The sequence below is a fragment of the Malus sylvestris genome, chromosome 10 (genome assembly GCF_916048215.2).
Source record: "Malus sylvestris chromosome 10, drMalSylv7.2, whole genome shotgun sequence".
Classification (NCBI taxonomy): domain Eukaryota; kingdom Viridiplantae; phylum Streptophyta; class Magnoliopsida; order Rosales; family Rosaceae; genus Malus; species Malus sylvestris.
The window spans coordinates 26709772-26781061 of NC_062269.1; the positions used below are offsets into that span (position 1 = coordinate 26709772).

Genomic DNA, 71290 nt, shown 5'->3' on the forward strand with positions numbered 1-71290 from the left:
AGGTGGCCAGTTATTGCATGCGATGCCAGGTGCCGGGTCAGACAAGATTCCTTAACTGGAAAATTTGGGCGATCAAAGTTCAAAAAGGGGTTTTGCCGCATGCATAAATGCTGCTATCCAGTTACGGAGATTGTGGCGTCCAACTTGAAAGATACATTCATGGACAAAATAGACATAATGACGATGATATATCAAATATTCTTATAAATGATTGAGTTACTGTTTTTAACTTAATAAGGTATAGTACCTAGGCAGATCGAAATCTAAAGCGGGTTTAGTATTTCTTTTATATTGCTCATGGAAAATGTTTCTAAGGTTATGATTTGCTCATTGATAATTGTCAGTTCTTTGGCATCTTTTGTGCATGCGGGGGAAAATGTGAGTCAAACAAAGCCTAACATGTTGACGGATCAAAATTGCAACTCAATGTGCTAGTACAATAACTTGGGGACTCTTAATTTGGGAATGATGTCCAAGGTCATTTCGGTCGGTTTGGAATACTGATCAACTCAAATCCAACTCGTTACTAACATTTCGAGCTCATGGTTTTACAACTAATTAGTTTTACGATGTCAATATTTTTCTCAAAACAAAACAAATGAGAAGCATAAAGATTGGCAGTGTACAGTTTTAAGCAAGAAGCAATAGCGATGTGAATTTGTTGATGACAGTGTACAGTTAAACCTAATAGAATGCTAGTTTACTGTCTATTCAAACCTAATACAATGCAAAACAATCATGCATGTCATCATCTATATAGTGTTGTATATATGAGATTTAACTCAAGCTTTTGGTAGCAAAATAGAGACTGAGTGTCACCAAACCAAACAATCATGTACAAAGCGACAAGAACTATAGTGAACAATAACAGGATGACCTTACCTTTTTACCATTACAAAGGAGTGAGTAATTCCTGAGGAGGTTACCAAATTTTGGTGGATGATTGATGAACGGTTGGTGAAAGTTGAAAATTTGGTATTGAACGGTTGGTGAAAGTTGAAGACTTGCTCTGTGAAAAATTTAGTGATTTTTCAATATTTATCGGAATTTAAATTTTTTTCAGATTAAAATGTTTATAAAATTAATTTAAGATAGTCTACATATTTTTTTTAAAATTGATTTAAGAAAAAATTTAACCTAAGTTCATTCTTTAATAATCACAGGCTAAAATATTAGGCCAGAAGGGTTCGAGCAAAAAAATTATTTCTGGGCTAAAAGCCAAATTTTCCGAGTTAAAAAATTTGGTTTTTAGCCCAAGGGTTGGAAAATTGAGCAAATATAATATTGGACTTGACATAGTAACCTTTTTTTTTTTGTGAACCCAAATCTAAATATCCCTTATAAAAATGATCATCACTGGAAACAATTTGTCTCACTTAGGAAAATAAAAGCTACATTACTGATAACATTCTTGAGAAAAGAAACTAAAATGAACAACAATCGTATAAAGCTACAAACTTAATTACCAGTGCTCATTAACTAATAATAAGATCTCTCCCATGTTAGCAAAATACATTTATTATAAATCATGAGAAATATATGATATCTAGATTTTTTTGCATATTTGATTATAATTAAGGGCATAGTGTAAGATCCCACATTATCCAGGGAAGTAATCCTTATATGTATATTTTCATCCCTACCTAGAACGAGGCCTTTTGGAAGCTCACTGACTTCGGATTCCATCAGAACTCTGAAGTTAAGCAAGTAGCACGCGAGAGCAATCCCATGATTGGTGACTCACTGAGAAGTTCTCGTGTGAGTTCCCAGAAACAAAACCATAAGGGCGTAGTCGAGGCCCAAAGCGGACAATATCGTGCTACAGTGGTGGAGCGGGCCCGAGATGTGGTGGACCCCGGGCCGGGATGTAACAGAATGGTATCAGAGCCTAACCCTGGCCGTGGTGTGCCGACGAGGTCGTCGGGCCCCTTAAGGGGGTGGATTGTAAGATCCCACATCACCTAAGGGAATAAACCTTATATGTATATTCTCATCCCTACCTAGCACGAGGTTTTTTGGGAGTTCACTGGCTTCGGGTTCCATAGGAACTCTGAAGTTAAGCGAGTAGCGCGCAAAAGCAATCACATGATGGGTGACCCACTGGGAAGTTCTCGTGTGAGTTCCCAGAAACAAAATCGTGAGAGCGTAGTCGGGGCCTAAAGAGGACAATATACAATGGTGGAGCAGGCCCGGGATATGGTGGACCCTGGGCCAAGATGTGACTCATAATCCATGTAAAAGTGAAGCCTACCTCTCCAATTAAGTTGAAAATAAGGAAAACTAATAAAAATGATTTAAAACTTTGAGTTTTAATGATAATAATAAAATAAAGGGTAAAATGAATAGTATCAATATTGACTTTTTAGTGTAAAAATGTGATTTTTCGTAAAATAAACAGCACAGAGAGCTTTTCGTTACAATTCTCTTGAAAATAACAGAGAAATTATATACTGCCCATTTGACCCCCAATATCTTCCACCCCCCCCCCACCCCCCCCCCCTTTCACCAATATTAATGTTCAAGGACAATCTTGCGTTCAGAGCTAGGACGGTGGTCGGTGGAGTTGCCCGGTTTACCATACCAGGAAATTGATAAATTAAGTAGCAGAAAATTTTTTATTACATTAATTTTGACCAGATTAATTAATTTCAAAGTCATAAATGACAATTATATTACTAATTAATTAACTAGCTCCCTGGCTTAACTAACCTAATAATACTACAATTATTTTCATGAGAGCATTTTTGCTCACCATCATAAACTATGGTGTATACTCACCATACACGTAATCAATTGACACATGTCATTTCAGTTAACTTTAGTTAACTTTCACATTAAATGTTAGTTTTTCAATTTTGAAAAAAATTAACCAAGATTGAGTGAAATGACACGTGTCAATTAATTAGGTGTATGGTGAGCATACACCATAGTTTATATTGCTCAGATTAATTTTGACCAGATTAATTAATTTCAAAGTCATAAATGACAATTATATTACTAATTAATGAACTAGCTCCCTGGCTTAACTAACATAATAATACTACAATTATTTTCATGGTTATTTATGTTGCGAGTGTAAAACCAGGCCATGTGATATACCAGCGCCATATAATGGAGCTAATATTTTGTTCCATAGATAATATTTATGTATATATATATATAAGGGAATTGTTATCAGCATTTCAAATATCTCATTCTACATTCCAAATTTTCTATATTAGGAAATAAAAGAAAGAAAAATATAATTGTGAGATGTGTAGAATAAAATTTTTGGAGTGTCAATAAGACTTCTCATATGTAATATAAATTGTTTATCTCTTTTATATATAATCTTAGCTTCAGTGTCAGAGGCTACTTCAAAACTAATATGCAGTTCTCAGATGTCGGTTCAAATATTAATCAAAATGGTATCCAAAAATACATACATTTAGATGCATCATAACTATGTTCCCATACAACGGCTAGAATGTACATCGATCTATCGGTAGGAGATTCATAAATGAGGAAATATATCTGCATCAGCATGGCCCATGAGGGTAGGCCAAAAATCTCATGTGATGCATATTTTTTGTGCCCTAAATTGTTTGGGGAAGGTGGCCAGTTATTGCATGCGATGCCGGGTGCCGGGTCAGACAAGATTCCTTATAACTGGAAAATTTTGGGCGATCAAAGTTCAAAAAGGGGTTTTGCCGCATGCATAAATGCTGCTATCCAGTTACGGAGATTGTGGCGTCCAACTTGAAAGATACATGCATGGACAAAATATACATAATGACGATGATATATCAAATATTCTTATAAATGATTGAGTTACTGTTTTTAACTTAATAAGGCATAGTACCTAGGCAGATCGAAATCTAAAGCGGGTTTAGTATTTCTTTTATATTGCTCACGGAAAATGTTTCTAAGGTTATGATTTGCTCATTGATAATTGTCAGTTCTTTGGCATCTTTTGTGCATGCGGGGGAAAATGTGAGTCAAACAAAGCCTAACATGTTGACGGATCAAAAATGCAACTCAATGTGCTAGTACAGTAACTTGGGGACTCCTAATTTGGAATGATGTCCAAGTTCATTTCGGTCGGTTTGGAATACTGATCAACTCAAATCCAACTCGTTACTAACATTTCGAGCTCATGGTTTTACAACTAAGTAGTTTTACGATGTCAACATTTTTCTCAAAACAAAACAAATGAGAAGCATAAAGATTGGCAGTGTACAGTTTTTGGCAAGAAGCAATAGCGATGTGAATTTGTTAATGACAATGTACAGTTAAACCTAATAGAATGTTAGTTTACTGTCTATACAAACCTAATACAATGCTATGGCCAAAAACAATCATGCATGTCATCATCTATATAGTGTTGTATATATGAGATTAAACTCAAGCTTTTGCTAATTGAGACTAAGTGTCACCAGACCAAACAATCATGTACAAAGCGACAAAAACTACGGTGAACAACAACAGGATGACCTTACCTTTTTACCATTACAAAGGAGTGAGTAATTCCTGAGGAAGTTACCAAATTTTGGTGGACAAATGTGTGAAGTAATTAGAAAATAGTAGGAAAAGTTTCAATTCAACGCCTCCAGGCTGGGAATAACTTAACAAGAAGAAATGCTTGAGCTTCTTCTGTTGTATTTCTTGGAAAGTGGGTTGATGTTGGCCAAGAAATTGAGTCAGCCTGAGAAGTTGGGCCCTTTATGTGAACCCGACCAAATCCGGGTTAACCGTTGAATTGCTCCATTTAATTCAATCATTGACCATCTCAAAACAAGTTGAAGAATATAGTTTTTAATTTTCCAAAAGACGAAAAATTAAATTAAGCAAAACGATAGTTATTGTATTAGCATTTTAAGAAAAAGTACAAACTCAAATAAGGTTTTTTGAATTAAATTTGAAGGATCCTCAAATAAAAAATAAGGCCACCTTGACCAAACACCTTATCGCATGATCTTTGGGTGTGACGCATGAGAGATTCTGTGCACAAAATTGCAAACAAAACCAGTAAGGGAGCACTAATTTGCATACAAGCAGCACAGACTCTAAAGAGAAACTGCAAAAGAAACAAATAGTGACTGCTACAATAGAACTATGTGCTCAAAACCACCAACGAAGCTACCAGTTGCATCAGAATAAACTCCACAAATGCCGTCATGAGATATGAACAAAAGGCACAAACCCAAAAGGACATCACAAAAATTTCAGCCTCATCTCTTGCCAAACCAACAAAGGAGGATTTTGGATTGAAGTGAAAAAAAAGAACAAAAATAAGTGATGGAGATCTCAAATCTAAGCAAATTTAGACATAAACTTAACCACCACAAAGGGAACTATTATTGACCACAATGAGTAGAAAAATGAAAAGAAAGAGTGGAGCATAGGAGAGGAGGAGAAGCAGAAGTGCTACTCCTTCCTTCTCCGGTTCTTCCCCTACCGCAACTTTTGCTCTAAAAAAATTTTGGTTAAGCATGAACTAGGACGAAATTAATTTAACCCTTCATCAAGAAAGTAAATACTAATGTAACTGTTCAATAGAAAAAGTAGTTAATTCAATTTTATTTTTAACCCAAACAATCCCTTGTGTTGACCCAAATGATTGCAGATTAAAAATTTTGGTTTCATAAAAATTACATTAACAAAGGGAGAGGAAGAGGAAGAATTAAAAAAAGGAGGGAATTGGAGAATATCTACATTGAAATTAACCCCTTCCCCCGCCAAACTTTACATTATTTTAAACTGCATCAAATTAGCAGGTCCAACACATATGTCACAGATGATGAATTTTCCTATTTTTAGGTACCAAAATAGCCCCCCAATCACAACCAAAGATTAACTAATACGGTCCAAGTGGCATCCATACCTGATTACAGGGGATTCTCTCCATAGATTCGGATAATTACATCAAGAGTGTGCTAAATTATTTTCTTTTAATAATTTGATAAGTATAAGAAGACATGAAAGTCTACCATAAGAAAAGAGAATTCGAGCTTGAAGTTTTATCGTGTAAGGTATTGGTGCAATGTAAGAAGGTATTATAATTTATTTTGAGAATTCATATTTTACGTTTTATCTTGAAAGATGATAGTGTAATTTAAGAATATTCTCCCGCTTAATATGCCTAATGTTAGACAACTATTGTATTTGACTAAGAATTCTAACATTATGAAGTCAATTTAGTTGGAGAGGAGATCATAAAATTAAAAAAAATAAAAACTGAGTGCTTTCAACAAAGTTGGAAACGGAAAAGCCAAAAATCCTTCAGAATCCAAGCCATGATTAATAGTACCCCAAAATGGTCCAACCCAAAATGATTACATACGTGTGTATTATTCTACCTACCAAAAATTTTGTCTTCACTTTGTATCAAAAATTTTGCATTTTTGCATTCATTTAATCTCGTGGTAGAGCCAAAAAATTTTGTGAAAGAGGGCCTTTCATATATGTATTGAGAAAAAAATTCAAATACATAACATAAACAATTGAAGTAATCTACACAAAATTTAAAGACCCTGTTAAATTTAAATTAATTCAGAGAATCAAAAGCAATGTATAGTACAACTAAGTGGGTGGTAGAGAGCACAATAACCAGTAAAGAATTTGAAATTTATAGAAGAGAATAAAAAGAAATTTGGTTTGAATTGTTTGACAAAAAAAAAAGGGAAAAGAGGAGGGCTGCAAATGATAATTGATTAGGTTGTTTTAGAAATAACATTAAAGTCGATTTTAAAACCTCATCCCTAATTTCACTAAACTGTCAAAACAAACAAAACCATTAGAAAAATATAAGACACGAAGTCGTTCGACTCAATTTCTTCACAATGACAATTCATCTTCTTCCTCATGTCTTACGGTTCTACAACTGCATGCTTAAGGCTGCTAGAAATTTCTTACAAAGTGATCAGGATGCGTCCATAATCACTCTGGTATCTTAGTGGCCGCACCCATGACTCGTTCAGAGTTTTTTTCAATGATTTAAAACGTCTCTAAATCTCTACTATTATTAGAACGCTGCTCCAATTGATGACTGAAGTTGGAGTCAAGTTTTATGTCCCGATATGAAAAGAATTCTCCCGTCCAAGGAACAAAATGCTGATAATATCGGCGAAATATCGCCGATATTATCGGTTATTCACGGTACCGATATTTTAATAGGTATCCAACGAGGTTTCGTCAAAATATCGCGATATTATCGATAATATCGATAATATCGCGATATTTCCAAAACTATCGCGATATTTTGGAACTGTGCTACTCGGACAAGAACGTCGGAGCTTCTACAGCTCCGGCCGACTGTAAAAGACCTCCTCCATCAGAACCTTGAAGGGGAACTGCGGATCGGCGGCGACTCGGGATCTCCACCCATTAAGAAACATACCCAGAACTCCGAATCCCGAAACTGACGACGACGAGAGACATTGAAAGGGTGGTGGTGCGGAGCACCCGAGCCGGTGAGAACACCGGATCTCAACGCACCCTCTCGAAATATCGCAGCAAAACGCGGTTTGAAAGCAGCTGCATGCCGGATCTGAAAGATGAAGGAGGATGACCGCCACTGGGGGTGGGTAGGAGGACATGGCCAGATCGGGAAAGGACGCAGGGGGAAAAGAAAAAACACAGGAGAAAGCAAAAAGAAAAACAAAAGAAGAAGAGAAAGAAGAAAAGACAGAGGAACAGACCGAGAAGGGAAAAACAAGAGAAAAACAGGAGGAGGAAGGGGGAAAGGGCGACCGACTCCAGCCGAAGCCAAAGTCGGCGCCGGAGAAAATGGGTACAAAGAAACCCTCACCAACACGGGAGGGAAAGATGAGTGTGGATGTCGGCATAAGTCTTTGAGAAGTAATAAAATACTAATATAATTGTGTTTTTTTTTTTTGGGAAACTAATATAATTTTGTCTTTAAAACACCAAGGGGATTCAAACCCTTCCCCTTTTACTCCTTCAACACCTTGACCACTATATCACTTATGTTTTTGTGAAAATATGCTAAAATAACCTACTCTACACATAAAGATGATGAAGATAATGAAAATTTTGAACCTCATAGGAACTCTATGTGGTACTAAGTCACTCATGTATCTTATCATGCAATGTATAAAGTGTAAAATATTGTATTAATTCATTATATATAAATGATTATGGTGGGTTTAAACTTCTTTCATTAATTACTACATATTTTCTACACTCACAATGTTTGCCAGCTCGTTATATAATCAACTTAAATCAGTTAAATCCATCATGCAATGCATTTCCTTCCAATTTTTTGTGATAAACTAATAGATAATTGACTAAATAAACATCCTGCAAAGTTTCAATAAAAATTTCCAAGTTTTTCTTACAATTTCCGTGGTTTCCATGTAATTTTTATCGATATCGATATTATCCCGATATTTCCATCGATATTTCCGTATTTTCGGACTACTGATATTTCCAATATTACTGATATTTTCTCCCTTGCTCCCGTCTCAACCAAGTTCCTAAACAACAAATACATGACCAATGAAATTTATAAAATTAGAAAACAAAAACCGAAGAAAGAGTAGAAGGCAGAGAGAGACTGGCAGTGGTTCCCAGGCCTTTGTTCCAGGGGCAGTGGACGCGGATTTGCTTACATCGAGAGGGGAAGTTGGGACAATTGGACATTGTAGGTGCTTTGACGTCCAAGGCCCGGCAACCACCCTCCTTTCCCGCCTTTTGCGGAGGCAGACAAAGTAAAATTACCATTTACCCCTCCCCTTTAAAAACTTCAAACCAAACACTCAAACACGTGTGTCACTTTAGTACCATCATCTGATGGTATTTCTGTTCCGTAATAAGAGTTTTTAGGTTTTAATTTTGTGAATAACTAGGTTGCTACTAATTTATTTCTCATATTTCTTGATGTATATATATTGTTGTAACGAATACATAAATTAGGAGGACATATTATGTAGCACTAGTACAATTACAATAACATCTCGTGCAAATAATACAATATTACGTGAACAAATTTACAATGACAATATTCTTATATTGCGTAAATCTTCGTAAATTAGAGTAGTTTTAAGACAACGTATTGTATAAACACTCGTAACCCAAAAACCGTGGCACAAAAAGTCAAACCAACCTTTGTCTTTTTCGTCTCACCCTTTCCCCTATTTAACTTCTTCACCCCCACAAACCCACCCCCTTCCCCTTCTCCTCCTTCCCTTTCTCTTTTTCTTTCTGTTTCTCTTCCTTTTTGCTGTCTCTCTGCTTTTTGCTTAAGCTTTTTACACACCAAACCATTCACTCATTACTCTCCTTCTCTCTTCCCACAATCATATATATCCAAACCCCACATTCTTCTCTCCACACCCAAATTTTCACTTCCTCTGCTTCTCTTTCCGAAACCACCTCGTCGGCTTTCCGAAAAACCCGAAGAAAAAGAAAGAAAAAAAAGCAATCTTTTCAGCTGCAGCATTATAAAGTTTCAGTCTTTGGTTACCAATTGACAATTTGGCGATCATGGAGAATGATTTTTTCCTAAATGCCGGAATCCCGCCTCCGCTTCACTTAGAACAAGCATCCTCAATACCGGCATGGCGGTCTTCATTCTCGACCGCCATGGATATCCAGGCCGCTGCCGCAGACCGGAATTGCTCTTTGGAGCAGTCCCCGGACTGCTTCTACAATCCCAACTGGGACAACAAGTCAACCGACCAGAACATCCACTTCGAATCAGCGCTGAGTTCAATGGTGTCATCTCCGGCGGCGTCCAACTCCAACATCTCCAACGAGAGCTTCGTGATCAGGGAACTGATCGGAAAGCTCGGAAGCATCGGAAACTCCGGCGATCTCGCGCCGCATTCCCAGTCATTGCTGGGAATTCAAAATTCTTACATGGGTAGAAATGGAAATGCAAGTGCCAACACTTCATGCTACAGCACCCCGCTGAACTCGCCGCCCAAGTTAAACCTGCCCATTCCGGATCACCATTTGAAGAAAGAAAAGCTACCCAATTTAGGAAACTCCATGGCCTTGAATTCCAGCCTGGCGGAGTTCTCCGCCGACCCTGGATTCGCCGAGAGGGCGGCGAAGTTTTCGTGTTTCGGAAGCAGGAGCTTCAATGGCAGAACATCACAGCTGGGAACGAATAATAACAACAGTACTGAACAACCGTCGTTTAGATTCCATCCCGCAGCGGGAAATGGCGGCAAGCTTCCTCGGGTTTCGAGCAGTCCGTCGATTAAGGCACTCGGATCTCAGACGAGTATGCAGGAAAAGATGCGTGCTCTGCTGCAGGATCGGAGTGAACTCCCCAATTCCCGAGAGGAATCGACGATTTCTGAGCAGAATCCAAACAGGGAGACCAATTCCATGGATTTGAATTCTAGGAAAAGAAAATCAGCTTCCAAAGGAAAAGCAAAGGACCATCATCCTCCTCCAATATCCCCATCTCCAACTTCCACCAAGGTACATACAATACCCAATTTCTACTATTTTTTCTTTGACGAGAAGATGGTCTAATTTGAGTGGGAAAAAAAAAACGAGCGGAGCACATAATCAACTGACGTAATCAAACTCATTTCCTGCATCATTTTAATTATTATAAAGCAACTTACTTTTTTCAATCAAGATTTGTGCTCAAAGTGCAAAGTGCGGGCGCACTGACGTGATCACTAGGCCTAAATAAAAAATTTAGATTTTGAGTTTGTGCATCGTTTTTGTTAAAGCAATTAACTTTTTATTAATTGCATTCAGGGGGCTGAAGTTAACGAAAATTCTAATACCAAGAGAAGCAAGCCAAGTGAAAACAATGGGAATGACCAAAATGGGTCTGTGAAAGCCGAGGAGGATGCAAAGGGAAGCACCAGTTCTGATGAGAAGCATACCAAGACTGGTCCAAAACCACCTGAGCCTCCCAAGGATTACATTCATGTAAGAGCAAGAAGGGGTCAAGCCACTGACAGCCACAGCCTTGCTGAAAGGGTAAGAAATATGGGTTGAGTAGTTTTAATTTAATTTAAATTAATTTCCTCCATTTTAATTTCAAGCTTTGTTGTGACATGGGTTTTTTTGGTGCAATTTTGATAGGTAAGAAGAGAGAAGATTAGTGAAAGGATGAAGCTTCTTCAAGATCTTGTGCCGGGTTGCAATAAGGTATGCGTTAAATACAGAGCTGCAATATTCTAAACCACTTTAATTTTTAATTTACAGATATATTAATTAATTAGGGTGAAGGGGCATAACCCTAATGTACGAAAAGCTTTTAACTTTCTGAAGTACATGAATGTGCCACTTTTACTAACGTGACTTCGATATTTTTTTGGCTTTTTTTAGGTGACTGGAAAAGCACTTATGCTTGAAGAGATTATAAATTACGTGCAGTCATTACAACGCCAAGTCGAGGTAAAAATCGACATTTTACTTATCAAAAAGTCAACACAGATATCTAATTGTAAATTGGGATTGCAGAATGCATATTCCATGTCATTTCCTTAATCGGGTATATTTCCATGTTCTTTGTATGCAGTTTCTCTCCATGAAGTTGTCTTCTGTGAACACCAGGCTGGATTTCAACATGGAAACCCTAATGTCAAAAGAGGTAGGTTCATAATTTAATCTCTAAAAACATAATTAAATGAATATTTTCCAACTTTTCTGAATTGTTTTTCTTTCCCTTTTGGTTTTAGATATTTCAACAAAACCATGGTTTGCCACAGCATCCAATATTCCCATCAGATTCCTCGGCACAAGCCATTTATGGACACCAACGCCAGCAAAATCCAGTACTTTCTAATGGGGCAGTGGACCCCTTGGATAATACCTCACCGTGTCAAAGCCTTGGGATGCAATTACCTCCTCTCAGTGGTTTTAGTAGTGAAGGCATTCCTCACGTAATTAATTTTACTGTTTTACTTCCACAATATTTTAAGTTTATTGAGGGTTCGGTCAGTTGGTTAGATCAGTTGATTATCCTTTTACACATAAGTTCGAGTTCTCCCTTCTACAGGTTAGGTTGTTTAAGAAATATATTAATTGTCGGGTAAAAAAAAATTATCTGATTCTTTCTGGTTTACTTTTACCAGTTTCCAGCATTTGGTGAAGATGATCTGCATACCATTGTTCAGATGGGTTTTGGCCAAAATCCAACCAGAGAATCAGAATTGCTTGGTAAGGAAAAATAAACTAAAAATACTTCCTCACATTCCTCCATATAAAATTGTAAAACACAAATTCATATGATGGCAATTTTTCTTTTATACATGATGCAGGTTCAAATCAAGTATCGCACATGAAAATTGAGCTCTGATCACCATTTTGTCAGTCCATAATAATGTGGACAGAGGGGATGTTGTTGTAAATACAAGATATAAAAAAAAAATTGAAGATTTGCATGCACTGTGCTGATACCGAGCCTTTTATCCTTTGCTTGGTACCAAACCCTTGACGTCTATTCTATTCAAAGAAAGATATTGGTAGGGCTGCATGATTAGAGCAGCTTTCACAGTGATTGGGATCGCTTGGAGTCAGATGGAATTTCATATAAGAAAATCTCATACTTTTATGAGAGATGTCTTAAAGATGAAGTGGTCACGCATCCCTGCACAAGATTTTCTCCTATTGGAGAGCCATTAATTTTTCTGCCTTCCTTTCATCTTCGTTTACTCAATGTAATTTCTTGTTCCAATTTTTTTCCTCTTTTGGGGAGAGCTATTTTATCCACTGTAAAATCCCAGAAGCAATTTCTGTAAGATAACAACGCTAATTAATTAATTAGAGGGAAGAGCTTTGTCATCATTTCAATGAGAATTTTGTAATTTTCCACAGAAGTCAATTGACTTTCATCTTCGTTTACTCAATGTAATTTCTTGTTCCAATTTTTTTCCTCTTTTGGGGAGAGCTGTTTTATCCACTGTAAAATCCCAGAAGCAATTTCTGTAAGATAACAATGCTAATTAATTAATTAATTAGAGGGAAGAGCTTTGTCGTCATTTCAATGAGAATTTTGTAATTTTCCACAAAAGTCATGTCAATTGATCACAGTGAAATTTGCATAATCTTTTGGATTTGATTCTAATTAAACTTGGGTTGCAACTAGCTGTAGGAGTGGGGTCACTTGCTCTCTAAGAAAGTCTAATTTGAATGATTAAGACAATTGGTTATAATCTTGAGCTGGGGTCAGCCATAATTTCTGCCACATTTTGTGCTCCTGTAATTTTCACAGATTATCCAAAAACAGAAGCTTCTGTTCCCTTTTTATTGCTCTGAATAAAAAAATAAAAATAAAAAAAATGAGCAGAGAGGTTAGAACTTACAAGTTAGAACCACTTCATTAAAAATTGTTTAGATTTTTTTTTTTTTAACAATACACAACAATACAAAGAACATCAAAAGAATCCCAGGTTGGCAGTGGTGAGATTCTGACTAGGCCCAATGAACCAAAGGAGCTTTATAATCTTCACCCACTTTTTAAATTTATTGTGTAATTAAAAAATAAAGAAAAGGGTTGTGTAGTGGAGTTCAGGTTTGGAAAGATGCCCTTTAAAATTATCCTAATCTTTCTTCTCTAAGAGGTGGTTAGTAAAAAACCAAGTTTAGGGTTGAGCAAAAGATCTGTGCATTGCAGCCTTAATCATTTATTTTAATTGAGGGGTCTATTATTTGTCTGCAGATTAGTGTAATATAATTACCAGATGAAAAAGATGCTTTGGTGGTTTCTGGTGCATAGCATTCTGAACAGTTACATGACATATTATATATAATTTGCAATGATAGGCAAATAAATAATTACAATTAGAAAATTATAGCCTGACAGTTTTGTCTCCATGAAATTCAAGGCCAATTGCATGGAGACGTGTATGCGATTGATATTTGTTTTTGTTATCTTTTTGCATTTTTCTTTGTCAGTTTCATTGATCCACTTTTGGAGTTGTTTCTTCGGATGCTTGCTTTGCTTGTGGTGTGTTTTCTGATTAATCTTTTGTTCCTCATGTTTTGCTAATGAGGTTGAGATAGACAACTCAGAAAATGAGAAGAAAAAAAGGACTTAAATGGACATGGACTTGGCCAGTTTAGGCTGCACTGGCACCCAATTTCAATGTTCTTAATGTTAAGACTTAGCATTCTAAAAGGAACTTTGAATTCTAAAAAAGAAACTTTAGAATTCTAAACCTTGACAATTGCTTGGTTCAATGTTTGTGAAGTACGATCCCATGCAAAAGTCGCACTTAGTTTTGTTGTATGAGAAGTGCTAAGAAGATATTCTCATGTATGAATTTGGAGTTGGTTATCAATTAATCTATGTAAGTTTCATAAATCAACAGTTGACAGTCACTTATACACATGTGAGTGAGTGTCACTAAAATAACTCTTGCATTTCTGTACATGCAGGCTTAGTTGACTGTCAAACATTAATGTAAGTAGTTCTCAAAAGCCCTAAATGTCACTCGCACATTGTTATTGTTATTTTTTAGGCTTGGGACTTCGTTCTATAACGAGCAGCCTAGTGAGCCTACACATGTATGGTTGGTTGTTAATTGTTGATACAAGTAGATCTCATATAATTCATCAATTCACCACGTGATTAAGTATTTATTAGACATAAAGTTTATTTTCTAAATACGTGATAAACATCAATTGAATGAATGACGTCGTTGAAACTATTTCTTAGTTGATATCAGTGAGTCTCACAATACATCAACGATTAACTGCCATCCACATGTGTGTTGTGCATATGTTTTTGTCCATGTAGATAGTCGAGTGTCACTAACACGTCTCTTGCACACACATGCATAATTAGTTGTCAATTGTTATTGCAAGTAAATCTCACAATATTTGTACTAAGCTCGTTGTTGGAAAAAATATATGGGTGGTATGTCATAATCAAATCCCCAAATCTATGTCCATAATGGAAGGGAAAGGCTTCGGGTCTCCGCGAGATACATCTAGCTTACCCTTTGGATTTTGCAAATTGCAACCAAACCAAAGAGAAATGAGAGACCCCACCCAGCTAACTCCTCACCTAGAGCTAGAAAGAATGTTTGGAGAGATTTCAAGTCTCAAGGACAGTGGGTGGCTTAAGGTCAATTATGCAGGGTGACCCATAAGTATTAGGGTAGGTGCCCTACTAACCAAGTTGTCACTATTAAAATCACTCATTTCTCATTAGGGTTTTTTACCTTTGGTTTGGTTGTGTTGTTTTTGCTTTTTTTTTTTGGGAGAAAGAAAGAAAGAAATTGACAGTCATCATTTGCTTCACCAAACACTTGCATATGCATTATAATTTCATGCTCTCCAACTGTAAGCGTGTTTGTCTCTTTTTTTTTTACCATGCATTCTACAGAGGTTATTGCTTCTTGTTGCAAATTACACATTAATCAACGAAATCAAAAGCATCTTATGCCATTTCCTTTGCATAAAATCTAGCTCGGAAAGTATATAGATTTAAGTGTCACAATCGCACCTCATTTTCCTTCTCTTAATGGTAGACAGATTTTTTTGTCATGGGCAAAGTGTTGAGCCCCAAATGTCAAACAAGAAACTCTTGGACAACTTCAAACTTTTTTTTTAAACAAAAAAATACCATTGACTTCCTTTTCTTGTCCGACTTATGTTATCAACTTTTTTACTTGCTTTTACTTTGTGTGTTTGTAAAAATATTTTACTTTCCTTGGCACTTCTACAAAAAAATTGTTAGCAAATGCGATATTCTAATATACTCTAATTTATGCAAAAGAGCTTTGAATTTGAGTGCAACGAGATGGGCACACTGAACTAACCAACTAGCATATAACTCAGTTTACAAAGACGAGAGGAGAAGAGAAGAGTGAACGTCAAACTCTTAACAATATGTAGTGATTTAAGAGAAGAGAAGAGAGGAGCGAGAGTCAAACTCTTATTGTGGGTGCGTAACTAGCTCTAACTTGTTAACACAGATCCAAATTAAAACCCTATATAACGAATCAAGTAAAACAATCTCATTGCAATCCTAACTGAATTCCAACTTTAAATTGAAGATTGTAAGTAGTAGAAATCATATACTGTGGGACTCATTGCATTCATCCCAGTTATGGTTAGGCAGGTATTACCCAAATGAACAACTCAAAAACAAATCTGAAATTTAGGCCCTATCAGAAGTTGGGTTATAAGGTTGCAACTAGTGTCTAGTTGGGCTGACAAACCCAAACAAGTTCGGCCTGGCCTATGAATCATGTCAGATACTTCATTTAGGGCTCAGGCCCAATTCGATCAGACTTGAGCATTGTAAGTCAACTAGTGAGTTCATTTAGTACATGTGAATGAACAAAGCTTATTTGGGTCTTGGTTTTAGCTTAGCAACTTGTGCTTTATGCCCAATGTAGATTTTTTTTAAATTAAACTTTAACGAAAAGCTTCTGATATAGTTTATTTTAAATAAAAAATTATATTTTTACACTAAAAAGTCAATTCTGGTACTATTAACTTTATCCTTTATTTTGTCCTTATCATTAAAACTAAAAGTTTCAAACCTTTTTCATTAGTTTTTTTTTTTTTTAAATGAAACGATATTTAAAAGTAAAACTACTATAACCGCGTAGATTCAATGAGGAGCACAGTAAATTCACCACTTTTTAATCAAGATGAGAGACGCATCAAACTGTGCATCTTCATCTGTATTCGCTTCCCGCCCTATCAAGTAGATCAATTTCTTTATGAGTTACGCATTCTAATGTGGAGCCATTGTTGTCAAAGAGACAAATGACATATTATTTGTTCAAACAATTAAGCAGACACATAATTCGTAACTAGATAAGACATCAGTTGGTCAATTAGTGAATCGAACCAAATGGACAGAGCACAATTGGACAAATGATTGATTTTATTTTCCAACAACTTCCTAAAATTTTAAAAGTGAAAAGGCAGAAAATGATTTTCAAAGCAGACAAACCATTCCAGGACAAGAAAGTTTCCACCTTTCACCTAAATAACAACTAATAACAACAACCAAACAAAACTTTGGGGAAGAAAAGCACAAGCAAAAACAACTAGTTCATTCACCATGAGACCATTTTATAATCATCTCGTTTTCAATTTTTGGTTTTTATTTTTAGTTTTTATTTTTTTGAAAATTGAAAAATTAAAATCTTATTTGGTAACTACTTTCAATTTGTAAAAAAATAAAAACTAAAAATAAAAAAGTGAAAACTCAAGGCCAATTTTTTTTTTGAACAACCAATATTATTTACACTAAGGGGGAGGGGGTAGGCTTAGCCTCACAATCGGCTATCAATAATGTGGTTTAAATTTGTTTTTGGCAAGAATCAAACCTAAGACCTCTCACTTACAAGTGAAGAGGAATACCACTAGACCGTACTACTAAGTGGCTACTCAAGGCCAAATTTAAAAAACTTAAGAAAGTAGTTTTCAGTTTTTAATTCTTTTTAAAACTGTAACTAAAAGTAGTTACTAAATAAGATTTCAAGCTTCAATTAAAAAAAAAAGTGAAAAAAAAAGGGTTATCAAACGACCCCTAAAGCAAACTATTTCCAATCGATTAAGAGAAAAGGAAAAACAATACGTTTACAACCATCAAAATTTTGAGAGATTTCTAAGAATGATGATAACGGTGCTAGTAATTTACATTAATGCCTTTACGTGGTGTTAGAAAGGCCAGCTATTTTAATTGTTTTTTAGACAATAATATATATTTACAATAAGAGACGAGAAATTTTAGTTAAGTCACACAATAGGCTAGTTTAGGGATGGGCAAAATATTCATAGGTATGGGTAATCACGGTTACCCGCCCATTTAAAGTTGATGATTATGGTTATGGGTAACCGTTTAAACAAATAAACGGTTATAGGTATAACCGTTTATCCATGAAATTTAAATGGGCGGTTATGGGTATTATCCGTGGTTATAACGGGTATCCATCGGTTATGGATAATATTCATGGTTATAACGGGTATCCATTTACCCATTTAATTTAATATATGTAAAATTAAAAAAAAAAAGTAAAAACCCTCAGAGTTACAAATCCGTCACTCTCTTTCTCCGCCTCTCGACTTCGTCTCTCTCTCTCCTACGCTCTCTCTCTCCGTCGCTCTCTCTTTCTGTCGCTCTCTCCGTCGCTCTCTCTCTCCGTCGCTCTCTCTTTGCGCCTCTCTCTCCGTCGCTCGCTCTCTCTCTCCGTCGCTCTCTCTCTGCGCCTCTCGACTTCGACTCGACCACACCTCGGTGACCTCGCTCAATCGCAGTGAGAATTCCACCATGGCCAAAAGCTCGTTCAAGCTTGAACATACTCTGGGTATGCTTTTAATTTATAATTTTGTTGGGTTATTTGTATGGTTTCTGGAATGCCCATATGCCTATTTTGGTTTCTTTTAATTGGCTGATTATAGTTTTTGATGTCTTGTTCTTGAACACCTGAATTATGGATTGTGGCCCTTTTGGATTGAAGGATGATTTGCAGATAAAAGTTTATGTCTTTTCAATTTTATAAAACAAAAGTTTGGGTTTTTATCGATTGCTTCTGCTTGGTATTGTTTAAATTTTAGTATGAGTTTTTTATCGAACTTGTTCTGATATCAAACTTCTTTGTTCAATGGAATTAAGTCGTGGGATTATAAATCATCGGCCTTTGTTTGACATGAGTTTTTCTATCGAACTTGTTTTTGATAGAATTAATTTGTGGGGTTGTAGATTATCAACCTTTGTGTACAATCTTATCAATAGCATCTGTTTGGTATTTTAAATCATTCTCAGTTTTCTATCCCACGTTTACCAAGTTGGAACTTCCAACTTCCTCAGTCCCGATTGTATGTAATGGGTAGCTAAAATGTATTTATAACGGTGTTTAATTGTCAGAAAATAAAAATTATGACAAATTTTTCTTTTGTAATTTTCAAATTGTTAAAAAAATAATGTAGACGGGTGAAAAAAAAGAGGGTAAATGGGTTAAAAAAGGATAAACGGGCCAAAAAATGGGTAAATGGGTAAATGGTTATGGTTATGGTTAAATGGGTAAATGGTTATGGGTAAATGGATACACGGTTATGGATATGGATAACCGTTTATAAACGGTTATGGTTATGGGTATAATCATTTATGTAATTACCCAACGGGTAAACGGTTATGCGAGTATGAACATAAATGGTTATAGGTAAATAATCGCGGTTACCCGCCCGCTATAACCATTGCCCATCCCTAGGCTAGTCATACTAATTTTAACCCTTCAAATACTCTTTTTTTTAGCCTTTGTGTTATGTCCAAAGTAGAGTGCCTAACTTGCTTCCATTAATAATTTATGTCATAATATGACTGGATTATAAGTTTTCACATTAGGTATACTATTAAGAACATATGATATTAAGATGACAACATTTTTGTACTGTATCACCTCTCTTTTTGGTCAGAAGTTAGAGAACATTTATAAAATAAAGTCCAAACGGACATATTACATCGCACGTAGCATTAGAACGAACCGACATACATAAAGAAGACGCCACTTATGCAAACAAAGCATAAATAAAGGTTCCCCTTGCAACAATTACAAATAGTACATAAAGGTAAAAAACATAAAATAGTTTTACCCAAAAACAAATACTCCACAAGGGCTCAAGCAGTAGGGGCCCAAGGGTAGCTAGCTAATAGAGAAAGGCCTAAAAGCCTAGGTGAGGGATGACCCGCTGCAGCTACCTAGAAACCAGAAGCGGCTGACACCCACATCGCCAATTTTGCACCACAAAACAACAATTATTCCCCCCTACATCGTGCCATATACAAACTTACAAAACCCCAACCCAAAAAAAAAAAAAAAAACAGTGCTAAACCACATACCAACAACATCATAAAACTTCAAACAAAATTCAAAATTATCACTAATAAACTTGTAAATCGAAAGGAGCAGCCAAACCTCACAGTTATAACCACTGCCTGGGGACTAGCAAGAACACAGTTCCAATGCCAGTGAAGTAGGACATGAATTTAGAACCAAAGAATGAGGCAAGGCAAAGCTCCACACGCAAACCCTAAGTGTTTAGTTTCACACACCTTCAACTAAATAAGAGGCGATTTGCTCTCATGGTGGACAGTAGACATAGAAGCTCGGTCAGACTTCTCAATTGAAAGTGGGCAAATTGACCACAAAGGACAGTCTTGGGGTCTGGATGTATAGAATGGGTTAGGGCATTGAGGTTTATTTGAGGCAAAAGAAATCTGGTACACAATAGCAAGATGGAGAAATTGGAAGATAACCAAAAGTGGGAAATCAAGCTCCCAAAACACCATCTGAGGAGAGACAGGGGAGGCCGCCATTTTTAGAAAGATGTGATACGCTACCATCGTGTGAGAGATGGGGCACAAAAACCCAGTTCAAAGGGAAAAATGGGAAAGAGAAAAAGGTGGCAAAACGGGAGAGAGGTGAGAAGGAGGAGAACGTAAGAAAAATGGAGTGGAAGAAAAAAAGGCATGGGGGTGCTAAGGGAGAGAGCCGGGGTGGGGGAGAAAGGCGGAGGGGTGGCGCCGTTTATGGGAGGAAGAAGAGAAGATGGGAGGAGAAGGTGTGGTGGGTAGGGGTGGGTTCGGTTTCATTCGGTTCGATTTTTTGCCAAAATTGAAATCAAACCAAAACTTTGGTTCGGTTCAATTTTCTTTCAGTTTTTTTTGGTTTTGTTTTGTTCATTTGGTTTCGATACGGTTTCGGTTATTTTATTTTATTTTATAAAACTTGATCTTTTTTTAATATGGAATTTAGAAAGGAGGCTTGCATTAGTAGACTAATAATAAGAAAATGGGAAAAGTGGGAAAGTGGGAAGGTAGTTGTATCTATAAACTAATCATATTCTATCAACAACCTCAATTGCAAAGAAAAATGATCACCATATCCATTCAAAACCAAACAAATAGAGAAGCTCTTCTAAGTTCCAAAGCCTTTCAAAACTTTCCTTTATAACCAATCAAATATCCTCAATTGAACCAAGTATGCTCCTTAAAAAAGCCAGGGCTGGCCCTGAGTATTTAGGGGTCCTGTGCAAAACTTAGATAAAGGCCCTTCATTTTTTTAATGTTATATTTCTTTTGTTTTTTTTTTCTCAATCTTTTCATCTATAAAACTAAAATATTACAAATTACTGCAACAAAAATAAGTTGTTTGATTGGCCATGTTTTTTTCCTTACCTTCAAAGGTCCTGAGTTCGATACACGTTGGATGCGTTTTTGTTATCTACTTTTTAAGTTTACAAATTTGCAAAAGCTTAAAAAATAGCAAAACAATATCACAGGGATTCAAACCCAACACATGAGCTATAAGGTAGAAGAGCTAAACCGCTACACTTAGAACCACATATATGATTATCTTTTGCATCTAATTTATTTTATACGCATATGTATGCATGTAATGAAAATTTGGGCGCCCTTTCGAATCGGGGCCCCTATGCGGTGGCACTTTTTGCATATCCTCAGGGCCGGCTCTAAAAAAAGCCCTAGATTTAGTTTCAAACTTGACAACAAAGTTTCACAAAAGAAACATCATGGGCATACGTTCATAAAGTGTTAAGGGATTTGGTTCGGTTCAATTTTTTCTTTTTCAGTTCGGTTTTTATTTCGGTTTTCAGTTTTACTTAAGTGTTTGGTCCCATTTTTTTCGGTTTTCAGTTTTTTGAACCCAACCCTAATGATGGGGCTATTTTAGTAAACATCATCACATGATATATCACCTCTCTGCTACAAGTAAAACTTACGTCAATATGTAAGCTTCACTTAATCACTTTTTTTTTTTTGGGCTTCACTTAATCACTTGCATTTGATAGTTGCTATCAAGGTGGCATAAAAATGTTGGGTTACTAGCACCAACGATAACGATAGAGCGTGACAATGTTAAAAATTCACCATCCAATAATTGGTTCACATGTCGAAAAAAACTTGTAGAATAAAAATATTCAATTTTATAGTCGAGGTCCCGAGTTTGCTTCCAATAAGCAAATATGTAGATATGAAAATAAAAGTGCAAAGTCACGTTGGCTTACTTACACTCGCAACAAACAAAAACAATACACCACAAGCTTTTAAATTTGAGTAAATTATAATGATAATTCTTCAACTTTAATCAAATTAGAGTAATAGTTTTTAAATTAAAAATTTATTACCATTAGTTCTTTAACTCATCAAAACGTATAGCTATGATCATTTTCGTCAACTTCGTTAGAATTTTATCAAAATGAGTTATGTTGGAATGACCATTGCTACAATTAGGTTAAGATTGAGAGACAGTTTCTCCAATTGGGTTAAAGTTGAGGGATCATTTCTCCAGCTGGATTAAAGTTGAGGGACCATTGGTAATGAATTTTTAGTTGAGGAACCATAACTGCATGTTTTGATGAGTTAATGAATCAATAATAATAAATTTTTAGTTGAATTACCATTGCTTCAATTGAATTTAAATTAAGAAACCATTACTACAATTTAGTTTTTAAATTTAGGCAAATATAAAATACAAAAACGTGGGAAGAAGTAGGAAAAATCAAACAAAAATGTCCGAGCAGAAAGTCCCTTACTAAATTTAGCTCAAAAAAGCTCCCGCTCCTCCTTCGGCGCCACACACATCAGAGAGTCACAATTTTACACACACACACAAAAATTACAGAGATCTGAGAAGACGACGACGGCGAAGAAGAAGAAGAAGAAGAAGAAGTATATATATTTATATTAATTATTTATTTAATTTAAACTAATTAAATTAATGTCTCGAGCTCAAAACCACGAGTTTCAAGAATGGTGGAACAAGCAGAGACAGACCAACCACGACCTCCTCCTCTCCTCCGACGAATCCAGCCACCTCCTCACCGTCGATATCCACAGCCCCCGCCCCGATCGTACGGTCGGAAAAGACCGGTCCCGGAGCGCCCGCCAGTTGTCCTGGGTCTGCCGCCTCAAATTCCAGCAAATCGCCGCCTCCCTCGCCTCCGTGGCCAACTCCTTCCTCGTCCTTCTCCTGACCGCCAATCGCCGCGTCACCTCCCCCGATTCGCCCGCCGACTCGGCCTCCTCCCGCCTCTACCGCGCGATCAAGGTTTTCCTGGTCATCGTGCTGCTGCTGCTCTGCTTTGAGCTCGTGGCTTACTTCAAGGGATGGCATTTCAGTCCGCCGTCCGTGAGATCGGGGGAGCTGGCGGAGCTCGTGTACGCCAATTGGCTCCACGTTCGAGTCAATTACCTGGCGCCGCCGCTGCAGAGCTTCACCAATGTCTGCATCGTGCTCTTCCTGATTCAGTCGGTGGATCGCGTCGTTTTGGTGCTCGGATGCTTCTGGATCAAGTTTCGGAGAGTCAAGCCCAAGGCGGTCATGGAGTACAAAACGACGTCGTCGCCTTCGTCGTCCAATGTGGAGGAGGGAAATGCTGAGAAAGTGAATTTGGAGGATTATCCGATGGTGTTGCTGCAGATTCCTATGTGCAATGAGAGGGAGGTAAGATGATGTAGGTTTCTCATCCCTGAAACGACACCGTTTCGATTTTCTTTGTTGTGCTTCAGTTGTGTTTTTAGCTATGCAAGTTAGAATCAAGCTTCAATTTTTATCCTTTTTTGATACAATTCATGAGCTAGAAAGTCCCTTCATATTGTTAGATGTTAAAAGTAAGAGCCTGGCATCATTTGTTACCGTTTCAGATATAATGCTGCATTGATAGGCAAAAAGTATTTCACATGCTCTTCATAGAAACCCCTTTGTCACTCATTTGAGTACTGATATGTGCTCGAATCGGGTGATGAACAGGTTTACCATCAATCAATTGCCGCGGTTTGTATTCAGGACTGGCCGAATGAGAGAATGCTTGTACAGGTTTTGGACGATTCTGATGATATAGAGGTTCAACAACTTATTAAGGCAGAAGTAAACAAGTGGCAACAACGGGGTGTCCCCATATTGTACAGACATCGGCTTATACGCACAGGGTATAAGGCAGGGAATCTGAAATCTGCTATGAGCTGCGATTATGTTAAAAATTATGAATTTGTGGCCATATTTGATTCAGATTTTCAGCCGGAACCTGAATTCTTGAAGAAAACCATTCCTTATTTCAAGGTAACTTTTCAATCCCTACTAGACCACACTATTCTGATAAACAGTTGAATGTTTCGGATAAATATAGGGTTTACGTACGTAGAATGGGACCATTCATTACATCTCAGCTTATGTAAATGATTATGCTCACAATACTTGAAAAAACAGTGTATATATATGTATGTTTTCCGCATCCACTAAGTCATGGTTTACAATCTTCTTTAATGATGTCTAAAGTGTGCAATTAGGAGCTCGCCATCATTCTCAGGCTCATACTTTGTTTGACACTTTGGTATTGGTCATCATATCTGGGTTGCCTGAATATTTCAATCACACACATGGCATATGCATATCATATGTTTTTTTAATAACCTGATCCGTATCTCATTTTCATACACCACAACTGTAAGCAAAAATATCAGTTTATGTCCAACTTAGCTCTTCTTGTAATAATGTCGCCAATGTGGGGCAGTGGGAATACTAACTACCTCTTGACCTGGGATTATGTAGTTTTCAATTTCGTCGCCTATGCTTCTTGTTTACTGGACTGAAAATTGGTTTTATATTTGTCTTGAAGGGGAATGATGATCTAGGATTGGTCCAGACAAGGTGGTCTTTTGTAAACAAGGATGAGAACTTGCTTACTAGACTGCAGAATATAAACTTGTCTTTCCACTTTGAGGTTGAACAACAGGTCAATGGTGTGTTTATCAACTTCTTTGGTTTTAACGGTACAGCTGGTGTGTGGAGGATTAAGGCCCTTGAGGAGTGCGGTGGTTGGTTGGAACGAACGACCGTCGAAGACATGGATGTTGCAGTTCGCGCTCATCTTTGTGGGTGGAAGTTCATATATCTGAATGATGTCAAGGTGTGTGTAGTTTTCACGGTCGGAGTTTCTTTGCACAATATGAACCTTGCATTGTTTGCTGAACTTGCTGCTTTTGCAGTGCGTTTGTGAACTTCCAGAGTCCTATGGTGCATACAAGAAACAGCAACATCGCTGGCATTCTGGTCCAATGCAGTTATTCCGCATGTGTTTCTTTGACATACTCCGTTCAAAGGTATAGAAGTTCATTTTCTGTTAATTATTTTATTAGAACAGTATGAAAAAAGAGACCTTGGAATTATAACAAAAAGAGACTCGTGTGGTCATCTAAATCTCGTCAGGATCTATTTGGCTGTTTAATATAAGGGTTCTTTCCAATTTAAGTACACATGAATGTAACCTTTGGTATTTTCATATTCCAGGTGAGTGTGACCAAGAAAGCGAATTTGATATTTCTCTTCTTCCTCCTGCGGAAGCTCATACTGCCGTTTTATTCATTCACTCTATTTTGCATCATTCTTCCACTGACAATGTTCCTGCCAGAAGCTCAGCTACCAGCATGGGTTGTTTGTTATGTTCCCGGAATTATGTCTGTCTTGAATATTCTTCCTGCACCACGTTCATTCCCATTTATCGTCCCCTACCTTCTGTTTGAGAATACCATGTCAGTGACGAAATTTAATGCAATGATATCAGGATTGTTTCAGTTTGGGAGTTCTTATGAGTGGATAGTGACAAAGAAACTGGGAAGATCATCGGAAACAGATCTAATTGCCTTTGAAAGGGAGTCTGTGCCTCTGGTGCCAACTACCGGTCTTCATAGGTCGGCCTCAGAATCGGGGCTTGAGGAGCTGACTAAGCTAGCGACAACTAAAAAAAGTGGGAAAAAGAGAAGAAACCGTTTATTCAGAAAAGAACTTGTAATTGCCTTTGTACTGTTGACTGCTTCAGCAAGAAGCTTGCTCTCTGCCCAAGGAATTCACTTCTACTTCCTACTGTTTCAAGGGATCACCTTTCTAGTTGTTGGTCTTGATTTGATAGGAGAGCAGGTGAGTTAACTTCCGAGCAATGCTTTTGAGTAGTGTTGAGCTCTTCCCCGGAATGTCCCATCGGGTGCGTGCAGGTCATTTTGATCGGAGCTTTGAAGTCTTTCTCGGGCACACTGATGAAAGTGCGGTCACTTTTAGTACCCTGCTGTTTCTGGCGGTCGGCTCCCCAAATGTAAGCAACCCCGTTGGTTCATACACGTGTTGTAGATCATAACCACAGTTTCTCAATGCAAGACTGTATGTACCATTTATGCTCTTGTGAAGCGACATTTATTGAAAGTTGTCTCATTGATTTAGGCAAGGGGAAAAGACCCTCAATATAGTTTGTAGGAGTGGATTCATTGGATTCATTGGCTCGTCCGATTTGTAGGCAAATTGTTAGATCATCACATTTGTTATTCTTTATTTTTCTTGTAAACAAATTATGTATGATATAATAGACGTTGCTTTATCTGTTTGAAATTTTGTTTCCAGACTTTCTTGTACTACTTCCAGTGTGATACACTCAATCAAAATGCTACCACCTCAGGCTTTCTAATCAATGGCGCAATGCCAATGTCGCGAATTGCGCCACGCATCATCTCAGTGTATGTTGTATGGCTCTTAAAACGACCTCAACTCCGTTTTTCTCCACCTCCGGTGAGGTAATCGAACATCTAATCTACTCATCTACTAACCCCCCCCCACCCACAATTTCTGATGACCAAATTCCTTTCATTTGGAATTCCGGTAACACCGGAGGCAAAGAATTCCGGTAATGGAGGCACAATCAAACATCTGACCTACTCATTTCCCGATCGACTGATGCCGCTTGGTGACCGGCATTCTTCCAAGCAAAGTACTACCCTCTTTGTACATGCCACTCTGGGACAGAGAACGAGACGCGGATGGACAAAGCATGTCAAATTTCATCACGTTCAACGTAATTATGTAAAATCTCCCGGAAAAATGTTACGAGCTAAAATAATAGATTCTATCCGAAGCAATATAAGTTAGAGAAGGTGCTCAATTTGGGGGAGAATGCCCTTAATACTCCTGAAAATTACCAATAAAATCCCATGTTCACAATCCAGGTGAAGAAAGCAAGTCAATTACAACTTTGTGCCAATACCGAGTAGTCCTACAGCTCAAAAAAACTAGGGATTTACTCCTTAATGACACAATATGAAGTCGAGAGCCGATTATGCGATGCAATCCCTTTATGCCTTGCTGTCTACGCTCATGGGTTCGGCATCTTTAGCAGCTTCTTTCTGCGGAGCCAAAAACAATGAACCACCAAACGACATCAGGCGTTTAAACCCCGAAAGCATGAAAAAAAAAACACCACTAGCTGACCAAAAGGATGCTTACATTGCTATCGGGAGACTTAGTCAATTTGGCAAACATGTTGCCGTAAAACTTGGCCTCTTTTTTATTGTATTCTTTCATCTTCTCCTTCAGTGTCTTGTACTCCAGCTTCACATCCCTGTTTCAACAAAGAAACAATGCGTAAGCATTTTCACTTCTCAATGAAACAAATTGAGCGCGGGAATGAGAATCCAGACATAAGGTGCACAAACCTGTTGTTAGGGTCTATTTCAAGAGCTTTCTTGATGTCAAGCTCAGCCAAATCCAAATCTGCCAGCTGAATATATGCCTGAGCCCTTCGGTACAGAGCCTTCACATTTCTACCCTCAAGTTCCAACACCTGTGTACATATCGACGGTTGGTCACTGTAAAAGCCAACAATAAACAGGGGAGTTGCCAGCATTTCATAAATTCATATTCCAAACCTTGGTGCACAATTTTTCAGCCTGTTTATAATCTTTCAGCTTCAGCTTGCAAGCTGCATCGTTAAGATTGCAAGCAACCTTCAACACCTTGGCCTGTTTTTTCTCCTCTTCACCAAAGCTGGTATCGTAGTCGATGTACTTCACAGCCTGCATGGAATAAGGTAAGCTTCAGTAAGCACAAGAACAAATGACAAACCATCAGATTCTTGAGCCAATATGTTTTTCATCCTACCTTCTCATATCTCTTGGAAGCTCTTGCATATTTACCCGCCTTAAACAAAGCATTCCCTTCTTCCTTCTTCTTACCCGCAGCTTCAATTTTTTCCTCAGTATTCATATCCCATGATTCCTTATCCTGAGGGTCGTAAAGACTAAAAAATTGTTAGAAAACGAAACACACTATCGCAATAATTTGATACCAAGGCATACATGGTGCACAATGTAATCTGAGCGGCATTATCAACCTACCTTCTCAAAAGATACAAGCTCAACCTCATAGTTGACAGTTGAATTAGGAGGTACCACAGCCAACTCCTGCTGGAACTCCACAGAGCCAAATGCATACTCTGGTGCAATAGTCAGGAGTGCTACCTCACCCTTCTTCATTGTCTGTACAGCTCTATCAAGCCCATCAATCACTTGCTCTGTCCAATACAAACAATGGTTCAGCACCACTGACGGCCAAATACACAAAGAAATGTAAACAAAAGCACACAAGTATACCTTCATCTGTCTTAAACTCAAACAGGTCTTCTCCTTCAACATGACCTTTCTTCAAAAATTCCTTTCCATCTTGCAGCTTCCCAGTCAATTTCACTACCAGACAAAATCAAAGAACGATTTAATAAAATTCTAACGTGCTATAGATTGCAAGGTACTCATCCCAATGAACAAACACTTACATTTAACAACAGCCCCTTCATTTGGACGCTCATATCCCTCCCCTTCTTTCAAGATCTTCTTAATAACCTTCTTATCATCTGTCACTTCAGACACGGTTCTCCATGATACCAACTCTAAAGTGATATGAAGAGTTGTGTTTGGAGGAACTGCACCCTCAGAGCCAGAGGCAGGCTTTCCCTTGTCCCCAAATCCATCTGTAACCAACATAAAGGTAAGATATACGTTTTTAACTATTGTTATTTTCGAATTTCAATAAAATAAGTATGATGGCTCAAGGCAACTCACATTGTGGTTTCACCGTTAATAGTACCTTCTCCCCCTTCTTCATTGTTTTAACAGCCTTTGATATTGCAGGACAGAAGTAACCTAATTACAATAATTAGTAGATTATAAGTCCATTAAACAGCCAAAATCTCTACTAAAAAATAAAACAAATGAATTGATATATAAAAACAGAAAGGATACCGTCTTTGACGGTGAATTCCACAGCTTGATATTTTGCAACAAGTGTTTTATCTTCAAGCTGCGCCTCAAAATTAACTGCATAACAAACAGGGAGGGAACAAAGTTAACAGACAAAGGCAACAGATAGTGCACAAGCCAACAACAACAAACGTCAAAGATAAGCTTTTACCTATAACTTCATCGAGGTCTTTTGGGTTCTCCCACTTTTCTCCCTCTTTCAGGATCTTCTTGATTATACCACCATCCTTGCTTATGTCATTGATACTGGTCCACGATAGCAATTCAACATCAAATTGCAATGTAGCGCTGGGAGGGATCTTTGGAGGTGATCCAGACTCGCCATAAGCCAACTCAGGGGGAATGGTAAAAAGGGCATCCTCGCCCTTCTTCATCGTTCTAATACCTTCATCCCATCCCTTAATCACTTGCCCTGCACCACACCATCACAAGATTGACTCAGTAAGAGAGTGCTTACCCTGAACGATGATCTTATAATATCATAAGATCCAAAAAAAAAAAAAAAAAAATTGATAAAGCAAGCTTAAAAAGAACATCATATTGAAGATCAATGCTACTACTGAAACACAATTCCATATTTTTAACAGATTAAAAAGGAGGGACCTGTAACGGGGATGCCACTGTAATTGTATCCCATACTGATCACGCAATGCCACATGCTTTAACTTTTGCACATGACATTGAGTGATTAGTTTGAGATACCATCACAGTGAAAACCCCGTTGCATGAAAGTTTTCCCCAATGAAAGATATGCCTGTACTTGTCATCACTTCTACCAAAATTGCATCGGTATATGCTAACAATAAAATTCAAGTGCAAAGAAACTGTACATTTGAGCAAAACTAACACACCAACTAATCTGAATCAACCAAAAACTTAATCAAGTTCATAAATTTCATCAGATTGAAGCTGAAACAGTACCAAAAAGCCCTCACCTTGTCCGAGAGTGAACTTGAACGGAGTCCCCCTGTCCCGGCTCGAATCAAACTTAGTCCCGTCCAGCAATGTCCCAGTATAATGAACTACAACCCACAAAAACCCCCCAATCAATCCCAATCCAAAGGCACCAAAAACAATTCCAAAAATTCAAAATTTCCAAAAAATAAACAGATAAAAGCGCCAACCTTCGACCTCGTCGCCATTCTTGGGGTTGTCCCAGCCTTCGCCTTCCTTGAGGAGCTTCTTCTTCAAGCCCTGGGTGCCGATCCCCTTCTCCTCGCCGACCTTGAGTGCCGGCCCCTCACCGGGGAGATCGAAGTCCTCGTTCATCTCCTCCGCCGCCGGCATGTCGAAGTCCTCGTCCATTTTATCGAGAAAGCGAGATGATAAATTCAACGGTTTCGAATGCGTATTAAGAGATTCTGAGATTGAAGAAAATTGGGTGAGTGTGAGAGTGAGGAAGACGAGGCTTTTATGGTGTGAACTTTTCGAGTTCTAGAGCCTTCTGCAAGGGTTTTGGGTCGCAGCGCGAGACTTGCGAGATGATTTGGTGCTTTGTCGATTTGTTGCTAATCGTGCTCCGGGGTTTAATCTGACGGCTCGGATTAATCATTCAGCGTAGACGACATGTCCTCCCATTTAGGTCATCTCCAACCAAAAGGTCTAGAGGGTTAGAGGGCCGAAAATAGCCCAAAAACCATCTCCAATTGAGGGTTAAGTCAATGGGCTCGTGGAATCTGAAAGGGCCCCACGGAATCTGAAAGAGTTGAAAGGCTAGCCAGAAAAATGATTAATCATGTCGGTTATGGCTAGAAAAATGGTTAATCCTATTGGTTATAACCGACAGAAATTCTAAAAGAGAAATTTGAATCCAACGGCTAACTGGCGCTAGTTACCGTTGGATTCAATTTTTTTTCTTTTTTTCTTTTTAGGTTATTGGGGCCTTTTAAAAAAAAAAAAAACTCAAAAATTCTAATTTTTTTCCTATAAATAGCTAAACCATTCATTCACCATTCCTTACAAAATTTTCACCATTCCTACACCATTTCAATTCTCATATTTTCTTTCCTCTTTCAAAAATCTATCCTTCAATTTTTTCAATAATTTTCAAATGGCCTCGTCTGCGATAAAAGGTAGGGCTTGGACCCGAAAAGAAGATGAAGCTCTTTGCAAGGCTTATAGATGGGTGTCAGAAGATAGTGAGAGGGGGAATTGTCAAACAAATGACGGTGTTTGGACTTGTGTGTCCAAAAAATACTTAGAGTTCTATGAATGCACCACTCCAATGAATATTCGAAACCACGAGAGTTGTTCTTCAAGATGGAAGAAACATCTTTAGCCAAGTTTGAACAAATGGCATCAAGCATTGTTAGTAGCCGCAAGTAGATATGAAAGCAACACTAATTACTACGACGAAGTAAGTGTTTTCACAATTTATTTTAAATATTTATTATATTACATTTAATTTTATAAATTAATTTTCTTTAATTTTTTTTCTAGGTACACCAAGCAAAGGAATTGTATATGAAGAGCAGCTCGAAAGCCTTTCAGTTTCATAGTTGTTTGGAAATTTGTAAAGGGTGGGTGTTATTTAAAGATCCACCACATAGAGCTCCTACGCCGGTGTTTGGAACTGCATCCTCAGCTGCAGATATGGATGAAGATGGATCTCCAACCATTCAACAAATAAGGGTAGAAAATCCATCTTCGGGTGAAGGTTCCATACCTAGGGCTATGGGACGAAACAAGGCGCGAAGGTTGAAGGAAAATGGCAAGGCAAATGATGATTACACCGCTCAACATGAAGTGGCGGCCTCATTGCGATAAATGGTGGAGCAAAATGCCCTTGAGGTGGAAGAAAAGAAAAGTCGGCATGAAGAATGGGCCAAACAAATACAACAAGAAATGGATGATAAGAATATGGAAATGAACACTTCGAATTACACTCCAATGAGTAAGGCCTATGTTGATAGGAAGAAAAAAAAAAGAAATTATGACCGGCGGCAATTGTTTTTCTCTGACTATACTCCTACAATGGCGGATGATGAAGATGATGTTGATTATGGATATTAAATTTAAGTTGTTATAGTTTTTAAATTCAAGTTAATGTTGTTTTTAAATTTTATTTGTAGTTTTTCAATTTAATTTGTAGTTTTTAAATTTAATTCGTCGTTTTAAATTTAAGTTGTAGTTTTTAAATATAAGTTGTAGTTTTTAAATTTAAGTTAGGGGTGTGATATCCACACACCTCTTTTTACTTCTCCCACACCTTTTTAGTTTTCGGCCGTCTGATCGGATGAATTGAAGAAGATCAACGGACAGAAATTAACAAAGGGTGTGTGGATAGCACACCCCGGCTATTGTTGGATTTGAATTTAAGTTGTTGTAGTTTTTAAATTTAAATAATAAATTATGTTTGGCCCTTTAGCCCTCGGTTGGAGACGGAGGCAAATATGGCCCTATACTGTTCATTAAAATGTTAGGCCATCTCCAACTGATGGCTGGCCAAATGGCTCGTTTTAGCCCTCTGGCCCTCTAAGATCCTCCAAGATATTAATATTTTAATGAACAGTACATGGTCATATTTGCCTCCGTCTCCAACCGAAGGTCAGAGGGCCAGAGGGCTCGTTTTAGCCCTGTCACAAAAAACCGTCTCCAACCGATGGCCAAATGGCCATAAGGCCAAACATAATTTATTTTTAAAAATGTTTTTTAAGTTTCATGTTGTTAAATATTTTTTTATGTTGTATAATTTGTATGTTGGTTAATGTTATTTAATGTTGTTTCATATTGTTTAATGTTGTTTCATATTGTTTAATGTTACTTAATTTAATTTAATATTATATAATGACTTAGGAAGTTATAGGAAAAAAAGAATTTAAAATAAAATGAAACAAACTTTGTGAAATAAAAGTTATAGGAAAAAATGAAATTTAAAAAAAATATGAAACAAATTTTGTAAAATAAAAGTTATAGGAAAAAATATAAGTTATATGAAAAATTTTGTAAATAAAAATAATAATAAAACTATATAAAAAAAAAATTCAAATGCAACGGCTAGTGAGCTAGCCGTTGCATTTGAATTTTTTCTTAAGAAACCCTAAACCGTAATACATTTATACTAAATAATATAAATGTATTCTTGTCGGTTATCACCGACAGGAAATCCAACACATTAAAAAAAAATTTGGCCAGCTTGGGGCTGGCTGGCTGGAAGTGGTCAGCCCTCTAGCTCTTTGGCCCTTTCCAATTTTGTGGGGCCCTTTCAGATTCCACAACCCTCTGGCCTAGCCCTCAGTTGGAAACATTTTTCGGGCTATTTTCGGTTCTCTGGCCCTCTGGACCCTTCGGTTGGAGATGGCCTTATGGGATAGATTTTTCTGAGTGCCTTGCATTTAAGTGTTACTTCACACATCTTTTTTTACTTCTCACATAGTTTTTATTAATTTTTGTCATTTGATTTTCTTTAATTCATTCAATCTAACAATCAAAAAATTAAAAAGATGTGTGAGACGTAGAAAGGACACACCCCTTTAATTTTCAGAATTGTTTAAATCTTCTACTTTTATTTGTAATCATTCAGAGTCTGTTTGATACTCTACTTGAGTTCAACTTTTAAACTAAAAAATAATTTTCAGGTTTAAGGCCTTAAAAATTTGTTTGGTAGGATTATTTTAAAAAACTGAACTTAAGACTAACTAAAAAATATAGTCTATTTTCTAAAAACATAAAAATTAAGTTTTTAGAAATTTTAAACTTAAACTCACTTATTTTTTTCCTCTCCCTCCTCCCTTCTCACTCCAAATCTATGTCTCTTTCTTTTCTTCTTTCTCTCTCCTCTTTTTTTTTTTTTTTTTTACCTTTTTCATCTCTCCTCCAATCCACTCTCTTCATTCTCTCGGTTGTTTCTCTCACTTCTCTTCATCTCTATCTCGTCTGATCATCTCTCTTCTTTTTCTTTCCTTCAATCATCTTTTATTTTCTTTCCTCCTCTCTCCTCTCTCCTCTCTCTCCCTCTCTTACGACCCCTCTTTTTAGATCTCTTTGTCTAGTTTAAGTCATAAGATTTAAAATTTAAATCGCAAACCAATTAAGTTTTTGAATTTTAAAGAAAATTGTTTTCAAGAAATATTTTTAAGAAATGTTTTGAGAAATGATAAAAAATTTAAATAGGTTACCTAACAGACCCTCATTTTCTCTATTATATCATTCAATGATACGCTATAGTGAAGAAGAATCCATAAAACTGAGAAAACTTCACACTAATTATTGCAAAGTTGTAACAATAATATAAACTCTTTCGTCGGTTTGCACTTTCTAAAACACTTCGCAATGAAGAAAATCGATGTTTCAATAAAATTTAAAGGACAAAATCTCATCATAATTAATTAGAACGCTCCATGTTGAACTGATTATGCTGGGGTCGATGTGGCTAGTCACAAAGTTCCTTGAATTAGTCACAAATTTTCCTAAGAAGGAACTTCTCCTCAATCTCAAGGAGCAAAGTCTTCTCTTTGGCTAATGTATTAGAGCATTTTCACCTATGTTTTCTGACATGGCTAGATCCCACATCCAACCCAAACCACACTTCCACCCATTTTTGGGTTGACAAGGCTCACCAGCCAAGCTCAAATCCATGGCTACATCCCAAAGCCAAGCTCAAATCCATGATGATGAAGTCAGCGAGTCCACTTTATTTACTTTTTTTGTGCTACACACACGCACCTAGAAGAGTGGCGCGATAGAAACTGACAGGCGGGGGCTCGCCACAATGATTGGTTGGGCTTCTAACAGCTACTTCAACAGATACACGCCACATGGCCACATCTTGGACATCCATTTCAAATTCTAACTTTACTATTTTCCAAAATAATAATGTTTTAAAAAAAATATCAGAAAAAAAAAATTTCCAACGGTTACTTGTAAATTTTTTGTATAAATACTAAATATTTTTTCTCTTCCCACACCATATTCTATACAATCTTTTATTTTCTCATTCCTATTTTGTTTGTGCTTACAAAAATGGCATTTCCATCGAAGGTGGAGTCGAAGCCGGAACCGCATGGTCGACCGCCGAAGATGTTTTCTTGTGTGAGCGTTGGAAAGTCGTTACCCATTGTCCAATTACGGGCAATGAGCAAAGGTGTGCTCATACATGGAAGAAAACTCATGAAGATTATGTCAGTCGATATGGCACTAGTCGTAAGGATTAAGGAAGGTGCACTTACTTGTAGGATGAAAGTTTTGAGTTTTGCATTAGGCAAATAGAGAGACGCTCATACGAAAGCGGCGGAAAATTGTCAAAGTGGCACAAATCTTGGGGATGAGGTAACAATTTTCTAATTCTTTTTATTAGAACATAATTTTATTTTTTAAAAGAATAATTTTTTTTCCACTTTATTTGTTTTACTTGCAAGTAAACAGTTGGTACTTAATTTTGAGCAAATCCACCAGAGGTTCAACTATTACAAATGTTGGTAAATTGTGAAAAATTGCCCAAAATACCGAATTATTAAGAGTGCTTCCAACGTTATTTCAAACAAGACACCGCTACATGATTCACTAGGGAAGAATTGCCAATGGGGTCCCCAGTTGAAGTGGAGTCACTGGGCTAAACTTCCCAACCAAGGCCAATTGGGAAAAAGCAGCCAGAGCAAGAAGGAATAGGGGTGACAATCCCCCTAGTTCAAGTGCAAAATTCTTGGAACAAATTGTTATACAAGGAGAGAGAAATATGGAGAGATAAAGGCTAAAGAGATGAGGCTGACAAGGAGAGAGATGCATTTTATAAAAGTGAGTTGGGGATGCAGTGCAACTTGAAATTGATAAAAGTATCAGAAAATCATGCCCGTGAAGGTTGATAATAACGCATCTCCGAACACACAAGCTTTTTGGAGGCACCATCGAAAGGGAATTGATGAGGAGAATAAATCTTTTACAGATGTACCACAAGGCTTGCCCTTTAATTTGAGAATAAAATTTAACTTTAATTATTCCATTCATTTATGAAAAGAAACATAATTGAACAAAGCGTTTTTATTAAACATAATTCAACAAAGAAAAAAACCTAGCACCATAACTCAAGAAAGCATTAGTAAAAACAACATAATTCAAGAAACCATTAAAAAAACAACATAATTGAACTAAGCATAAACCAAAGGAAAATTCAAGCTCTGTAATTTTCTTTCAACCTCCAATTGTATTCTAAAACAATGAACTAAGCATAAACCAAAGGAAAATTCAAGCTCTGTAATTTTCTTTCAACCGCCAATTGTATTCTAAAACAATCTCATATGTTTAATAATTACTAAATAATTGAATTATACATTAAAATAAATCATTATGAATAGTAACAGTCATGTCAGTTACTCTGCACAATGAACGGCGAGTGAATGGTAACAATCATGACAGTTTACTATTTAAATAATAACTACCATAAGTATAGTCCTAGATCCAAATCCACCAAAATGGGTGGAAATGCTTTTTGAAGCATTCACAAAGAAAAAGAAAGGGAACTGATTTATGAATAGTACTTCATGTACTAAAACAAAAGCAATGAATTCTCAATTAGCAAATACCTCACCATCTCATCATATCTAGTTAAGCTACCATAAACCTGGACTGAACCAACTTAACTAGTCCGCACTCTGTTGATGTTGCCGCATGATGCCGCTCTCATTTAACACAATCGGTATTCCAAGAGGTTGATGAGAAGAATCAAAATGGAGGATTCCATTTGCTTCAAAGTAAATGCCAGTTCCCTCGCCGGAAAGATCAAGGAAGAACCTTTCTTTGCTATTGTTTGGACCTAAAATTACACCATTGGCCCGTGCAATCGAGGTTGTTGAGTGAACATAGATCCCGACTGTTGGATCAAGAAATAAAGGTCATTATTAAAAGATAATGATTTTTAAAGTTATGATTTTTATCGTAGTTATCTGTTAATAATGATTTATTATGAAAGATGAGATATATATATATATATATATATATCTGGAAGTATGACGGCATGACTGGCATGTGAATGTGTGGATGGGATTGGATTTAAGTGACACCCATCAAGATGCATGCATGGATGAGTTTAAATCATAGGAAACCTAGGTAGACTAGGCTTTTTGTTTTACTTGGTGATGGATGTGGCAAACATGTCGTGGGAAAAGCTATATATATATATATAATTGGTGGTTGTTTAGGTGAAGGTTATCCAAGTCACATCAGATACATGAGAATTTGAAATAGGACTCTACTCGAGAATCTGACCGTGCAAGCCAAGTACTTCAATCCTATAAATACAGATGCAATGACAACGAGAAAAGCCCTTCCAATTCAACACACAACTGCCATGCGCAAACTTTCTCAACAACTTGAGATTTTTTATTTTCTTTTTTCGCTGACACATCTTCCGTTGGCATCAACAGCACTGTGAAAGCAACCGGTGATATCTTCAGTCGGCATAGATAACACTGTCACCGTAGAACCAGTTGGTCTCGCAGCATCTTCGGTCGGCATAGATAGCACTGCGACGGGGCCGATTAGTTATCTATCCAAGTCTCGGTCGAGAAGGATTTTCGAATCCTTATTGGCAGAGGTCATCTCATTAGCCTTTTCGGCGAAGTGAGATGTTACAAGTTATTACATTCGGCATATTGAAAGCTGAATTTGATATTGAACTTCGCAAAACTAGCAGCCTTGTCTTCAAGCTCTAGAACCCGAAGGCCGAGAGTGTTCCTTCCTCGGCTGCAGTCGCGAGATTCAGAAGTCAGCAGCGCACCCAACGCAACATCAATAAATTTTACTCCTTGGCCGAGCTCGGCCGACGAGTTGGCAGGCCCCGCATACAATCGAAGGACGTAGTTAACTTACTAATTACTTGGCTTGCGCGCCACGTAGACTTGATAGTTTTTAGGGTCAACAACTATGAACACTATCTGGTGCCCTAAACTTTGTACCTTAAGGCCGGAGCGCCATTCTCCGGGTCAATCTTGTAAACTACAAAATCATTAGTCCTCGCATAATCATCATGACCATGATCTTTCATATAAGGTCATGAAAAAATCCTTGAACTGATGTATCAACAAGACTTCATCGTTGGTTGTTGATTCTAAAATATACGAATAGTAATTGCATCCCAAACTGATCATATAGTCATAATGATATACATTGTTTTCATCTGTGTATTCAGGATGATATTCATCTTGTTAACTGTCCCAATCTTTTTCTTTGTCGTAAACCAACTTCAATTCCACTTCATCACCATCTCCAAAGCTTAAGGTGCGTTCCACTCTCGGCATCACCATTGTCAACCAATGCGTATAGCATGCCACACGAAAACAATATATCAAAATGATCATTGTAAACTTTATAATTAATTGGGAAAAGATTATGTTGACCCTAAAAACTACTAAGCCTACGTGGCGCGCAGGCCGAGTAATCTATAAGCTAACTATGTCATTCGGTTGAATGCGGGGCGTGCCAACTCGTCGGCCGAGCTCGGCCAAAGAGTAAGATTTGTTGATGTTACGTTGGGTGCGCGGCTGACTTCTGCGTCTTGTGATTGCGACCGAGGAAGGAACACGTCTCGGCATCTTGGGTTCTCGAACCTGAAGACAAGGCTACTATTCTTACGAAGTTCACGAATCGTCGTCGTTGGATTCGGTCACAATGATGGTATTCGTCAGAGTAAACTCACACCGAATCGACACGAAAGTGTAAGGGCACAAATACTCAAAGTGGATATAAGTCTTAATAATGAACGTGGTTCGGTCATAAAATAACTCGACGTGCAATGCGCCGAGCTCAGTAAGCTGTAACACCTCACTTCGCCGAGAAGGTTAATAAGATGACCTCGATCAATAAGGATTCAGAAATCCTTCTCGACCGAGACTTGGATAGGTAACCAACCGCCCTCACCGCAGTGCTGTTGATGCCAACGGAAGATGTGTCAGCGAAAAGAGAAAATAAAAATCTCAAAGTTGTTGAGAGAGTTTGCGCAGGGCAGTTGTGTGTTGAATTGGAGGGGGCTCTTAATGATGTACTGCCTCTGTATTTATAGGGACCTGCATGCCCAGTAGCAAACCCGTGCAGTTCCAGTCGAAAGAAAAACACTATTTTTGAAATAGTTATCACAAAAAATCCCTTGCCGTTATCTTGGTATCTTGGGAGGGTTGGCAATTGTACCTTCCTTCTTTCCAGACTAGATACACTAGTCACTTGATAAGGCTCGTACTTAGAGTTGTTGTTAACCTCAAATTCTCCTGCACCACGTGCCATATCCTATCACCTATTCATCAGATTATCATCATGATAATTCCAACTGGAATATGCCAGCGGCATCTCCTTTATCTTTTGCTCAGATGCATCCATGCATGCAACGCAACTTGACCACATCTTTTCCATTTTTTCAAAGCCCACAAAAGTTGATGTAATTTGTTTGACTAGATTCTTGGCAGGATGCCAAGGTTTATTCGGCCCCACCTTCATTCATGCATGTGAGCTAACCTTTGGCCATATCACACCACCATTTCGTTATCCCATCCGTAGGATGAAGTCCATCATAACCCACATCTCAGCCATGCCACATGATAAAAGTCCTAAGCTGAGCTGCTCTAATCCACAAGGTAACAACTCCAAATTAATTCGGACTATTTCGCTTGCTGTATCCCATTTATTTTGTACAAGAAAATCAAGATGATTTATTTTATTAAAAGATAATTATTATCATAACATTATCTCTTAACAAAATAAAATTATCTTAACTTTCTTATTCAACGGTTTAGAACTATGCTCACTCAACGGCCTCGATTGCACGGGCCGATGGTGTAAATTTGAGCCCAAACGGATTCCAACTTTTTTCTTCCGGTCTGCTTAAACCGCCTATTCCCCACACGGAACTGTGCTGCCATCTTACATTCTAATGCATTTGAACTAGATAGTACCAATTTGAAAGGGAATTGGCCTCCTTCATTACTTAAACATTCATTTGATTCGATAAGGTTTTGGAAAGACGGAATTGTTCTAAAGGGTGGTAGTTGGTTTGGCTCCGGAGATAGGGTTTAGTAGAAATATTTCAGTGCTTAGTCTTTCTCCCTTGACCATTACCAACCAACCTTTAGAACAGCTATGAAACCGCCCTCTATTTCACTCAGGCAACTCCATCCGCGCAAACTTTACCCTCGGATGGGATGGAAAAGTCTCATATTTCTACAAATTGAAAAGTATAAGTTACAAACAAAACTTTCAAGCAATCATTCACCAACTCATATCTCTAGCTATAAACCTGGACTGAACCAACTCAGTCCACACTCCGTTGATCTTGACGTTTCATCATCAGTTGAGAAAGATCCTTCAATTTTCCCGTCGTCTAAGTAGAAGACATCGCTTTCGTTCGATTCAGTTGGCAATCTAAGAGCTTCATAGTAAGTAGCAAAACGCATAGAAGAATTAAATTGAAGGACTCCATTTGCTTCAAAAGAAATGCAATTCCCTTATAACCCTTTGAAACTATTCGCCGGGAAGGACAAGGAAGAACCTTGTTTTGCAAGAAACAATATTTCATTTCCCAAACTTCGTACCCTGAGAAAGATGCCGCCATTCTCAATGTCAATCTTGTAAACTACAAAGTCACTAGTTCTCACAAATTTATTTGCATCATACTGACCAAATATGATAGAATCCTTCATCTGATGGATCAACACGACTTTGTTGTGGGTTGTTGACTCTATCAAATATGACTCGTGTCTGTTTTTGAAGTAAACACCAATACTAAAACGTTGATAGCGAGGATCCACGTTAAAACGTTGCCATTCTTCTTCTTTGTCATAAACCAACTTCAGTTCCACCTGGTAACCATCTCGAAGTCTTATGGTGCGAGCTATAACGCTGCCATTCTCATTCTCAATCTTATGATTTTTAACCCAGGTGTATAGCTTGCCACTCGACGAAAACAATATATCTAAAGGCTGGTCAATTTTATAATTCAGTATGGTCCATCTTTTTTTTCCTGGCCTGCACAATCCCAATTCCATCGAAGAGAACATTGCTGCCACTGTGCATTCTGAGATATCTGAACTAGATAACGCAATTTTCTGAACAAAATAGTCAGCTTCTCCATGTCGTGGCGTTTTATCCTCTTTCACAAAGCCTACGAAAGATGGAATTGCGATCAAGGATGGAAGCTTGTGTTTGGCTCCTGAAATAGGGTTTAGTAGAAATACTTTAGAGTTTAGTCCCTTTTCCTTGACCATAATTACCAACCTTTGGAGGAACTATGGAACCACCCTCGATTTCTCTTTGGCAACGCTAACTTGATAACCTTACCCTCGGATGGGATGGACAAGTCTAAGTATTCTGAACTCTGTTGAATGAGTACTAACCACGGGAATTGTGGACCACTACGGATGTCTCTTTGCATAGCAATCGAGCTCCAAGACTTGCAGACGATGCATAAGCGAATCCGATCACTTATGTTCAGGCGCTGTACAACATTCTTCATGATATCAAAAGGTGGTGTCTGCCTACGGCCTTGGTTGTTGATGTCGTCTGGCTTTCTCTTCTTCTTGAACATTCCTAGTTTTCCAATTGAAAATCGATGTACTATACGAGAGAGTAAAAGAGAAAAGAAAAACCTACGAACTAGAGTTTTTGGCTTCTTCTTTTGCGCTTATATGTAAGAAATTATAATGGTCATTTGACAAAAAATAACAAGCAATTGAGTAGTTTGGCTTGGTTCGAATTCTGATTTCATGATCCCAATCCCGATCCCGATTAGATAAGGTGTCTTGATCCGATCAAAGATAGGAAAAATCCCCATCGAATAACAAGGATACTAAATTCGACCAAACATCCTGACTGGATAGGCAAAGGCAAAGACAGCTCCACCAGTTCGAGTTAGACTTCCCAGCTAATTTTTGGATCATTTTGTATGGCTTAACCAAAGTTCCCCTACCGTTCGTATAAAATATATAGTTGTTCTAAAAACAAATTGGATCATTAAAGCTCAAAACGAATAATCCCTTCAAAACGAATGATCATTTTTGCACTACTACAAAAGAGGCTATCACTGGTGGTGTAAAACAGACAAGAAACACCAATTACTGTCGGATTTTTACCAAAAATACGACATCAAATAATGCAATGTCGGATAGAAGAACCGACACCACTGCTAGAGTCACGAAAAGGGTATTGACATCGGTTAGTCCCCTTAATCCGACACCGGGTTTCAAAATATTTAATAAAAATTAAAACCTATGTCAGCTACAACCGACACTGTCTTTGAAAATATTTAAAAACTATCATTAGTGTCGGGTAGAAGCAACACTAGTTGTCTTTTAACCGACGCTAACGTTATGACGGTTAAAAGCGACACAATTTTTTTTTAATGCGACACCAATATTAAAAATATTAAAATCTATGTCGTTTATAAGCGACATTAACAGTTTATGTCGGTTATAACCAACAGTAATTCCGACACCATGTTAAGTAGATGTTGGAATGTCTAATCCGCCACTACGTTGTATAGAAGCGACACCAACCACCGACACAATAAGCCCCTTTTGTAGTAGTGTTGGATCATGCAATTATTTCAAAATATTGGTTTTCTTTTGGTTTTGTAATCCTTTCAGTGCTAATATCAATCTTGAGTTTTTAATTTTATTTTTTAACAAACAATATTATTTATACTAAGAGGGAGGGGGAGTGGGCTTAGTCACACAATGAGCTAGTAATAATATCGTTTAAATTCACCTTTGACGAGAATCAAACCTAAGACTTTTCAATTATAAGTGAAGAGGAATACTACTAGACCATAGTACTAAATGAAAACATCAATCTTCAGTTAAACTTAAGCACAAATAATACCATCTGGACCTAATTAAGCAATCGGCTTGTTTCTAGTCATTTAAACCTCGGACTTGGATTGTCTGCCCTCCCATTTCAGTGCCCTCCTCGTGCCCTCCTGTTTGTGTGGTCACGGTTAAGCCACGTCAATATTTTATATTACTATTTCTTTTTGTTTTATTATTTTTATGGTTAAGCCACGTCAACATTTTATATTACTATTTCTTTTTGTTTTATTATTTTTATAAAAAAAACAATAAAAAATGTTGACGTGGCTTAACCGTGACCACACAAAACAAAAGGGCACGGGGAGGGTACTGAAATGGGAGGGCAGACAATCCAAGTCCTTTAAACCTCTACAGGCAATTGGGTTGAAGAGACAGGCTTTGCCAAAAGCTTGCCTAGGAAAGGTTCTACCGTGTAACCCATTATTTATTCCCTCTGTTCTCTCTTAATTGGTAGGGCATAATTAACAGGTTACAACATGGAACCAAACAATAGGGAAATACACACCGTTTTTAACCTCTCACACTCATGTTTAATCCTTACCGTTGTTTTTGTTTGATTTACTCAATCCGACGTCCAAAACTAAAGATGGGCTTGTGAGAAGCTAGAAAGAGTGTAAAAATCATCTTCCTAACAACATGGTAGTGAAATATGAAAAAAAATTCTCTTAAGCTTGCATGAACATTAACAATCTTACAACGTATCATGCCTTGACAAGTGAAGCCACTGTTTTTTGGTCAATAGTGAAGTCACAGACAAAATACCCTGATTATAAAGTAAAGACAACAACAACAACAAAGCCTTTTCCCACTAAGTGGGGTCGGCTATAACATTTAACGTTTTGGCTCCACTGGGTTGTGGATACAAGGAATTGCTTGAACAAAACTAAGAAAGGAATCATTCCCCACCTACAGCTCTTCATCTTCAGCTTTTGAATTTCTCCCCAGAATTTCCACCAGCTCGGTCTCGAATATCAGTGTTGCACCACCTGCAACGTTCAAAAAACAACCTCACTCGTTTGAGATTTTAATTTCCGAAATAGCGGATCTTACTGCTTTTACACATGTTTCACATTAAAAGAGGTCTGGACACACGCGGATTGGAATAATTTATTACCTGGGATGGTTGGTGGAGAACCCTGCTCCCCATAACCAAGTTTTGCAGGTATTTTCAACTTCCGCTTCTCACCTACGCACGTTCCCAACAATCCTTGGTCCCATCCTGCAAAGAAGAAATCCTTTCATATGCTGAAATTGAATTCTGAAGGTAATATTATACCAAGTTTTCAATAACAATACGTATGTCCACCTCTGGAGATCTTAACCAAAATATTAAGAGCGCAGTTATGCTAAATGTATGGTTCTAGTAAAAGGCTACAATGCCATTACATGCAGCAAACCCATCACCAATTTAAAATTGAAAGGAACCCAAGTTATTAAGACCACGAGTTGAACATAGTTTAATCCAAAAGTACATTCAGTAAAGTTTAGAAAACAGTCATAGTAAGCCTGTCATTAGTAGACGAAGCAGGTTAGAATATTGACAAGCTGAAAAGTCCATTAAACTCTTATAGCCAGTAGAAACAACTAATGAATGTAATTATCTGAAATTGGTTACTTATGCATAGGCTTAGATACAGAGAATAAACAAACGCTTCCTATACAAACAATTGTCAAGCTATGGGTTTGCCTACAACCTGTTATGTATTCCAGCATAAGGTACTTTTACAATAGTAAGAAAACTACATTAGAATATGGACACGAATTAAATAGTGCACCACGAACCTTTTATAACTTGACCAGTCCCAAGCTCAAAAGAGATTGGATCGCCCCTTTCAAAACTAGAATCAAATACAGTTCCATCAGTGAGTTTCCCCTGCAAAGGTTAAAGACAAAAACTTTTAGTCTTTTCAGTCTTCATTATAGGATGAGAAATTGGCTCAAAAATCTGACTTATGGTAAGACAACTACATGAACGCGGGTAGAATTCAGATTGAATGAAAAAGAGTACAAGCAATTAAGAAAAAGCTTCTGATGAACTGAAACTGAAAGTTGAATGTCAAAGCGTATCATGTGACACAAAGTCTGTCAGAACCTGAACATTCTCAAGAGATCTTGCAGAAGATTTGCTGATATCAATTGGTATACCCCATATTCTCACCGAACACGGGCAGGGGTAGGGGGGATCTGACTGATAGAATAGACAGGCGGAAAATACCAAACTAATACCCACAACGGACGTTAACATCAGTCTCAACCAGATGCTATTAGGTTTCACTTCAGCGGAGTATGAGCTCTCTAATAACCAGAACATATAAAAAGACGTACAAGACGAGTAACGGATACATAGGCAGCATAATTTACATAAGAATAAATCCAATAAATGATGAAATAACAATTGATTTGTCAGGTTTCTAAAGCAAAGAATATGATTGCAAAGTTTGACCTTTCTTAAGCAAAACAAAAAAGTATGCTATGTTTGGTAATCACATTTAATAACAAAATGCTAATCTGATTCTGATTACAAGAAAGTATTTATATGCATATACCATCATACATAAAACCGTCAGCTGTTCCATAGATTCAACTTACCCGATAGTGCACCCTGACTGTATCACCTTTACGAGCCTTAATTTCACAAGATTCCGGCTTATACTGCAAAATAAAAGCAAGTTCCAAGTATCAATAAAGGTGAAGGAAGGATGAGCTCCAACCTCCAACCAATTCTAGCAGAACGCTCTTCGTCCAAGGTTAAATACACGAGCAGAGAAAAACAAAGAAATAACAACAAAATCTTAAAAAATCTTAAAAAATCTAACCCAAGAGTCAGGCAAATCAAAGCACTTCATAGCATAATGATAGGAACAACCAACCCTTCAAAGAAAATGACCCAAATCCAAACAAGCTGATCAACGAAAATAACGGGGGCGAAAAATAACCCAAGGGTCTTAAAACATAATATGCTATTAAAAAAGATCGTAACTTGCATATGTGAGTTAGGCCAGTTGGCGAGGACGCGCAAACCTCCGCAGATTGGAGTAGATTAGAATACCGCTTTGTAAAGAAAAGATCATAATTCAATGACTCACCAAGTAAGAAACTTTAAACTCAACCAAGCAGTTGCCTCACACACAAATTCACCACAAATCAATCAGCTCCCGCAAATCATCCACAATTTCGACATAAACACATCGTTTCGATTGCAAATTGGACTCGGAAAACAGTTCAATGAAACAAAAAACGAAAGGGGCAAATTTACCTTGACGCCAATCTGCAACTCTTTGACCTCCTTGGCCGCAAAAACTAGATTTAGAAAGCAAAAACAAGTTAGCAAATGAAATTGAAAGTTTTGAGCCCAAATGGAATCAGGAATTCGTAGGATTCCGTGAGTGATTTAAGACCTACCGGAGCTGGAGAGAGACAGGAAGAAGAAGAGAATGGCAACGGGTTTCATTGCAGCAGCGGTCGCTCAGTCCGAGTGTGTCCGAGGAGGGGATCTCAGGGTTATAAATGGGCCTCAAATATGGATTTCTATTGGTTGTGGATACGTCGATATGGCTTATGTGGCAGTCAATGGTCCACTTTGTAAATATTTTTTTCCTTTTTTACTCATTCATTTACCACAACAATGATTATATAGATTCTCTGAAAATGAACATGAAAAAATTAGTGTGAAAAATTGAAAATCATTTTCCATTTTTAAAGGCTAATTATAACTACTCTCATTATTAAGATGTAATCTATGTCTGCTGTAACTTTGCTCAAGCAAAATTTATCTAATAACTTTCATTTTTTTTATATAATTGTGACTTGCTGTAAGACAATGATGGATAGTTTGGTCAGATATCAGATGAACTATGCTTTCAGGAAGCGAAATTATGTTGCTAATCAGATGACGAAGTAAAGCCTTGTTTTCCATGATCCTCCTGCTTGGATTGTGTCTGCTCTAAGGGATGATGTGCTTGGAGTTTGTAAAATGAGATATGTTTGTTCTGAGGGTTTATGTTAGGTTGTCTATGTTTTTTCCCCTTGTTTTATCAAAAATAAAATAAAATAAAGGCTAATTATAGTTTATTTGATCTCTCCAAGAGAAATCATGACTTGTATAAATTTAGTTATCATAAAATAGCTATTATTATGTGATACTAGAATATCGTCATATGGTAATCTTCAAGGACAAATCATTATTTTCAAGATGGTAGATGTTTAGGAAAACTAACGAAAAATCCAAAAAAACTTATCTTTTAATGAAAAGCCCTTTTTAGAGGTATAGTGAGATGTTTTGATTTTCTGAAGTCACATTTTACGTCTCATTTCATAATTATTAGGTATTGAACTCACTGTTTATACGAGTCTAGAGGTGCATCTCGGACGAGTTTGACGGGTTAGATTGCCAACCCAACTTTAAATCTACATTCCTAATTCGAGTTTGGTTTGCGTTTGGGTTCATGCGAGTTTGCCCAACTTTATCAAGTTCAATCTTGTAAATAAATCTCAATTTTGAACCAAATAACATCAAAATTATTTAAAACTCAATTTAACACATCATCATCTATACAAAAGACAAACCAAACAGTGTGGAACTCATTTCTAAAGTTTCAACCATTGAAAGTTTGAAATTAAATTACAAGACAATGCCAAATGTCAATAAAGATCAAGTAAAAGCTACACCCAAGAATCCGCCCAAGGTAGGGATTGCCATGGCCGAGTCTCAATAAGGATCGAGTAAAAGCTTTGAATGAATGCTATGTATTTTATTAATAAATGGCTGAAAATGTAACAGTTTACATGTTTAACATCCACTATATCATTGTTTTGATAACTCATCCAGTCAGATAAGAAAACGGAAATAAACTTGCAAGCTTCTTCTCCTGGGAGACAAATCTGGACAACAATATGTTCAAGCCATGCAACATAACCCGCAAATCGTGGTAGCATCGGTCTGCAAGATCACTTCCTCCGAGTCTCTGAGAAAGTGTTCACTTAGTTCCGACTCCTTGGAATTTGACACGTTTACCATGCAGCTCCAGCATACATGTAAACTCTGCTATCCTCCAAATTACACTTCAACTCCAATGTATCCTTGAAAGGCAGAACTTAATGTTCTCAGCAATCCCAACTCATCCTCAATAGTAATGAAAAAGAATCGCCTAAACGTGTGTCGTGTAGCAGAACAGACATGCTATACATCTTCAGGCTGATAGTGGCATGGTCACATTACTACATCCTCTCAGCATCGACCATATGAGATTCCCTATCTCATGTACGAATCCAACCAAGGAAAAGGCATAGACGTCTTGTGCTGAACTCAGCACAAGAATTGATCTACTCTCCATTTACAAAATGCAAAGCATTTAACAAAGTCTTGTAAGTCCTTTCATTCATCATACTATCCTTCCTCCGGAAATCCTCTAGTAAATCAAATGCCTCGACACCTTTTCCATCCCGGCACAACCCTTCCAACAACGTTTTGTAAGTTAACAAATCAGGAGACATAGCATTACTCAACATATCAAGCACAACCTCAGTTGCATCATCATACTTCCGTCCCATAGCGAGACTGCAAATCACAATCATATACGTACTACTGCTAGGCACCAACCCTTTTCCTCTCATTTCCTTGTAAAACCCTAAACCCTGAGCAACCCTCCCCTTCTCACACAACCCCTTAGCTATGTAGCCATAAGTATACGCATTTGGCTCACACCCGTACAACCCCATTTCGCGAAAAACCTGCATTGCATCATCAACCTGCAAACACTTCGAATACGCCTTTATGATCATATTCAACACAAACGTATCCGGAATCACACCGCACGCCTTCATCTGCTTCGACAAAGACCGCACGGCGCGCAAGTACACATAGCAAACATGCATATTATTAAACCTCCTAAGCAACGAGTTCAGCAGCAATGCATAAGTTTCAAGATTCGGTTTGCAATTCTCGGAATTCAACATTTTCTTATAAATATCAAAAGCACGATTGAAAAGCAGCTTTCTTCCGCAGCAAAATCGAATCATGGAATTGTAAAGGGGCACGCTAATTTCACAGGCTCCGGCGATTACCTCTTCGACTAGGGTTTCGGCGTGGCGGTAGCGTCTGCCGTCGAGCAAGATTCTGATCATGGTGAGGTAGGTGGCGTGGTTGTGCTTGTAGTTCCGCTGCTGGGCGGTCCATCGGAAAATGTCGAGGCCGAGATCCGCGTCCGATTGGGCTTTCAGGGCCTCGTTCACTTCGAGCGGCCCGAACCCCGGTTTGAGCTTCTGGACCCACGTCTCGAATTGCTTTTCAAGTGGGGTTCGGGTTCGGAGCGGGTTTGGGGGGATAGGGTTTTCTGTGGGTGAGGAGGACAGGAGGCGGTGGTTGAGATAGAGTGACGGATGTGAGGACGGAAATGAGGGGTAGGGATGTACGTGGCGATAGGGGAGAGGTGGGCGTGGAAGAAGGTGAACATTAGGGTTTCTGATAGTGGCGGTGACGCCGGTGAGAAGGCGGCGTAAGGTCACCGGCATCATGGTAGAGCGAGGGAGGAAGTGTAGTGTTGGGGAGTACTCACTATTCAGTAAGGTGGGAAACAGGGACGAGCTACTGGGTTAGAACCTAGAAAGAGTGCTTTTGGTCTGGGCTAATGTAATCGGAGTAGTATTGGACTGGGTCGAATGTCCACTAGGATCAAATTAATGACTGCGAGTAGAACCGGGCCGGTCAGGTGTGGGTTATTAGAGTACAAATCTTTGAGAGTTAATTTGCGTTTTTGAGAGAGAATAATTGGAGAGAATCTCATTTGTTTGTTTTGCGTTCTCTACTTGTTTAGTTTGGAGTTTTGTAATTAGTAGAATTTGGATTGTGAGAGTTAAACATTCTTTTGTAATATTCGTTTGTTTAGTGAAATTTCTCGCCATAGTTCGCTCGTGGACGTGTTTTACGTTAAACTGCATTAATATCTTATGTTCTTATTTTGAAATTGTTTGATTTTTTACTTTAATTTACGACGTTGATATACAGTACTTTGTTAAAATTTGCTTCCACTTGCACATAAAAGTACAATAATAAAAATATCATTAAGGAAAGGGATCCACTTCGGATACATTCCTTCTAACTCACCAAATCAGGGGATCCGTGCCGTTGAAATTTGACCAAACGGCTGAAGTTATTATAACTTTTAAAGTGGGCCCTCGTTTGTAGCCGTTAGATTAAATTTTAACGGCACACATCCACTGATTTGTTGGATTAGGAGGAAATGATCTGAAGATGATCTCTTTCCTATCATTAAATCGTAATATCAAGAACATAAAGTTATACTTTTGACTGTTATAATGGTTTTGATTGAAAAGAAATGCTAAGGATATTCCCGACTCTTCATAAATTTTCTGCTATTTCATGTTTTTAACACGATATTTTATAATATTAATATAAAAATTAATATTAAACTGAGGTAACAAAAAATTTAAAAAAAAAAATTCACGAGAATAGAATTTCTTTTCGACTAAGAATCCAATGCCCAACCAACATATTCCACATACCCGACTTTGCGTTCCAGTTTTCTTACCAAAGTCGCCTAGTCTTTTTATCGTAAAGATATTTCTTCATTATTTTATATTTTAAATAGTCCATTTGGAGCCCTAAAAAGAAGTATTAATTGGACATTGGTAACTTTGTTTTTTTTTTTGTTTTTTTGGGTAATAGGGAAAAGACAAATAGAAAATGAGAAAATAGTAAGTAATTTATAAAAATGAAAAATACATGGATTCAATTTGAAATCTCCAGCCAACATACTCTATTGACCGAAGACTTGGCGGATTACATTATGTACCATATATTAGGCCTCAACTGGGCCTCATGAAAAATACTCGGGGGACTTAACCCATTATTCATGTATTGAGGAGCGAGCCCTTATTTTTATAAAAATGACTCTATCACTTTTATTAGAGAGCACTCATGAAAAATACTTGGGGGACTTAGCACATCACTTATATATTGAGGAGCGAGCCCTTATTCTATAAAAGGGACTCCCTCACTTTCATTAGAGAGCACTCATGAAAAATACTTGGGGGACTCTAGCCCATCATTTATGTATTGAGGAGCGAGCCCTTATTCTATAAAAGGGACTCCCTCACCATCATTAGAGAATATCAACTCTAGCCCATCATTCATGTATTGAGGAGTTAGCCCTTATTCTATAAAAGGGACTCATTCACCTTCAACGCCACAAACCGAGCCAACTAAGGCAACGTAAGTCACGAGTCGAGCAGCCTCACAACATGTGCTACTTCTAGTTGAGCATCATGTCAGACTAAGCACTGTCTCATATCGAGCATTAGTTCAAGACAACATCTAGTTACTTCGGCCCATACATGAACTGAATTTCAAGTCTCCCGCCAAAAGACTCTCTTGACTGAAGACTTGGGGGACTACTGTTTATATCATACTTAGGGCCTTCGTATTTAGATCTCGTACAAATACTCGAGGGACTTAAATGTAATTATGTAATAAAAGAAGGGGCAAATATGTAATAAGTGAGGAGCCCTTATTATATAAAAGGACTCCTCACCATCACAATTAGAGGAGGCCAATTCCTAGGCCCTCTCACCCCCTCTCAGAGCCTCGCTCTCATTACAGAGGCTCTAACATTCTCTCCCTCACCTCTCAGATAAATACAATATCAGTGTGGTGAACCACGATACATCTTGTGTTATTTACTTTCCTTGTAGATTCACGGTAGGATTTACGTTGTTCCAAGACCTCCGGTTTTGTGCATCAACATAGCCGTTAGATCAAATTTCAACGACACGGATCTCCTGATTTGATGGATTAGGAGGAAATGATCCGAAGAGGATCTCTTTCCTATCATTAAATCGTAATATCATGAACATAAAGTTATACTTTTGACTGTTCTAATGGTTTTGATTGAAGAGAAATGCTAATGACTCTTCATAAATTCTCTGCCACTTCATGTTTTTAACACAATATTTTATAATATTAACATAAAAATTAATATTAAACTGTGAGATAACAAAAAATTAAAAAAAAATTCACGAGAATCTGTTTAGAATATCTTTTCGACTAAGAATCCAATGCCCAAGTAACATGTTCCACATACCCGACGTTGCGTTCCAGTTTTCTTACCAAAGTCGCCTAGTCTTTTTATCGTAAAGATATATCTTCATTATTTTATATTTTAAATAGTCCATTTGGAGCCCTAAAAAGAAGTATTAATTGGACATTGGTGACCTAAACTGGACTCGGGCATTGTTTTTTTTTTGTTTTTTTGGGTAATAGGGAAAATACAAATAGAAAATGAGAAAATAGTAAGTAATTTATATAAACGGATACAACAACGTTTTGATTATGTTGTCTTATAAAATTTAGGTTATAATTGTCTTGTACAGTTATAAATCTTTGTTTTTGAAGCATGCAATAAATTTACATTTTTGCGTGACCTTAAACTCGATAATGACTTGATTAATTTAAAATTTAACTTTTTAATGGGAGAATGTTCGAATTAAACAGCTCAACCCTAATTCATTTAGATGGTTATATCTGAAAAAGATTAGAGTTGGAGTTCTATTTGGTAAGCTATTTTTGTGTCTCAAGTATAGTGATGATCGGTTTTAATTACCAAGGGAATAAGGGATTCTTGTAAAGAAAGTAACCCTATGGATTATAATATTTTAGTTATAGGCTTGTTAGGGTTTGTTGGATGGAATGAATAAAGAAGATCAATAAGTAAAATTAACAAGAAGTGTGGAATGTAAAAAAATTTGTGTAAATAACACTACCATATCACACTATATAAGGTTTAGGTCCCTGTACATACTGCTATCAATATCACAACCTTAGAATTCCCCATTAGTTGGTGAACAAGGAGCAATAGTGCATAGAAGAGCCTAAACCTATCTCGTTCTTGAGATCTCTCTGCAAGTTCAAGACGTCTTCTTTTCCAATTAAGTGATTATAATGTTTTGATAGGAGTATGATTCTCTTTTTTCTTAATTTCTCTTTCTTTTTATTTAAATAGTTACGATTAAATCTTATCGACGACCTATGTTCATTTTTTGATAAAGAGAAAAAAGAAAAAAAAAAGTGAAAAGAGAGAATGAAGGAGTAAGAGAATAGGGAGTGGGGGAATGCTAGCACGTTTTGATAAGGGAGATATTAAAGCTTATAGCCCTACCCAAAATTTTCTTCATTGGTAAGCTATATGCTGTAAGTGGCAGGAGGAGAAGCCCTCTGAGCTGGAAATTTATGAAGCTGCCAACACTCGAACGGCTAATTGTACTTTTCGTCCGTATCTAATTAGACCTTTTGCCATGAGTGAGTCACCATTTGATTCCACCTTTCCTCACCTTCATGGAAACCAAGCAAAATAGTAAGCCTCATTAACTTAATAATAAACCCCAAAAACAGTAACACAGCTACTCTAACCTTTACTCTTTCTTTCCATTCTTCCATCTGCTCACTCTCTCTCTCTCATCCCTTTCTTCTTTTCTTTATCTTTTCTATAAAGTTATTCCCAATCTTCTTTCACTCCTCAAACAACTGCAACATCTCACTCCTTCCTTTTATACAAGGGTCCTAGTTCCTTCATTTTATCTCTTATTTTTTCCTCAAAGATCCAATCTTTGAGCTCCAGATCACTTCTTTCTGCTCCAAAGCCCACACAATTAGCAAAAGCTCATCTTTTAGTTACTCTGGCAGCTCAAAATCCACAAAAAATGGAGCTGGGTTTTCTCCCCCTGCTCATCATCTGCCTCTCATTTTCCATTTCCAGTAAGTTTCTTCCCCAAAATCTCAAAAATAGCGACATGGGTTTTGTTCATTTGGTATTTTTCTCTCACCCCTTTTGATTTTTTCAGGTGCGGAGCTCGCCCCCAAGGTGGGTGTGAACTACGGCCAGCTGGGCAACAACCTCCCACCGCCGTCGCAGTCGGTGAAGCTCATCCAGTCTCTCAAGGCCAAGCGAGTCAAGCTCTACGATGCCAACCCCAAAATCCTCACCGCCCTCCGTAACACCGACCTCCAGGTCTCCATCATGGTCCCCAACGAGCTCATCAACAACATCTCCTCCAATCAGACGCTCGCCGACCATTGGGTCCACACCAACGTCGTCCCCTTTTACCCGGAGACTCTGATTCGATACCTCCTTGTTGGAAACGAAATCCTCAGCCAACCCGATAAACAAATCTGGTATAATCTCGTGCCGGCAATGCGGAAAATCAAAGCCGCTCTGAAGACCCACCGAATCACAAAAGTGAAAGTCGGAACCCCATTGGCCATGGACGTCCTCGAATCGTCGTTTCCGCCGTCGAACGGCACGTTTCGGTCCGATGTTTCGGGTTTGGTCCTCAAACCCTTGTTGAAATTTATCAACAAAACCAAGTCTTTCTTCTTCGTCGATGTCTACACGTATTTCCCTTGGTCCTCCGACCCGACCAACATCGATTTGGGCTACGCTTTGTTCGAATCCAAGAACATTACAGTCACCGACCCGGTTTCCGGCTTAACTTACCACAACCTCTTCGATCAAATGGTGGACGCTTTGATTTTCGCGATGAAAAGACTCGGGTACCCAGATACTCGGATTTGGATCGCCGAAACGGGCTGGCCCAGCGGTGGCGACTACGATCAGATTGGCGCTAACATCCGTAACGCCGCCACTTACAACCGAAACGTTGTAAAAAAATTCAACGCCAAACCGCCGGTCGGGACTCCGGCCCGACCGGGTGTAGTGTTCCCCAGCTTCGTCTTCGCTCTATTCAACGAGAACACCAAAACGGGTCCAAGCACGGAGCGGAATTTCGGGTTGCTATACCCGAACGGGTCGCATGTGTACCCGATTGACTTGAGCGGGAAGACTCCCGTGTCGGAGTACCCGCCGTTGCCGGCGGCGAAGAATAACAAGCCATATAAGGGGCCGATTTGGTGCATGGTGGCGAAGGGAGCGAATAGGAGCGCGGTGGCGTCGGCTCTATCGTACGCCTGCTCGCAGGGGAATAAAACCTGTGACCCGATTCAACCCGGAGGGAAGTGCTTTAAACCGGATACGTTGTCTTGGCACGCGAGCTATGCGTTTAGCGCGTATTGGGCTCAGTTTAGGAAGGCTGGTGGGAGCTGTTACTTCGGCGGGCTCGCTACTCAAACCATCAAGGATCCAAGTAAGTCAATTTTCTCCTTTCATTTTTTGCTTCATTAATTAGTTGTTCTAGTTATCTGATTGTTAATTATTATCATAATTGTTATCTTGTAAATCGAACGATAGTCTAGTCTAATCTAATCTAATCTAAATTATGGAGGGGTACTCGAAATTAAGTTCATTGGAAGAGCACATTGCTATAGCTAACTTGGACGTAATATTGTTTTGTGGTGGAAATTCTCCAATATGAGATAGTTTAGGGATATGAGTGTTTGGTTCACCGGGTGTGTTGTACTGATCGACCAGACGCTCACATTTAGCGGTATTTGTCCCGCATTGTAAAATACCTTTGTTTTATAGTTAGGCATATAAGCGTTGTTCGATAATTCATGAGATTCAAATTCAGGACCTCTCCGTCAACAAATTCAGGACCCTCTATAAGCATTGTTCAGTGATTGTTATAGTATGGCGGCATCATTAGCTTTTATAGGACAGCTTGATAGTGGATATGAGATAGGAACACCAATTATCATTACAAGTTCTTTGAGGTGCAATTACATTCCGCGTCTCCTTATGGGATCTTTATCTGTCTCCGTTTTCAGGTTATGGATCCTGCAAGTTCCCCGGTGCCAAACTGTGAGCGAGGAAGGTATGCAACGGCCGCGCACACCTCTCATTTCCTCCATAACAGGGTGAATAAACTGCGGTTTTCTTCTCGGAACAGTTATTTTAGGCTCCCCCTCCATTCTTAACATTCAATCTATTCGCGATTTAATAAATTTATAGAGGGTCTTTTTCGGTAACTAGAAGTTTAGAACATCCCAACTGATCCACATTTTGATGCTATTCCATATAGTGAAGTTGTAGTTTCTGCAGGCTTCCATCCAACGGCTATTGTTTCGTTCCTCTGTGATCAATTGTCGTTCTTTGTCCTTGTACGTTCCCTTATGATTCTTAATATATTTGCAATTTTTTAACGGCAACGGCTATATGGAGATGTCCCATTCCTACTTTTATCCTTTTTTCCCACTTTTTGCTTGTCCTTCACTGAGTGCAGCTCTAGTGCTTGTGATGCTGTGATCTGCTCCGTCACCTTTTCTGGATGTGAGACCCCTTTGTAAAAAGAGAGAATATTTTCTCGCTCTATAATTCAGAAATTGTTAAAAACATTTGGGTCTAATTGTTATATTAAATTATATAAAAAATTAATAAATAATACGTGTAATTATATATCAAAGTAATGCATGCACATGAGTAACTAATATTAAATGAACATGACATAATGGATTAGGAAAATTTGAAAATACGGTCGAAGTAAGTGTTGGACACTTTGTCCCACAAGTTTATGTCCCAGTATGGTTCTTATAGTTGACCGGCGCTTGTCTTCCAAGATACAACGATCACGTCCTTGTAATAGTAGTACTCCAAATCACAAGCCTCTAATGAACCACGATTGTGTTGAATAGTCTCTCATATGAACTTGATAATGGATTAGGAAAATTTAAAAATACGGTCGAGGTAAATGTTGGATACTTTGTCCTTAAGACAAGTTTATGTCCTAATATGGTTCTCATAGTTGACTGGCGCTTGTCTTCTAAGATACAACGATCACGTCCTTGTAATAGTAGTACTCCAAATCACAAGGCTCCAATGAACCACGATTGTGTTGAATAGTCTCTCATATGGACTCGATAAGACTCTCTAATATTAAGTGCACTCTATGTATGACTGTAAAAAAGGAAAAGTTATCTTATGTTTATGGGCTTCCTTATTTATAGAATTTGAGATACCTCTTTATAAAGCATGTGATCATTCCTGAAGAGTCAAAAACTACAACTTTTCATTAGGATAGACACATATTTTTATCAAAAGGCATCACTTCTAATTTTCATTCAATTAATCAATTTAATATACTAAAAATAATGTTAAAATTTTCAACAAATATATCTCTTTGTGTTCATAAAACTATCGTTCCTGGCTAAACCGTCACGTGATTAGTATTGTCGACACCAGATAATTGAGCCCTAGAGACAGCACTTTTTCTCCGTTGCAATCGAATCATATCCTGACTTTTGGTTCAATTTTGATCAATCTGTAGTTTGACTAGAATTTAGTCTAGGGCTAGTGGTTTTAAACCTTCTTTTACAGCAGGGAGGCGTAACACCTTCTACTGGTGCAACCGAGTATGCTATTATGGGGTGTCCCAAATCTACAAAGCAACGTCATGTAAGAAAGTTGAAACACATGGCAGTACTTATCAATTCCGAATATTGTTGTGGTGGCGTACACAATGTAGATACGTCTCTCTCACTTTTATGTTTCTTCACAACACATCATAAATGCTCACCCAAAGTGCATTTCTGCTGCTGCACGATGTTAATTGCCACTTCTTCAATTTAACGTTCCTTTGAGTGCTATTTGGATTATGACATTGGAACTCTTTCAGAGATGACATAAGATTGTGTCTACCACATGGTCATCGCTCAATACATTTTGATTAGTATAAACCTTTAAATAATTGAATAAAAAAAGGTAAAGAATCTAGGGGATGAAAAGTCGTTTTTCTTTTTGGAGCCTGTCTCCTGTGAATGCCTTCCGGGCTACATCCTTTTTCCTTTTTAAGTATACAAAAGAGTTTTACATACTTCGGCCTCCATAAACAAAGTTCATAGAGTTCAATCGCAACAAGAGAGATTTCGTCTTATCATTAAAGTTGAAGATACATTATTCTGACAACATTTGAGATTAACATTGTACTCAGGATTTTGCATCCAATACGAACAAATTGGTGGTGATTCACAAATCTAAACCGTATTAGAAAAAAATTGAATCAACGGCTAAAATATCCATGTTAAATACAAACTGGCAAGATAAAATTATTATAGGAAGTAGAATACTTTTCTTTCAATTTTCTATAACGTTTTCGTATACAAATAATACACCCCAAGGTATTTTCTCCCTGAAAGGCCCTTACAATCTTCACCCTCCTAACGCAGCTCCTTTATCATCATTAACCCCTTGTGATGGTGGCCCTTAATCAATTACCATCGCGGCACCGATTTTATTTTTTAGCAACCGCGGTTATAGTGGTTTGCGGGTTGGGGTGGACTTTGGAGTTAGTATTACAATTAGGAATGGACAAATACCCATCGGTTATGGGTAACTACGGTTACCCGTCCATTTAAATTTCACGGTTATGGTTATGGGTAACCATTTAGATAAATAAACAGTTATGGGTATAACCGTTTACCCTTGAAATTTAAATGGGTGGTTATGAGTATTAACCGCGGTTATAAACGGGTAATCGTTTACCTATTTATTTTATATATGTAAAATTAACACAAACCATGTTCCCTATCTGACAAAACTTAAATTAATGCTATCGACTATATTGCATGATTTCTGTAGCTAATATAATATAGTTTTTCTTAACCACTTTAAATTTCATGGTCTATTATATATATATATATATTATGTTAATACTTTATATTCTGAGTTAAATAATCCAAGAATATTGTCTTTTAACAGTTTTCATAACCCAAGAATACTTAGAAAATTTTATATTACCTTCATTATTAACAGTTAAAATTATCGTCCGTAAACTTTTATTTCAATTATTGGAATGATATAAGGACTTAAAAAATTAAAATGCGGAAATGTATCATGGTGTTTAATTGTTAGAAAAAGAAAATTATGACATTTTTTTTAATTTTCAAGTTGTTAAAAAAATATGTAGACGGGTGAAAAAGGAGTAAATGGTAAAAAAAAAGAAAGTATAAACGGGTTAAAAAATGATAAATAGGTAAACGGGTACTAAACGGTTATGCAGGTATGAGAATAAACGGTTATAAATAAATATCGTGGTTACCTGCCAGCCATAACCGTTGCCCATCCTTAGTTACAACCAGGATGTGGCCCCCTGGCCTTTTGCATGTGTCGAGGAATCCAAGGTTAATGCGGTTCCTTTCAGTTTTAACTCCAGAGTTTAGCACCACCATGCCAAGGAGGAGGAAGCAGAGGATGAATGACTTCATGTTTGAAATGCCCATGATTGTTATTTTCAATGTCTCTAATAGTTTGTATTTGTATTCATTAAAAGGAATAGATGGAATAGTCAATTTACAAGAGTTTTTTTTCCACGGACGAGTCGGAGACATTGGGTTTTAACGGATTTTTATGTTTTTTTACAGGTATATTTATTGTTGATCTTGAGAGTATATGTATAACAACAGTTACATGTCAATGGTTGAACAGTTATCTCTGTGTCAACGACATGGTTAAAGCTTAAACAAATATCTCATCGACAGCTCGAATACAATGCACGACGCAATAAACATGTAATTAGAATCTTTAAAATCTCTCAAAGATTTGTCATAACTATTTTTAGTTTATTTTTTCTTTCTATTTGGAATATATCTTAAGGAAGCTGAGGTGGAGCACGTACGCCCTTGGACTTCAAACATGGAACAACTTGCTATGTGACCATGAAAAAAGTTGAGGATCCACTATTAACCAATTGACAATATGGAAAATAGCTCAATTACTTATAAGTTTATGCAATATCCATTCTCCATAAATGTGATATTCATTCTCATCATTACGTAACAATAATAGGTTTTCTCGAATGAAACTCTAGATGATTAATAATTGGTTTCAAGTTTTATATTAATAGATTTTTTTTTTTAAAAGATCAACATAAACCAAAAAAAATAAAGAAATTGTGGTATGTTGCAGTCCTATCGGATTAGGAATGTGATTGTGTAAATCCTAGTATATCTAGGAGTATCTTGTAGTTACCTATTAGGAGTTGGTTACCTATTAAGAGATGTAATCCTATAAGGGTAAGGATTCTACCTTTTCTATTACTATAAATAAAGGCATAAGGGGGTGATACAACACACACCTCAAAATTAAATCTCTCTCTTTCTCTCTTGTTGTCGTCGGCCCCCCTTTCTCTATTCCTTAGATCTCTCAGTTAATTAGGCCTACAACACGTTATCAACACGCACTTACCAGGAGTTGAGGAATTGATGCATCGTAGGAGGAGATTATCTTCTACAAATTCAAAGGCTCTCAATCGTTTTCTGCCAATCAGGTTCTTTTAAAATAAATTAAGATATTTGAAAAAACCTTGAAGCATGAAAACATTCCCCATGATGCATGAACCCCTTATATTTATATTTTCCTTCTAATTATATATATCGTATATATGTTCATATATTTTGTCAATATATATAATTGTTCATGCATATATGATATGTGGAATTGTGAGTCAAAGAATTGAAATCAATTTAGAAGCAATTAGGGGTTTTAACCCTAGAATTTGAAAAAAAGAAGAAGAAAAAACTGGGAATTTTTGCGGCTGAGCATCGGCACCCTGTACGAGCTTGCTGCTGGGCTTACTGTCTCTCGGCCCGTGGCTTGCAGCCACATGTGGGTTGCTTTTGCAGCCATAACCCGAGCCCAATAAACCTTATAGGGCCTTGCCCTAGTCACGGCACCCATGCCCACCATGCTTGGGCTATGGTTTTTCGAACCCAATGCTAATTTTTGGCATTCTAAATAATATTAACCCTAATGTTATAATTATTTTGTTTCTATGATCGACCCCGAATGGTCTCAATCTATTGAATAGTTGATTATTTTTCGTAGTCCTGAAGCACTCACACTTGGGTTCCTGAAGCAATCCACAAATCCACTACACTTTATTGTATATTGTATTATGTGTTCTTTCAGGTACCCCTATATATGAACTAAACGTTCATAAACTAAATCGAACCTGTAGTTTCGAATTTAGTACCTTTGAAACATGAAGTTTTCATTCAAAACTTACCACATGAAACCTGTAGCTTTCATGCATAAATTAAACCAATACATGTCTATAGAACTCGAATGTTCTACGATATATGTCTATACGACTAACCAAGTTTTGGTGTACCCTCTGTCTTAGAGACATGTTGAACTTGAACAAGCTTGATTTCACTGCTCTAGAAGTCTCTAGAAGAAACTACCTGAAGTGGGTTCAAGACGTGAAATTCCATCTCATTGCAAAGAGTCTTAGAGCTACCATTGAGGAACCAACCGACGATGTACCTGTCGACAAAGCTCAGAAAGCTACTGCTATGATCTTCATCTGAAGACACATCCATGATGCATTGCAAACCGAGTACCTTGCAGAGAAGGATCCTCGTTCCTTCTGGCTCGCTCTAGCGAATCGTTTCAATCACCAGAAAGACATCTTCTGACCTGAAGTAAAACACAACTGGCATCATTTACGCTTCCAAGACTTTAAGTCTGTGAATGAGTACAACTTTGAAGTTTGTAGAATCTAATCACTGCTTAAGTTCTGTAACGATGACTTAACCGAACAAGATTTCCTGGAAAATACCTGTTGGACTTTCAATGCCACCAATATTGTCCTCTCGCAACAATATAGGGCACAAAAGTTCACAAAATTTTCAGATTTGATATTTGTTCTACTTCTTGTTGAAAAGCAGAACCAATTTTTGATGAAGAACCATCAAGCTCAACCTATCGGCTCGAATGCTGCGCCTGAAGCGCATGCGACAACTTCGAACAGCCATAATTGACGGAGATACCGTCGTGGTCGTGGGAAAGGGCGGGAAGCTCCACCACAGGCCTAAGGTCCACCGAACATATGCCCATCCAAGGTAGGAAACTTAACCCAAAAGTGTTAAACCCTTGCCCCGAAGGCCTCAAACTTCAAGAACAAGGGAAAAACTAATGTTCAATCGGATTCCACTGAACTGGACATGTGCTACCACTATGGATCAAGGGATCATTGGTCATGTGTATGCCGAGCTACCCCTGAGACCATTGCCAAGTATCATTCCCTTCGTGAGTCCAACTTTGCGCATGTAGAAATCCTCGAAGTGACTACTACAACTCTGAAGGTTTCAAATTTTCAGGAGGCATCTGCTCCTATGGAAGAATAAATTTAGACATTTTTTAAGGGCGTTTCACCCCTAGTGCCGAACCCCCTCCCTATTTTCTAGGTTTATGGTTTAATTTTTGGACAATTTTTCTAAGTCCTTGGAATTATTTGTTTGGTTTGGTTTGGTTTGTTTTGAACTTTGGATATTATTTTACGGATATTATTTCTCGAATTGACTAATGGAATGAATGAAATTATATTTATGCATGTGATCGATTCAATTAATTTAGTTCTAGGTATGACTAGTGGGGAAGTTAGTTGTCTAGTAGATAGTGCAACTCCACACACCATATTGCTTGAGAAACACTATTTTACTAACTTCGTACCTAAGAATGCACCTCTGACAACCCTTTCAGGCCCATCCAACCTGATAAAAGGATACGGAAAAGCCCGTATAATGTTGAAACCACTGAAGAAAATGGTTCTGAAAGAATGCTACTGAGTTTTAGAGACATTCAAGATAATAAATATCATATTGAAACCACTGAAGAAAATGGTTCTGAATTTCTTTGTATCACTTATTACGAATATGGCCGGAAGCATATTCATGAGAAGCTGGAACGTTTCTCGAGTGGGTTGTACATAACAACTATTCGAGCTGTAGAAACACCATATGGCCGGCCTTAGTGCTCGGTTCTAGGACACTTTGCTGGTTTGGCATGATCAAATGAGACACCTCAGACAAGATATGATGCGCTGTATCCTCAAAGCATCTCATGGGCATTACTTGAAATCTTATCCCGACTATCCACTTTGCAAAGCATGTTCCTTAGGGAAGTTGAACATTCAACCCTCAATTACAAAGATTATTCACGACCCCTCTAAATTTCTTCACAGGATTCAAGGGGATATTTGTGGACCTATCCAACCAACGTGCGGACCATTTAGATACTTTATGATGTTGGTTAATGCATCGACACGATGGCCACATGTCTACTTATTATCCACACATAATGTTGTATTTGAGAAACTCTTGGCACAAATCATTAAGCCTAGGGCTCACCACCCTGATTATCCGATTAAGTCGATTCAACTGGATAATGTTGGAGAGTTTACTTCATAAACCTTTGACGATTATTGCATGTCTGTTGGGATTGAAGTTGAACATCTTGTACCCCATGTTCACACCCAAAATGGCCTAGCAGAAGCTTTCATAAAGAGCCTTTAAACAATAACTCATACTTTGGTTATGAGAACCAACTTGCAGGTATCTGCCTGGGGCCACGCAATATTGCACACATCTATGTTGGTTCGTCTAAGGCCCACTGCTACCCAACCTCATTCACCGTTACAGTTGGTTACTGGATACGAGCCTGGCGTCTCTCATTTATGTGTGTTTGGGTGCATAATCTATGTACTAGTAGCGCTACCATTACGTATCAAAATGGGTCATCAGAGAAAAATGAGAATCTATGTCGGTTAGGATTCCCCATCGATTATACGCTACTTAGAACCCTTGACAGGAGATCTCTTTATCGCATATTTTGCAGATTGTTACTTCGATGAGACAGTCTTTCCGTCGTTAGAGGGAGATAAGATCACTAACTTTCCTATAGAACGTTGCGAATTGTCGTGGATTACTTCCACTATTTCTCATTTAGATCCCCACATGACTCAGTTTGAAACTGAAGTGCGACACATTCTAGATCTTCAGAGCATTGCTCAAAGCATGTTTGATGCTTTTACTGATCTAGTGAAGGTGACGAGATCGCATATACCTGCTGCAAATGCACCTGCAAGGATGGACATATAGATCGTACGCCGTAACACCATCGTCGAAGGCCAAATCGTCGCTGATGGTGGGATGGCCGTACCTCCCACATGACATGGTACACTGATGGCTGGCCAATCACCTGCTCTTACCTTGAAGCATGGCATGCTTTCTGGTTCAAAGGATTCACAACCTCGAAAGAGGAAAACGGCACAAACTAGTGAACCTAGTCTGAATCTGACCATTGCTTACTCATCCATTCCAACTTATGAGGTTATTCTAGATTATGGTGATGCTTCAGATGAAACATGCCAGCCTTCCGAGAATTGTGAGATTTCGGTCCATTACGCAATTTTGGATGAGGTTTGGAATCAGAATGAGATGATAGTCAATGATGCATTCGCATATACTGTTACTTCCAATATCATGCTTAGTGATGACATTGAACCACATTTCGTTGATGAATGTTGACGTAGAACGGATTAAAACTGGAAACAAGTAATCCAGGTTGAACTTGATTCGCTCGCGAAACGAAAGGTGTTTGGGCTCGTAGCTCCTACTCCACCACATGTGAAGCCCATGGGCTACAAATGGGTTTTTGTGAGGAAGTGTAATGAGAAGAATGAAAAAGTGCGATACAAAGCACGCCTCTTAGCGCAAGGCTTCTCTCAACGCCTTGGGATTGATTATGAGGAGACGTATTCACTCGTAATCAACATCATAACGTTCCGCTACCTTATAAGTTTGGTAGTTTTCGAAAAATTGAATATGCAGCTTATGGACGTGGTAATTGCATATCTTTATAGGGATCCAGATACGGAAATGTACATGAAAGTTCCAAAAGTACTTCCATTGACTGGTTCAAATAGTTCTAGACCATGAAACAATCTCTCGATTAGATTGAGGAGGTCACTTTACAGATTGAAGCAATTTGGGCATATGTGGTATAACTGTCTGAGTGAATATTTGACAAGTCAGGGTTATGTGAACAACGAACTATGCCCATGCATGTTCATTAAGAAGTCACATTCCAGATTTGCGATCGTTGTAGTTTATGTTGACGACATGAACCTCATCGGAACTCCCGTATAGCTTGAGGAAATTGCCATGTACTTGAAATCGGAATTTGAGATGAAAGATCTTAAGAAACCTTGATATTATCTCGGCCTAGAGATCAAACATTGTTTAGAGGGAATCCTAGTACATCAATCGAACTACACCCAGAAGGTGTTGCGTCATTTTAATGAGGATCAAGCGAAGCCTTTGAGTATTTCTATGGTCGTTCAAACTTTAGAAGCTAAACAAGATCCCTTCTGTCTGAAGGAGGATGAGGAAGAACTTTTGGAGCTTGAAGTTCCATACCTAAGTACAATTGGTGCTTTATTGTACTTAGCTCAATGCACTAGACTCGACATTTCCTTTGCTATTAATCTTTTGGCTAGATACAGTAACGCACCTACACGCAGACACTGGAATGGTATTAAATACATTTTCCACTACCTCAAGGGTATGGCGGATTTGGGCTTGTTCTACACCCATGAATCCTCGAAAAAGCCGCATCCCCCTTAGGTCCTCGGGTTGATTCTTACCTCGTTGGTTACGCAGATGCTGGTTATCTGTCTGACCCTTATAGGGCACGTTCTCAAACGGGTTATGTCTTTACCATTAAAGAGACCGCTATATCTTGGAGGTTTACCAAGCAAACGTTAGTTGTGACTTCTTTGAACCATGCTAAGATTCTCGCCCTGCATGAAGCCTCGCGAGAGTGCTTTTGGTTGAAAGCAGTTATGGAATATATTCGAAACACTAGTGGTCTTTCTTTTGTCGTTTACCTTCCTACGACGATCTTTGAAGACAATGCATCATGTATCGAGCAGTTAAAGAAGAGATACATCAAGGGAGACAACACCAAGCACATAATGCCGAAGTTCTTTTACTCTCACCAGCAACAACAACATTAGAACATTGAAGTCAAGCAAATCTGTTCGTAGGACAACTTAGCCGACCTCTTCACGAAGTCACTACCCAAGACTACTTTTCATAAGTTCGTCTAAGGAATTGGTATGCGTAAATTATCTGAATTGAATCACTTGTAGTCTTATTCACAAGTTATGTCTAACTCAGGGGGAGTATCCTGAAACATACTCACTTGATCTTAATGTACTCTTTTTCCTATGATTAGGAGTATTTTTCCCACTGGATTTTTGCTACCTAATGAGGTTTTAATGAGGCACCCATCCTGGGATGATCATACTCCGTTGAGTTCACTACTTTTGTCCTGTTTGACGTTTGTTTTAGACATTATGCATACTTCTCACTTGTCTCCTTAGTCTATGAGTTTTCCCTATGCCTTGGGTTTTACCATAGCGATGTTTTGTAAGTTTTACTACCAATGCATACTTACGTTACCTGTGTTTGAGACTCGCGTTCACCCTTTATGTCGACAACTTACCTCATCTACTGAAGATCTGATGCTACGTTTTGTTTGAGTATTTACACACTTAAGGGGGAGTGTTGCAGCCCTATTTGATTAGGAATGTGATTGTGTAAATTCTAGTATATCTAGAGTATCTTGTAGTTACCTATTAGGAGTTGATTCCCTATTAAGATATGTAATCCTATAAGGGTAAGGATTTTACCCTTCCTACTATTATAAATAAAGGCATAATGAGGTGATAGAACACACACTTCAAAATTAAATCTCTCTTTTTCTCTTTTGTTGCCGTCGGCCCCTCCCTCTATTCCTTAGATCGTTTAGTTAATTAGGCCTACAACGTGGTAGATATAAAAATAGGCTATAATTATCACTAAAGACGGAAATAATATCCATACACCTTATGCTTCTCCCAATCCCGGGTAGTTATTTTTATTTTTGACAATTTAACGGTTAAAATTAAATAAAAACGTACAAAAAAAAAAAAGAAAAAGTGTGAATTTATTATTTACCTATTGAAAATTGGGTGAATACTCGAATTGATATCGGCATATAGGAACGTCTTCTTCTTGTCCAAGTGTCCAACAACAAAGAATGTGACAAATATTAATTGCCATTTCTTCAATTCAACGTTCCTTTCAGTGCTTTTTGGATTATGACATTGGAAAAATTATTTGAAACCAAACAGACTATTCTGATGGAAAACCTTTCCCAAGAAAGGAGACAATTTTATTCTGATGTGACATGCAATGAATGAATCTCATACATAATCATATGGGTTTATATTACAAATGGTCTTGAAATGGACCCACATTATTAAGATGATTTTTAAAATTAAAAGTCGATCAATGTAGTCCCTGAAAATAGATGTCGCAAATTAATGATGTCATTCCATCATAATTCTATAAAAAAGAAAAAAAAAATTGTTATTTGCTGATGTTACACGTAAATGGATCCCACAAGTAATTTTTTTTATCACAAATAGTGAAATTGACCCATTCCATCAATATCGTCTCTAAAATTGAAAATTGATCAATGTAGTCCTAAAATAGATATTTCAAATCAATGTGATTCTTCCATCGTGTTTCTGTAAAAAAATTTGTTTTGTGCTGATGTGGTACGTAAATGGACCAACAAGTCTAACTAAATAAAAAATATTTTAAACATAGGTCTAATATTTTAATAATTAATTAAAAAGTTGTCAACCCATAAATTCAGTCCCTCAATCATTCTGATCCCAACCCATACTCCCTTACCTCCATCTGTGGTAGCCTTTGCCGTCTCTTCTCTAAAATAAAATTCTCATCCATCTTTACACCCCTGGAACCTTTCATTGAATTGGACTAGGATCGAGACGGCTTGGATTGGTGACGACTTTTGTGACTCCATCAACATTTGGGTGATCGACATCCTCACAATCTTAATCTTGGAGAGCTTGTTAGGTGATCCATCAGTGATCTTGGTGGCGTAGAGAATGACAGGCTCTGCGTAGAGAATGACAGGCTCATACCTTATCTTTAGAATTTAGTCCAATGTTATACCTTTCGTTACTTGGCCGTTTACTTTTCAGTTAAATGTTGACGTGGCTTGCTCCAGAACCCACGTTTTATTAAAAAATTAATAAAATATTATTAAAAACTAAAAAAAATCATTTAATAATTTTTAAATATTAAAGTAATAAAGAAAAGTAATAAAAAAAAAGGAAAATCTTCTGTTCGTGCCCTTTCCCCTAACATTTTCTCTTTCTTCTCCCCTATCTTCATCTTCTTCCCCATTCCAGCTCCCTTCTTGCAACCCAAAAAAAAGAAAAGTAAAAAAAAAAAAAAAAAAAAAATCCCAAGTTCGTCCCCTTCCCTAGTTCCCCCTATCTCTTCTCCCCCATCTTCATCTTATTCCCTCTTCTTGTGATCTAGAAAAAAAGAAGAGAAAAAAAATAAACAAATTTGTCTTTCCCCTCAGCCACCCTCAGTTTGTTTTTCCCCTCCCCACCCCCTGAAGAAGAAGAAGAGAGAGAGAGAGAAAAAAAAAGAAAAAGGAAACCCAGTTGAAGGGTTCATCCGTCCTTCCCCCCCCCTTCGTCCCTTCCCCCTTTCATCTTCTTCCCCTACCTGCTTAATCTTCAACAAAAAAATAAATAAAAAAAATTGAAAACCCATAAACCCTGAAACCCCATTCCTAAACACCCCCGCCCAGATCCCTCCCACACCTGCAACCCAAATCCACCACCCCCCAACCTACAGAAGAAGAAGAAGAAAGAAAGAAAAAATAAATAAAAATGCCCAGTTCGTTCGTCTGTCCCCCCCACCCCCCCCCCAACTTGCAGAAGAAGAAGAAGAAGAAGAAGAAGAGAAAGAAGAAGAAGAAGAAAAAAAAAAAGGAAACCTAAAACCCATTTCGTCCGTTCCTCTCCCCCCACCCCACCCAACTTGCAGAAGAAGAAGAAGAAGAAGAAAGAGAAGAAGAAAAAAAAAAAAGGAAACCCAAAACCCAGTTCGTTCGCCCCCCAACCCACCCAACCTGCAGAAGAAGAAGAAGAAGAAGTAGAAGAAGAAAAGAGAGAAGAAAAGAAAGAAAAAAAAAAAAACAGGTAAGGGAAGAAGATGAGTTTTCAAATTTGGGCCTGGGGGGGGGGGTTTGACGAGAAAAGAGAGGGGGAAGGGAGGATGGGGTTTGACGGGATCTGGGCGGGGGGGGGGGTGTGACGGGATTTGGGTGGGGGGTTCAGATATGGATTTCAGGGGGGTTGAAAAGTTTCCAAATTTTATTTTATTTTATTTTTCTATTGAAGATTAAGCAGGTAGGGGAAGAAGATGAAGGGGGAGAAGAGAGAAAGAGGGGGGAAGGGACGAAACAAGGTTTTTTTTAATAATTTTTTTAACTTTTTTTATTATTTAAAAAATATTAAATAATTTTTTTTAGTTTTTAATAATATTTTATTAATTTTTAATAAAAAATAGGTCACGGATCAAGCCACGTCAGCATTTAACTTAGAAATTTCCGCCAAACTAACGGAAGGTATAACATTGGCACAAATTCGTAAGATAAGGTATGATATTGTCAATTATAAAAGATGAGGTATAAAAGTGTCGTGACACCAATAGTTGAGGTAGTTTTTTGTACTTTACCCAAACTCTTACATCTTTAGGCCCCCATTTATGTGTCACATAAGTACATAACAAAATTTTTGACAAAATTGTAATAGAAGGACCATGTTGATTTGTGACACCTATTTTCAAAGATTACATTGATCGATTTTCAATTTCAAGGGTCATCTTAATGGTGTGGATCAATTTTAGGGACCATCTTGATGATGTAGATCAATTTCAGGAACCATTTTTTATATAAACCCTAATCATAAACATTATGGAAATGTAGAACAAATTTTACTGCTAGTGCTTCAACCATTAAACCCAAATCACCATTGTATTCATCAAGAATCATGGTGGAATCCCAATCAGTTTCTAGTTACAGAACAAACTGAATTTTATTAGCCACCTTAATCGCAACCATGTAATCTTTATCATATTCATTATAAATTGGTAGGGAATTTCAATTGACTAAATTATTGATTTCGTCAAAAACTGATAGTAGACATGATAACCCAAGAATCAATTAAAGCTTTGATACCAATTTGACACAGGATGATGGAGATCAAAGAGAAACTATAAGTGAACACTCATAGATAAAGAACTTACCACTCTAAAGAATCCACCATAGAGAAAAGAGTTTAGTGATAGGAAGAAAAACTCTTCACTAAACCAAGTTGAAAAGTAATTATTAATTTATGAATAATGTCTTTTCATACATGAAGAGGAGTCCATATTTTCTACACCCAAATGCCTATGTGGCCCCTTTGTGGCCCTTGTAAATATGTGACACGTGTCCACCCACTCACTAATTCTAACTCTGTTATTTTTTTTGTTATCCTTAAACTTCTGTTAACTTCTATTATTTGCTAAATTTTTGGAAATAGAAATTGTAGAAGGCATACGACGTTTGGACTCTTCCAAGTATCCCTCTATCGCACAACTATCCTTCTTCCTCACTATGGCTTCCAAAGTTATCTGTTTCCATGTCCAAGCATTGAACCATGGAGCCAAAAATCCCATGCATAGAGTAGAGATGGCTGTTTGTTTTTTTTTCCTTGCTGCCCTTTGCCTAGATTTTATTTGTGAATGGGACATGTGAACGGGTTGAGATAAATTAGTCAGCGGAGATGGCTGTTTTTTTTTTTTTTTATTGCTAGCCTTTGCCCAAATTTTGGTCTTTAATTCCATTTCAAATTCTTAGTTTCCATGTCCAAGCATTGTACCGTGGAGTGAAATATTCATGTGCAAAGTGTGGTGCACGACATATAACAATAAAAGCTGGACCATGGAGGCAAAAAAGCCCATGCAAAGAGAGTCATATATTGACCTTCCTCCTACAAATGCCCAAGTAGAGTACAAGTTCATAGAAGAGCCAAGAAAAGGTTCATCGAAACCTTCGATGTGGTGCATGGTTTTAATCGAGCACAAATGGGTATTCAATTACAATTGAAGTGTGATGAACAACTACGAATGAAGAGGCTTTTAGTTGTTTTCTTGTCAATAGAGTTAACTTTTGAAAAATCCTCATCATCAGTATGTTCAAATTCTGGAGTTTTTATCAAATAATACGTCATGGTCTCATCCAAAGAAACTTAACTACTAATTGATATCGACTAATCCGTGTTAATACAAACTGACAAATCACAATACCTCGATATAACCATAATAGATGAAAATGCCAATAGTTCTGGTAGCAACAAAATTGGATACTTGAGAAGGTCATGAAATTGCATTAATAAATTGATGGCAACAATTCATGTGCTTATCAGCTTACAAGCATCACAAGACCATGACAAGAATTGAGTGAAATCCTGATTTTAAACCTAAGTAGTTTTGCTCACTCATACTCTAGCATGCGTCCAGAACATATTAGCATGACTCTTTGAAAAATACAGGGACACAATCATCAATGCTACAATCCATTTCCACTCATTCTTTACTCTCATCTTACTTATTGTCTTGCACGTCCGTTTGATGACTCTTCTTGGCTTGTAAATTGACATACAAACAAATCTAGTTCTTCTTCCAGTTGTGTCTGCATTCATAAAACATGGAATGAAATAAAATGCATCATTGTCTATGTACAGATTACTCAAAATAAAATAGTTTTAAGTTTTTAGATGAACTATATTACCTATGATAAGGTAGCCATGT

The 71290-nt window shown here is 37.7% G+C and overlaps 7 protein-coding genes across 7 annotated transcripts; 3 read left to right on the plus strand and 4 right to left on the minus strand.

Annotated features, from left to right (window-relative positions):
* Positions 1-9168: 9168 nt before the first annotated feature.
* On the plus strand, positions 9169-12794 carry LOC126584611 (transcription factor bHLH62-like). The gene is made up of 8 exons (XM_050248942.1): positions 9169-10434; positions 10723-10950; positions 11056-11121; positions 11302-11370; positions 11495-11566; positions 11655-11858; positions 12051-12135; positions 12237-12794. Exons 1-8 carry the CDS (start codon positions 9487-9489, stop codon positions 12272-12274), a joined length of 1710 nt encoding a protein of 569 aa, XP_050104899.1. The 5' UTR covers positions 9169-9486; the 3' UTR covers positions 12275-12794.
* Positions 12795-22476: 9682 nt separating this feature from the next.
* LOC126586106 (probable xyloglucan glycosyltransferase 6) lies at positions 22477-26339 on the plus strand. Its single transcript, XM_050250804.1, has 5 exons — positions 22477-23408; positions 23715-24023; positions 24580-24870; positions 24950-25063; positions 25251-26339. Exons 1-5 carry the CDS (start codon positions 22683-22685, stop codon positions 25884-25886), a joined length of 2076 nt encoding a protein of 691 aa, XP_050106761.1. The 5' UTR covers positions 22477-22682; the 3' UTR covers positions 25887-26339.
* A 547-nt stretch (positions 26340-26886) lies between these two features.
* On the minus strand, positions 26887-30475 carry LOC126586108 (peptidyl-prolyl cis-trans isomerase FKBP62-like). Its single transcript, XM_050250805.1, has 13 exons — positions 30160-30475; positions 29971-30057; positions 29187-29447; positions 29018-29092; positions 28838-28918; positions 28552-28746; positions 28373-28465; positions 28118-28293; positions 27882-28004; positions 27650-27796; positions 27437-27564; positions 27228-27342; positions 26887-27127 (listed from the first exon to the last, which is right to left on the minus strand). The coding sequence occupies exons 1-13, from the start codon at positions 30338-30340 to the stop codon at positions 27077-27079; spliced, it is 1713 nt and encodes a 570-aa protein (XP_050106762.1). The 5' UTR covers positions 30341-30475; the 3' UTR covers positions 26887-27076.
* Positions 30476-40458: 9983 nt separating this feature from the next.
* Positions 40459-41537, minus strand: LOC126584380 (uncharacterized). Its single transcript, XM_050248783.1, is given in 2 exon segments — positions 40459-41222; positions 41225-41537. Coding segments are annotated over 2 exon segments (1077 nt in total).
* Positions 41538-43459: 1922 nt separating this feature from the next.
* LOC126587571 (peptidyl-prolyl cis-trans isomerase FKBP15-2-like) lies at positions 43460-46354 on the minus strand. Its single transcript, XM_050252656.1, has 6 exons — positions 46219-46354; positions 46073-46116; positions 45406-45468; positions 44599-44689; positions 43931-44035; positions 43460-43802 (listed from the first exon to the last, which is right to left on the minus strand). The coding sequence occupies exons 1-6, from the start codon at positions 46265-46267 to the stop codon at positions 43723-43725; spliced, it is 432 nt and encodes a 143-aa protein (XP_050108613.1). The 5' UTR covers positions 46268-46354; the 3' UTR covers positions 43460-43722.
* Positions 46355-47546: 1192 nt separating this feature from the next.
* On the minus strand, positions 47547-49433 carry LOC126588017 (pentatricopeptide repeat-containing protein At3g25210, mitochondrial-like). The gene has a single exon (XM_050253141.1). The coding sequence runs from the start codon at positions 49327-49329 to the stop codon at positions 48139-48141; it is 1191 nt and encodes a 396-aa protein (XP_050109098.1). The 5' UTR covers positions 49330-49433; the 3' UTR covers positions 47547-48138.
* A 3733-nt stretch (positions 49434-53166) lies between these two features.
* On the plus strand, positions 53167-55924 carry LOC126587313 (probable glucan endo-1,3-beta-glucosidase A6). The gene is made up of 3 exons (XM_050252349.1): positions 53167-53584; positions 53671-54969; positions 55550-55924. Exons 1-3 carry the CDS (start codon positions 53530-53532, stop codon positions 55585-55587), a joined length of 1392 nt encoding a protein of 463 aa, XP_050108306.1. The 5' UTR covers positions 53167-53529; the 3' UTR covers positions 55588-55924.
* Positions 55925-71290: the final 15366 nt, after the last annotated feature.

Coding starts and splice junctions, on each gene's coding strand:
- LOC126584611 (XM_050248942.1), top strand. CDS start 9,487: ATGGAGAATGATTTTTTCCTAAATGCCGGAATCCCGCCTCCGCTTCAC. Junction 10,951..11,055: donor GCCACAGCCTTGCTGAAAGG/GTAAGAAATATG, acceptor CAATTTTGATAG/GTAAGAAGAGAGAAGATTAG. Junction 11,567..11,654: donor AAACCCTAATGTCAAAAGAG/GTAGGTTCATAA, acceptor TTTTGGTTTTAG/ATATTTCAACAAAACCATGG.
- LOC126586106 (XM_050250804.1), top strand. CDS start 22,683: ATGTCTCGAGCTCAAAACCACGAGTTTCAAGAATGGTGGAACAAGCAG. Junction 24,024..24,579: donor AAACCATTCCTTATTTCAAG/GTAACTTTTCAA, acceptor TTTGTCTTGAAG/GGGAATGATGATCTAGGATT. Junction 25,064..25,250: donor TTGACATACTCCGTTCAAAG/GTATAGAAGTTC, acceptor TTCATATTCCAG/GTGAGTGTGACCAAGAAAGC.
- LOC126586108 (XM_050250805.1), bottom strand. CDS start 30,340: ATGGACGAGGACTTCGACATGCCGGCGGCGGAGGAGATGAACGAGGAC. Junction 29,448..29,970: donor CAAGTTCACTCTCGGACAAG/GTGAGGGCTTTT, acceptor GGTGTGGTGCAG/GGCAAGTGATTAAGGGATGG. Junction 28,005..28,117: donor AGCTTGTATCTTTTGAGAAG/GTAGGTTGATAA, acceptor TACGACCCTCAG/GATAAGGAATCATGGGATAT.
- LOC126587571 (XM_050252656.1), bottom strand. CDS start 46,267: ATGAAACCCGTTGCCATTCTCTTCTTCTTCCTGTCTCTCTCCAGCTCC. Junction 46,117..46,218: donor CCTGTCTCTCTCCAGCTCCG/GTAGGTCTTAAA, acceptor TTCTAAATCTAG/TTTTTGCGGCCAAGGAGGTC. Junction 44,036..44,598: donor GACTGGTCAAGTTATAAAAG/GTTCGTGGTGCA, acceptor TCTTCTTTGCAG/GATGGGACCAAGGATTGTTG.
- LOC126588017 (XM_050253141.1), bottom strand. CDS start 49,329: ATGATGCCGGTGACCTTACGCCGCCTTCTCACCGGCGTCACCGCCACT.
- LOC126587313 (XM_050252349.1), top strand. CDS start 53,530: ATGGAGCTGGGTTTTCTCCCCCTGCTCATCATCTGCCTCTCATTTTCC. Junction 53,585..53,670: donor CCTCTCATTTTCCATTTCCA/GTAAGTTTCTTC, acceptor TGATTTTTTCAG/GTGCGGAGCTCGCCCCCAAG. Junction 54,970..55,549: donor TCAAACCATCAAGGATCCAA/GTAAGTCAATTT, acceptor CTCCGTTTTCAG/GTTATGGATCCTGCAAGTTC.